Source organism: Silene latifolia, chromosome Y (genome assembly GCF_048544455.1).
Source record: "Silene latifolia isolate original U9 population chromosome Y, ASM4854445v1, whole genome shotgun sequence".
Lineage (NCBI taxonomy): Eukaryota > Viridiplantae > Streptophyta > Magnoliopsida > Caryophyllales > Caryophyllaceae > Silene > Silene latifolia.
In genome coordinates, this window is record NC_133538.1 from 128,308,556 (window position 1) to 128,369,503 (window position 60,948).

At 38.9% G+C, this 60,948-nt stretch overlaps 2 protein-coding genes across 3 annotated transcripts; one reads left to right on the top strand and one right to left on the bottom strand.

Moving 5' to 3' along the window:
• Positions 1–41,474: 41,474 nt before the first annotated feature.
• LOC141633138 (uncharacterized) lies at positions 41,475–45,689 on the bottom strand. Of its 2 annotated transcripts, XM_074445609.1 has the most exons (4): positions 43,873–45,656; positions 42,970–43,599; positions 41,880–42,452; positions 41,548–41,678 (listed from the first exon to the last, which is right to left on the bottom strand). In XM_074445609.1, exons 1-3 carry the CDS (start codon positions 45,563–45,565, stop codon positions 41,989–41,991), a joined length of 2,787 nt encoding a protein of 928 aa, XP_074301710.1. In that variant the 5' UTR covers positions 45,566–45,656; the 3' UTR covers positions 41,548–41,678; positions 41,880–41,988. The 2 variants fall into 2 exon arrangements, with proteins under 2 accessions (XP_074301709.1, XP_074301710.1); XM_074445608.1 differs by having other exon boundaries at positions 41,475–41,678; positions 42,970–45,689.
• Positions 45,690–57,917: 12,228 nt separating this feature from the next.
• On the top strand, positions 57,918–58,403 carry LOC141628892 (uncharacterized). Its single transcript, XM_074441979.1, has 2 exons — positions 57,918–58,010; positions 58,122–58,403. The coding sequence occupies exons 1-2, from the start codon at positions 57,918–57,920 to the stop codon at positions 58,401–58,403; spliced, it is 375 nt and encodes a 124-aa protein (XP_074298080.1).
• The last annotated feature ends 2,545 nt before the right edge of the window (positions 58,404–60,948 follow it).

A 60,948-nucleotide genomic window follows, 5' to 3' on the forward strand; every position in this document is an offset into this window, starting at 1 on the left:
TGTCTTCTGTTTAGGCTTAGCTTTGGACATTGCCTGATTCTTGTCTGATCAGGCAGGGTAATTCTGGGCCCAACAATTGCCCCTTATCTCCTTATTCCCAGTGGACCTGGCCATGGATAAGGAGATAAAAATTCGGGCCAGACAAAAAATGTTTAGGAATATTTTACCAGAAAAGAGTTTGAGTTCCTTTCAACTTCTATAACGGCTAGTCTTCATAAATGAGGTAGGTTCATCAAACCCTAGTAGAGTCATTATTGGATTTGTCCACTTGTGCTATCCGTTGTATTTTGCGGCTATAAAACCCTTGCACCATTTGTTTTGCTTTCACATTCCCATTATTCAATTCCCTATAATTTCTTTCTCTTCTATAATTCCCTTGTGAAATAAATCTTTCTCTAAAAAAATCAACTTCATATTTCAATCATAAAAAATGGCTGGAGGAAGGAGAAAGACTGTTGCGTCCAAGGCTGCTGCTGGGGCTGAATAGGCTCCTGTAGTGGTTGACATTCCAGAAATTATTCCTAAAGATAAAGTTGTGGAGATTTCTACTCCTCCAGAAATTTTGTCCATGACGTACAAGGGTGTCACTTTTGCCCCTGTAAAGTCGTTGTCTACTTCTTTCCCTTAGGCTAATCAACTGAAGCCTTCTTTTGATCACTATTTGAAAGGTAGGGGTCTTCTCCCTTCTGAAGCTGAAGTCTGGATCCCTAAGAATGGTCCAGTCAGGGCTAATTGGTGTAGTCCTGGCTAGTTTTGTATCTTTGAGTGGGCGTTTAAAGGAGGCTGACAGCTTCCACTTTCTCCGTTCATGGTTGAAGTTCTCAGGGCTGTCAAAGTTTCCCCGTTCCAGCTTATGCCTATGGTTTGGAAGATTGTTCACTCTGTTGAACACCTATGTGCCAAGCATAACTTGGTGATTACACTTGAGGATTTCAACAATGTCTATCATCTGAAAAGTAATACCACTAGTCATTTCAACCTTCGAGTCAGGGCAAAGATAACTCATCTGATTACAAATTTCGATTCAGGCGACGACAAGGGTTGGGCTACAACCTATATGTTCATCAGGGCAGATTCTGTTTCCTCTGACTTGGATTATCTCAACTATCCCGCTGTTGAAGGAGGTAAATTCTTTTCCATGCATTCAATTCTGCTTAGGACAGTTTGTAGATTAAATTTTGAAGATAGACTTACTTGAATTGTATTTGTAGTGGCTGATTGGGCAAACAATCCTGACGCTGAGGGGTCGACTAACCGGATTGCTGCTTTCATAGCTCTGCCTAATGAGGAGAGGGTGTAGCCTGCCTGCCTTAGGTAAGCGCCTATGCCTCGTTTTAAGAAGGCTAAATTGAGTACCTATAAGGCTGTTAGAGGTGCCAAAGCTTCAGGGGCTTCTTCGTCAGGCAGTAAGTTTTTTATCATTTCTTTGTGAGTTTCATTTCCTGAACAAATGTTAGTATTACTGAAATAGGGTTTCTTCGTGTAGCTACCAGGGCTTCTGCCAGGATTGCTAGTTTTGGCCTATCTTTAGTGAAGGCAGGCGTTTCTCAGATCACAGGGAAAAAATCACGGAGCAGTGAGGCTACAGGGAGTGATAGCACATTGCAAGTTCAGGCACCTACCCAACAGGCTCAATTGGTGTCTCCTCTAAAGGTTGTGGTTGATGAGCCTAGTCATGCTGATAAGAGGAAAAGGTCAGATGAGACTTCAGAGGGAGTTGGTGAGGTTAGGGAGGTTAAGGCTAGGCTTGGTGCGGTTCAATTTGCTAAGGAACAGATCCAAGCTCACTCTTTCTTGGTTGATGATCCCTATTACAAATATCAGGCTGAGGAATCGTCTGCTCGGGCATTGGCTGCTATGTATCGTTCCAGGGACTGTGCTGGTAACCTCGTTACTATGCTGCAAGAGGTATGCTTCTTTTTTCTCTAGTTTTATTTTGGTTGTATGTTTCTTGTTTTGTCTTGCCTGATTTGTAGTCTTCTTGTAGAATGTAAATGATATGTTGAGGGGTGCCTGTCAACTGGAGTCTTCAAATGCTATCAAATATACTTTGGATTGGGTGGTGCAATGCCTGAAGAAGGATGCTGAATCCCTGAAGTCGGATTTAGAAGTGCTGAAAACGGAGAATGAATCTCTAAAGAAGGAAAATGAGGTAGGAAAAGCACGGCTGGTTGTGGAGACATCAAAGTTGGGTTCGCTCGAGAATCTTTTGTGAAGTCTATCCAGGCCAAGCTTACCACCGTCCAGGAAGAATTGAAGGCTGAGAAGCAGGCTATGCGCAGATCGGTGAGGGTAAATAAGGAGTTGTTTCGAGAGGGACTTGGTGCGGGGGTAGATATAAGGATGCTGCCATGTATTTCTTTGGCAAGGGTCGTGTAGATGCCATGAAGTAGCCTGTTAAAGTCAGGCCATACTCACTACAAAGAAAAGCTTCCATAGCGACGGACAAATCCGTCGCAAATATCGAAATCCCGTCGCAAATATAGGATTTGCGACGGATTTGCGACGGAATTCGCCCGTCGCGTTTTTTCATCGCAAAATTTGGCTCTGCGATGGAAATTCCGTTGCAAAGGAAATTCTGCGACGGATTAAAGCGTCGCAAACGCCCGTCGCAAAATTTGACTCTGCGACGGATTTTCCGTCGCAGTTCACTGTTCATACAGGCCACGTAGGCACAAAGGTCAACATGAAAGTCAAAATCTGCGACGGAAAATCCGTCGCTGTTCACTATTCATACAGGCCACGTAGGCACAAAGGTCAAAAAGAAAGTCAAAATCTGCGACGGAAAATCCGTCGCAGTTCACTGTTCATACAGCCACGTGTCCTCCTAAGTCAACCCATTAGTCAATATCTGCGACGGAAATTCCGTCGCAAATTTCGTCGCAGGGAAAATTTTTCCAGGGAGTTCATAGCGTTTCCAGCTCCCCCAATTGCTTAGAATGCAATTACATACGGTTTCCTGCAAACATACAAAAAATTCCAGCATTTGACAAATTCACAACTCGTTCAAGACGAGATTTCCAAACAACGTTTTCGCATTAACTTAAAATAAAAGGTTTACATAAGTTTAGAACACAACAAACTTAAAATAAATAAGTGTTCAACAAAGAAAGCTAAACAAGTCCATAAACCAACTAATAACTGCTAATCAATACACGGGAGTAGGAGTAAGCCTAGCATTATCGCCACCGTCGTCATCAAAGTCATTTCTAGCTTGAGATACACCTCCGGGGTTACAATTTTGAGTAGCAAAACCTTGTTGCCTCAATAACTCCTCTATTGCCGCAATCCTTTGAGATTGTTCGGCCTCGACTTGTTTAAGTCGGGCATTCTCTTTTGCGACTCTACCAACAAAACCCGGAGTATGAGGAGTAGAAGTGACGTTACCAGTCGAGCGGCGGTGGTGCTCCCAAATTTGTGGTGCTGCATTTCCCGCGCCAAGTACTCTACCTTTCTTATCAAATCCTCCATGTTCTTCAATATAAATATCATTATCATCGATGTTCTCGACCCCTTGACTCTGAAGCTGAGTTTTCTTTGAGATGATCTTACCCTATATCATTAAAAAACGAAAGATTAGATACCATTTACTAAATAATCATGATTGAAAAAATGAGTTAAAAATTAAATAATTATAGTAACTTACGGAGAGTTAACTGCCTTTTTTGGATAACCATCCTTTTGTGCTATGCTTCCTTGTCTTCTCCAACAACTGCAGAGCGGACGGAATTTCTCCTTCCCATCTTTATCAACCTACAATTTTGATACTTGTTAAATATAATTACTAACTATAAATAAAGTTAAAGAAAAAAAAGTAATAAATTAAAAAAGCAAGTGAAGAAATTACCATTGAGTCCATATATTGCAATGTGTTTTTTCGACCCATTAGGTGAGTACCCAACGCCTTCCCCTTCTCGTCACATCCCGACTTACGGTTAGCGGAATACTTTTCCAATTTTTCCGTGAAAGTAGGTTCATCAAGTGGTCTATTCTTCAATTTACGGTGCAACTCAACACTAATCCAATCCGGCTTTTCATGCTTATCCTTATGATAAGCTCGATAAATCATTTGCCGTAAACGGGTCTTCATGGCATCTTCCCAAGCCTTCTTAACCCTTGCCTTGTCGCGGGGATCGTAACTAACACGCCACTGTTCAATAAACAAAAAAGTTAGAAAATAAACTTCATTGTAAATGAATATAAAATAAATGAATAAAATACCTAATATTAAATTAAATGACAATTGATAATACCTCAAACCAATTCCACCAATCCTTCTTTATAGCAGATGACGCCAATTTCCAATTAGGAGCATGTTCTTTGCAATTGCATCCAATATTGTTCGATATCAAGTTCACAACGGATGGATCACTGAACCTGAAAAAAAAATGACAATATAATATATATATATATATATATATATATATATATATATATATATATATATATATATATATATATATATATATATATATATATATATATATTGTTATAAAAATAATTAATTACGAAAAAATGACATACATACCAAACGCCATCTTGCTCAAGAGAATCGAGAGGATTTTTCTCCACTGGCTCATTTTGTTGTTGTTGTTGATGACCTGCTGGTATTTCTTCATTATCGTTTTCATTTCCTCGGTTTCCTACATTACTACCACTACCTCTTCTTCGTCCCCTCGTCGCCATACAAACCAACTAAATTCTTCAAACATTGTTAGAAATCAAATAGCAGTAACAAAATAAAAAATCAAATAATAGCAACAAAGTAAGAAATTAGCAAAGTAAGAAATTGGCAAAGTAAGAAATCAAATAATCAAATATTAGCAACAAAGTAAGAAATTAAATAGTACTCCCTCCCTCTCGGTCAAGTAATCAAATAATAGCAACAAAGTAAAAAAAATAAGATTGAATAAAAAGTAAGATTGATGAAAACAAACTCGATTTCATTAAATTAAGCCATACGACATCTACAACTAATAGTACCAACAAAGTAATAAGATTGAATGAAAAGGTACAAAACATCTACAACTAATATAAATCATAGTCATCATCATCATCATCATCATTATCATCATCATCACTTAAATTAGTGTCTTCGTTGCCTTTAAAAAGCGAATCTAAAATATCCTCATCATCATCTTCTTCTAAATACTTCTTCAAAGCCTCCTCCCCCAACTCTTCCTCATCTTCCTCCTCTTGCATATCATCATTCTGTACTTGCATTTCATCTCCTTGCATTTCTTCTTGTTCCTCCTCCACATTTTCATTCCTATCTTCTATTTCAATTATTGCCAATGTTGTATCACCATTATTAACATCTTCTTGAAAGATAGATTCATCAGTAGGCGCGTCAACTTGTGATATTGCCTTTATTTTAAATACTGCTGACCACTGATCTTTATCTTTTTTGATATTTGGATAAGGAGCATAGCAAACTTGTTCCACTTGATATGTTAACACAAATGGGTCATATTTTGGAAATTTTTTGCTCTGATTAACATCCACAAGTTTATATTCCTTATGTACTTACATTCCTCTTTCTCGGTTATCTATCCAATTACATTTGAATAAAATAACGTTGTAAGGGTTTTTCTCGCCAGTATAAGACAACTCAACAACTTCATTTAGGGTTCCATAGTAGCCAGCTCCTTCAGTCAAAATCACACATACTCCATTGTTAATTGTCGACTTTTCCAAATCTTTCCCATCTATGAAAGCTCGAAATTTGTAACCATTGATGGAATAACGCTTCCATGTTCTTAATTTTCTTGAAGGTCCATTTGCTAAGGCAACTAAAACTGGATCTTTTAAATTATTTACCTAGTATTAATGATAATGAACCAATTATTGACCAATTAATAATATAATTTAAATAAGCATTATAGAATATATATTATTTACTTACTTGACTTCTAAACCAGTCAGGGAATTTTGTTTCAAATTTGTTCCAAATATCCTCGGTCATAGAAACCTCAGGATATTCTCATTTGATGTAATCCTCAAACAACCTATTCAAAAATGCTGAATTAAGTTTTGAATTAATTTTTGCATGTTTTACTTTTGAAACAATATTTAAAATTAAAAATTTTTTCACTTACCTTTCCATACTTTTCAACTCATCAGAATCACAATTAGATAAAACATAGAGGTGTACACATTCATATTCATTATCTTCCAAAAATCTTTCACAACATTTTCCAGAAGTAGTGCCCTCATGATCTTGAAATAGCTCAGGCAAGGTAGAATACTTCGGCTTTTTCTGACCTATGTCCAGGTCTTTTGCATTCGTGTCTATATGTTCTTCGAAGTAAAAAGAACAAAAATTTGCTATTTCTTCAAGCAAATATGCGTTGCATAATGACCCTTGAACACGAGCTTTATTTCCAATTTTTTGTTTCAAATGATTCAAGAACCTACAAAAAAATTGATTATGAATTAATGACATTAGTAATAACCTTAAAAGGCTTTGTAAAAGATATTGATATTACCTCTCAAAAGGATACATTCACCTATATTGCACAGGACCACCCACTTTCACTTCATATGGCAAATGAATTGGCAGATGTTCCATTGAGTTAAAAAAGGAAGGTGGAAGTATTTTTTTTTAATTTGCAGATTATCTCGGCAATATTTTTCTCGAGACTTGTTATTTTTTCAATTTGTACTGATGAAGTGCACAAATCTCTGAAAATTTGACTAATTTCAGTTATGGCGTTCCACTCATTTTTGGGGAGAAGGTGCCTTAAAGCAACCGGCAGTAAACGCTCCATAAACACATGACAGTCATGGCTTTTCAAGCCATGTAGCTTCAACTCATTCATATCGACACATCTTCTTAAATCTGAAGCATAGCCGTCTGGAAACTTTAAATTACATATCCAATCACACAACACTTTCTTCTGCTCTTTTTTCAAAATGACTGAATCCACCTTTCGCGACCTTGAACAAAGTTGTAACAGTTCTTTTTGTGCATTTGGGTTCAAGGTTGTCTTGTCTTTTCTATCCATCACCGTGTGAATTAGTTGTTCGAAAAAAAAATTCTGAATATGCATTACATCAAGATTATGTCGAATTAGTAGTGTGCTCCAATATTGAAGCTCCCAAAAAATACTTTGTTTCCACCACCCAATTCGTTTCGCTTTAACCGTTCTCAATTCATGGTCAGATGCATCCACGATTTTTGGTAAATCTTTCACACATTCCCAACCACTTGTTCGCCCGATAACCTCGATCCAGCACATCGTTCTCTATTCTTCCTTTTCGAAAGTGGACCTTAGCCTTGCGAAAAGTATGATCAGTGTCTAAATATTGTCTATGACAATCAAACCAACTCCATTTTCTGCTATGCTGAAGCCAAATCGATTTAGTCTCTTTTTTCGTACAACATGGACATGCATTCTCACTAGCAGTTGACCAACCAGATAACATGCCATAAGCAGGAAAGTCGTTGATCATCCATAGGAGTGCGGCTCTTAAGTAGAAGTTTTGTTTCCTAGAGACATCATATGTAAACAATCCTGTGTGCCACAATTGCTTCAACTCGTGAATTAGAGGCTGTAAATAGACATCAAGGTTTTGTTTGGGACTCTTTGGTCCAGGAATAATAATGTTAAGAACATAAATTGTCTTTTCATGCTTAGCCAGGGTGGTAAATTGTAAGGAGTAAGCATCACAGGTCAGTATGAATACAAGTTCCCGAATGGCCCAAAAGCCGAGAAACCATCGGTGCAAAGTCCAAGTCTAACATTCCGAGGCTCAGATGCAAAAGAAGAATGAAGATGATCAAAATGTTTCCAAGCCTCACTGTCACTTGGATGAGACATTGTCCTACTAACTTGGGGGTTTTCATAATGCCAACGCATTTGTTCCGCGAGGTTTTTTTGGCATAAATTCGTTGCAAACGTGGCCCTATTGGGAAATAATTTAAGAAATTTCTTGGGACCCTTTTGCCATTTGCATTCTTTGCACTTTTGTACCTAGATCTACCACATTTTCTACACTTGTCAAGAATAGCATCGTCCATCCAAAAAAGCATCCATCCATTAAAACATGCATCTATCTTTTCATGAGGAAGTTGAAGAGCTTTGAGAACATTTTTGGTTTTATAGAAGTTACGCATCAAAATATGATTTTGAGGAAGAAGGTCTCCCATGAGTGACGTGAAACCATCTACACATTTATGGGCTAAGTTGAATTCACATTTCAGAGTGACAAGCCTTGCGCCATTGTAGCAATGAGAGTCGACATCCCTCGTAGACAAAGGTTGCTCAAGCACGTTTTAACATTTGAAAAAGGCTAATATATTGGGATTTGGGGATTCATCAACCACCTCGGCATTAAGAGCTTCTTCCCTAATTTGATCAATGCTATCGCACAACGCATCCTCTACCATATCCCTATAAGGATTGTCAGAGGGCATTTCCATTTCCTCTTCCTCAACGGGGAATTTCTCTCCGTGACACACCCAATCATAATAGTTGTCACAAAAACCCTTTAGACCAAGGTGTTTTCGTACTTCTTGTTCAACTAAATACTTTTTATTTTTGCACTTACTACATGGACACCTAATTTCTTTTATTCTAATGAATTCGTCTTGTTGCTTAACATAATCAATGAATTTATTAACCCCTATTACGAATTCCTACCTTAATTTTTTATTGGAATCCAACCTTTCATACATCCAGTTTCCTTCTAATCTCTTCATTGCAAATCTACATATATATTAGTAAATAAAAATTATTAATAAAAATGGTAAGAACATTCATAAACCCATCTTTGAATCTTTCATACAACAACAACAACAACAACAACAACAACAACAACAACAACAACAACAACAACAACAACAACAACAACAACAACAACAACAACAACAACAACAACAACAACAACAACAACAACAACAACAACAACAACAACAACAACAACAACAACAACAACAACAACAACAACAACAACAACAACAACAACAACAACAACAACAACAACAACAACAACAACAACAACAACAACAACAACAACAACAACAATAACAACAACAACAACAACAACAACAACAACAACAACAACAACAACAACAACAACAACAACTACAACAACAACAAACAACAACAACAACAACAACAACAACAACAACAACCTGCAAAAAAATACTTTATGTATTGGGGTCCTTATCTCTCCAACCTAAACCCGTCTTTGATCTTTCATACCATTAGTAAATACCCTTTTTTTTTCTTGATTGTAATGAGATAAAAATTCGGCAGCACTTCCTTACAGTTCTCCAAATACATTATTTAGAATGAATTCTCACTCTACATATGTATTCGAAGAACATTAAAGGAAATGTCAACCAATTTTTTTCGCATAACAATCAATAAAAAAAATGAATATTTACCACCTAAACTGCATAAAAGATTCAAAGAAGGTCCCAAAATGGGGACTATTCAAGAATTACACCTAATGTGTAATCCCTGAACGGGTACTAGGTCAAAAATATATTAACAATCAAAGATACAAAACATTATGATTTCACAACAACACAACCATAGGATAAATTAATATTTGTAAAAAAATACATATGACACAATTTGGCTAAACTAAGCAAAAGTAGAGTAAGCATAGTAAAATTGGTTAAAACATCCTAAATTGGTTTTTAGCTAAACTAAACTACCTTAATAATCCTAAACATTCTAAATTGGATTTTAATTAAACTAAATTATTTGAACAATCCTAAACTTAATTAAACTAATCATTCTCAAAAAGATTTAAAAATCCTAAATTGGCTTTTAACTAAACTAAACTACCCTAATAATATTGAATATCCTAAATTGTATTTTAATTAAACTAAATTATTTTAACAATCCTAAACTTAATTAAACAAATTATTCTAAACATCCTACACTAATTAATCAAGCATTCTAAATTAGCATCCTAAATTATCCTAAACTAAGCATCCTAAATTAATCAAGCATCCTAAACTAAGCATCCTAAATTAACATCCTAAATTATTCTAAGCATCCTACACTAACCATAATTAATCAAAATAATAACCATAAAACAACCCTAATTAATCAAAATAAGAAAATTAAATAAACAAACCTTGACTTAATTGAGACAAGGAAGTGGGGAGGTGGTCGGCGGCGACCGACAGACGGCGGCAGCGGATCGGAGGGCGGCAGGCGGCGGGCGGCGGGGGAAAGAGAAAAAAGGAAAGGAGAAAGGGGAAGGGGAAAGAGAAAAAAAAGGAAAGGAGAAAGGGAAAGGGGAGAGAGGGCGGCGGAAAGGAGTGGTGACCGGAGTGTGGTGGTGGCCGGAGTGCGGTGGTGGCTGGAGGAGTGTTCGAAATTATTGGGGATTTTGAAAGGAGTAGGTAAATATAATTGAAGAGAGATAGGGGGAGACGGGTGAAAACCCGTCTATAAAAAAAGCCTGCGACGGAAATTCCGTCGCAACATTAAAAAAATATTTTCCTTGATGAGCTGTAAACACTGTCATCAAAAAAAGTTTGCGACGGAATTTCCGTCGCAAGAAAAATATTATTTTAATATAGCGACGGAAATTCCGTCGCAAACTTTATTATTATTTTAATATTGCGACGGAATTTCCGTCGCAGCCCTTTCCGCCATGTCGGAAAATTTGGCGGTCTGGGAAATTTTGCTGCGACGAAAGTCCGTCGCATGTTCATTGGTCCGTCGCAGGTTTAAATTTGCTACGGATTAATCTTCCGTCGCAATGTGTCCGTCGCATCGAAACCTTTTTTTGTAGTGACTGGAATCCTGATAAAGAGATGGCTGACCTTAATGCCACCTATCCTGACCTCTGCAAGTTGCATGCTGATGATGAGGTTTATTCTCCTCCGTTCAAGGAAAAAAGTGGCGAGCCTGATGATGAAGAGGAGGAGGAGCCAGTTGATGAGGGCATCAGTTTTGCTACTGCTTCCAAGGCAGGTTAACAGCTTAGTTTTTAGAGTAACTGTTTTTTGGCCCATCCAGGGGGGGGGATGTTCCCTGGACAAACTATTTTTAGATTTGCTGATATTTTGTCGTACCCAGGAGGGATGTTCCCTGGGCAAACTTTGGATCTGCTGTTTTTGGCTTGACTAAATTTGAAGGTGTTTTCTTGTTCCTTTGTGTGTCATGGTTTGATTGATTGGTACCTGTAATAATGCAGTTTGAACCATTTTGTTAGGGTAATGCTTGTCAGGAGGGCTTATGGCCCTCAATCCTTTTTTTTTAGGAAACCATGGCTTTTTGCCTGTCGGGAGGACTTTTCTGGGTAAGAGGGGTGGTTGCCAGTCAGGAGGGCTTATGGCCCTCAGCCTGTCAGGAGGGCTTTAAGACAAGTGGTCTGGTCTTTTCCACTATCATACTTGTCTTTTTGTACTGAGCTCAGTTTTTTGTATATATTTTTTGGATGTGGCAAATGCCAAGTTTTGTGAAGCATTTCTGAGAGGCTGTTCAGGTTGGGTGAAGTGGCCCTCAATCCTGAATATTTGTTTAAGCCTATGATTATATTGATCTAAATAAAATATAGAAAAAGGCGTAAAATAAGTTTTCAGGATTTTAACATAATATCATGGTAGAATTTATACTTGTATAAGAATATAATAGGCAGATATTCAAGCAAAATGACAGTTAGCAGGAAAGCATGTATTCATAGCATAAAAAGGTCATATGATTTTATTCAGGGGTTTTTCATTTATAAGACTTCAGCCAGGTAAGAGACAAAGTTAATGGCCTTACCTGATTTGGATCATAAGATATTGAGTTTATACATTGAATAGTTTTAGATGGGAGATGTTCCAAGATCTGGGGATCATTTCTCCATCCAGGGTTTGTAGCCTGTAGGCTCCCTGTCCTACTATTGAGTCAATCAGGTAAGGTCCTTCCCATACAGGAGCTAGTTTGCCAGCATTTTTGTCCTTGGTATTTGGGAAGACTTTTCGTAGGACCAGGTCTCCTTCCTTAAATACCCTGATGTTTCGTTTTTGTTGTAGCTTCTGGCTACTGTTTGCTGGTAAGAGGCTATTCTGATCTTGGCTGCATCCCTTAATTCTTCTGCCAGGGTTAGGCTATCTTGTAGTAATGGCTTGTTCTCCTCTACGGTGTTCAGGCTGCTTCTGGTAGTTGGCACATGGATTTCCGCTGGGATCACTACTTCACAGTCATAGACCACGGAGTAAGGGGTCTGACATGTGGATGTTTTAGGCGTAGTTCTGTCAGCCCATAGGACCAAGGGAAGTTCTTCAGCCCATTTGCCTTTTCTTCTTTGCAGTTTTTTATTAAGCAGTTGATTACCACTTTGTTGCTGGATTCTGCCTAGCCGTTGGCTTTTGGATAGCCTGGTGTAGAGGTTACTAGACTGATATTCCATTCTGCACAGAAAGCCTTTGTCCTTTTTCCCACGAACTGAGTTCCATTGTCACAGACTATTTCTAAAGGGATTCTATATCTGCATATGATATTACATTTGATGAATGATATGAAATCTTTTTCTTTGATTTGCCTGTATGAGTCAGCCTCTATCCACTTTTAGAAGTAGTCAGTCATGGCTAACATGAAGACTTTTTGTCCAGGAGCTTGGGGTAGTTTGCCTACAATATCCATTCCCCATTTCATGAATGACCAGGGAGCTGAGATGGAGTGTAGTAGCTCTGGTGGTTGACGGATGAATGGGGAGTGAAGTTGGCAGGCTTTGCATTTGGTGTTGTAGGCTAAATAGTCAGCCCTTAGGGTTGGCCATAAGTAGCCTGTCCTAAGAACTTTGCTTGCCAGGCTTCTGCCGCCCTTATGATTTCCACAGTATCTATCATATATTTTTTGAATAACCTGTTCTGCCTCATTAGGTTCCAGGCATCGCAGATAAGGTCCAGTCTGAGACTTTTTGAACAAAATGTTATTTATGATAGTATAGGTAAAGGCTTTAATTCTAAGGGCCCTCGCTTTATGCTTGTGTTTGGGCAGTATGCCCTGCAAGAGCCAGTCATAGTATGTTTTGGTCCAGGAGTCTGTGTCCTCATTAATGGGACATATTTGGTCAGGCTTTGGAATGGTTGGTTCTAGTAGATGAACAATAGGTATTTTATCAAATACAGCTGGGTTGAAATTTGATCCCAGGCTGGCTAGGGCATCAGCCTGAGTGTTCAGGTCTCTTGGTATTTGATCAATGTCAAATGAACGAAATTCTTTGCAAAGGTTTTTAACATAATCTAAATAAAGAATCATTTTGGAATTCTTTGCAGCATAGGTTCCTTTGACTTGATTAGAAATTAAAAGAGAGTCAGTTTTTACCTTGAGATTTTTCACACCAAGATCTATACATACCTTGAGTTCAGCTATCAGGGCTTCATATTCAGCTTCATTGTTTGTTGCTTTGAACTCACAACTAATAGCCTGAGCTATTAGATCTCCCTGTGGTGATTTTAGTACTAATCCTAGGCCAGTTACTCTCATATTTGTTACTCCATCTACGTGTAAGGTCCATTCCTGGCCTAGTTTTTGGGTGTCTAGATGATTGACTTCTTTTATGAGGTCTGGTTCTAGGCTGGGACTAAATTCAGCCACAAAGTCTGCTAAGGCATGAGATTTAATAGTTGTCCTAGGTTCAAAGGTAATGTCATAAGTACTTAGTTGTACAGACCATTTTGCCATTCTGCCTGAAAGTTCAGGTTTTCTCAAGACAGATTTGATAGGTAGGTTGGTCCTGACAATTATTGGGTGACTCTCAAAGTAAGGTCTTAAGTTTTGTACAGGATATAATTAAAGCAAGTACGTATTTTTCAAGTCATCCATACCTTGTTTCTGCATCTAGGAGACTTTTACTTACATAATAGACAGGGTGTTGTTGCCCTTCAACCTCCTTGGTCAGGACTCCACTTACTACAGTCTCAGTGACTGATAAGTAAACCGTCAGGTGTTCTCCTTTGTTAGGTTTTGCCAGTAGTGGAGGGGTAGCCAGCAAGATTTTTAAATCTTGGAAGGCTGTTTCGTGTTCAGGCATCCATTTGAATGATTTGTTCTTTCTGAGGAGGTTGTAGAAGGATCTGCATCTTTCAGATGATCTGGATATGAATCTGTTCAGGGCCGCAACTCTTCCTGTTAATCTTTGGATATCTTTGACTAATTTGGGAGATTCTAATTCCAAGATGACTTTCATATGTTCTGGGCTGGCTTCAATCCCTCTTTTTGTCACCATGTATCCAAGGAATTTTCCTGAAGAGACTCCAAAGTGGCATTTGGAGGGGTTGAGCTTCATATTGAATTCTTCCAGGATTTTGAAGGCTACTTCCAGGTCTTTTACATGATCTTCTGCCTTCTTTGATTTAACCACCATGTCATCAATGTAGACCTTCATTATGTCACCAATTTGATCTTTGAACATCATGTTGACCAGGCGTTCGTAGGGTGCCCCTGCATTCTTCAGGCCAAAGGGCATTGCTGTGTAACAATATATGCCCCTTTCCGTGATGAATGCAATGTTTTCCTGGTCAGATGGGTGCATCTTGATCTGGTTGAATCCACTTGAAGCATCCATAAAAGTTAGTAGCTCATGCCCTGCGGTAGCATCTACCATTGCATCAATGTGAGGGATTAGGAATGGATCCTTTGGGCAGGCTTTATTAAGGTCTGATTAGTCTACATAAACTCTCCACTTGCCATTCTTCTTTTGTACCACAACCACGTTGTCTAGCCATTCAGGGTACATTATTTCTCTAATCATTCCCATGTCTAGGAGTTTGTCCACCTCTTCGTTAATGATAGAGTTGCGTTCAGGGGAAAACTTTCTCCTTTTCTGCTGTACAGGCTTAAATGAAGTATCAATATTAAGTTTATGGGTAATAATATTAGCATCTATACCGGTCATATCAAAGTGGGACCAGGCAAAACATGAAGATTTATTCTTAAGAAAACTTACTAGTTCTGGTCTGATATTGTCAGGGACATCAGCTCCTATCAGTACGTGCCTGTCAGGATACTCAGGGTCTAAAATTACCTGATCTGTTTCCATTTGGGTTTCTGCCACATAAGTACTCCTGACAGGGTACTATAATTGTTAGGCGAGAGACTTACCTACCTTGGAAGGTTTTAAGGATTCAGTATAACATTCCTGGGCAGACTTTTGTTCACCTTTGATGGTTGTTATTCCACACTCTGTTGGTATTTTGACGCATTGGTGATAGGTTGAAGGAATAGCTCTGACATTGTGGATCCAAGGCCTGCCAAGGATGGCATTGTAGGATGAAAGGCAATCCAGGACTCCAAATCTTTCATATGATGACACTCCTTCAACGTATGTTGGCAGGTAGATTTCTCCCAGAGTGTTCTTGGTTTCACCAATGAATCCTACCAGGATATTTGATTTCTTTATGATCTGGCTTTCATCAATCTTCATGGCTTTCAAAGCATCGAGCATAATTCGATTGACTGAGCTGCCACCATCTACTAAGATTCTCGGGACACGTGCAGTTCCAATTTGCATGGTAATGACCAGGCCATCATGATGGATATCAGAGATTTCCTACATGTCAGTATCATCAAAAGTAATTTGAGGTAAATTTCTAGGTTTAAAAGGAGATTTCATTTTTGAATCCCTGGTTATTTTCTTTGCAGCTGAGATGGTCAGGCCGCAGATTTCAGATCCTCCATTGATGAACTTGACTTCATAGATGGGTGGTGCTGGAGGCAGGTCACCTTGTTGTCTTTCCTGGTCCTTTCTTGATCCGTTGTCTTTCATGTTCTTTGATGGCATCAGATCTTTCAGGTAGCCTTTGTTTGACAGGTAAGCCACTTGCATGCGTAGTCCCAGGCATTCTTTCGTGGTGTGTCCTATGTCCATGTGAAACTCACACCATCTTGTTGTGTCCTTCCTTGAGTTAGGGTTGTCCGTCTTTTAAGGCCACTTGACAATGTCTCCCATATTGTCAACCTTTTAATCAATCCTGCAATATCAACAGAGAAGTAATATTCCTGAATAGGAGGATAAGTATAGGAGTTACCTCGTTGCTCATGAGCATAGTTGACTTCTGATCTATCAGGCCTAGCATAGGGGGATGGCCTGGAATTTCTTCCTCTGTCATTGGAACTTTTCCTGTTGGATCTTTCATATCCTAAAGCACTGTCAGTGGCTTCAGCTTTGAAGCTTTTGTCTTGCTCCTGTCTGATGTAGCCAATAGCCTTTGCTTGGACGTCTTCAAAAGTCAGGCAAGGTTTCATAGTCATCTCATCATAGAAATTGCTATCCAATGGTAGTCCCTGCCTGAAAGCTTCCACCGCTATTCCAACATTACATCTGGGGATTGATACTTTCTCTTTGTTGAATCTAGTCAGGAATGCTATGATTGTCTCGCCAGGCTTTTTTTTAATTCAATATAGGTCACTGGATCTCATTTCGAGTTCCTTACTGCTGGCAAATTGATGGTTGAACGAGTTTATCAGATCTGCAAAGGACTTGATGCTTCCATTTGGTAGATTAATGCACCACTGGAAGGCAGGTCCGGTCAGGGTTGTCCCAAAACCCTTGCACATGCAGACTTGTCACAACTCACTGGGTATAGAGGCTGCCAACATTCTTTGTTTGTAGTAGGCTATATGGTTCTGAGGGTCGATAGTTCCATCATAGATTCTCATTGATTGTACCACAAACTTCTTAGGTAGATCTATCTTTTCTATCTCATCCACGAAGGGAGAGTAAGCATAACTTTCTGGATTGGCCTCCTCAATAGTTGTAGGCACTCCACGGATCTTCTCAAATTTCTCATAGAGTTTCTGGATTTCCTGGAGCATGGCCATCATTATAGCTGCGTTAGTCTGATCTTGGACAGCCTCTTCATTTGGGCTATCTTCTGAGTCTGTGTCATCTTCTCCTGCTTTGGATTTTGATGGAGTTGGAATACCAAAGTTAGAGAAATCAATGTTCCAGATGATTGAAAAGAATGGCGTTCCAGGCTGGATCTTCAATTTTGAACCTGAAGCTTTGTCACCCAGCCTTTGCTTCAGACTAGATTCTGATTCCTTTAGTTTCATGACTTCGGCCTCAGCCTGGGCCATTTTATGTTTCAGTTGTTCCATTTCCACCAATTGTTGCTTAGCAGCAGCCAATTGATGTTCTATGTTATCTCCAGTCATTTTTTGGAAGAGTTTTTGTGTTGTTTAGATTTAGGTTTTGACTATTTTTGAGCTAAATGCTCCACGGTGGGCGCCAATTATTTTAGCAGGAATTCATACTAGGATAATGTCCTGCCAGGGATATAATTACAGGGCAATCTAACTCAAAACAAGTAACCTGACTAGTATGACAAACTGAATAAATAATAAATAAGAAAATGAGACACAATGATTTATACGTGGAAAAACCCTGGGAATAAGGGAAAAAATCACGGGCACCAAGCCAGGAGTGATTATCACTATGATTTTAGGTATCCTGACAGGTAATATGTATGTCAGGCAAAGAATAGAGTGTGGCTGCTTAATAATAATGCTAAGTAGTGTTTTGATTACAAGAATGAGAGCAAAAGCACGAGTGAATGAGTAAGTAAGCAAGTGTCTTCTCCTTTGTTCTTCTTTGTTATTTATAGTAGCTATGCAACAGTCCCCTGAGGCTCTTTTAGGGTTTCCTGGTAAATAGGCCTCATGCCCTATTTACCTGGGAGTAGTTTGGTTAACTGGAGAGTTGGCTGCCTTTATTTCTGCAACGTTGACCGCTTCAAAGTTGTTGTGGATATTGTTGAATAGGTCTTCCGTGCAAATAGAAACTACTTTTGTGAGCTTTAGATGTTGCCTGACACCTTCAGGTTGTGCTTATCATGTGGCTTGGTGAGTTGCCCCTTCAGGCCTGGCTTAAATAATGCCTGACCTGTCTTTCCCTCCTGGCTGGTACCTGCTCAGCTGTTTTGGATGCCTTATACTGAATGTCTTCCGTTTAGGCTTAGCTTTGGACATTGCCTGATTCTTTTCTAATCATGCAGGGTAATTCTGGGCCCAACACGTACCCTCCAAGAACCCTTGACACAGCTCGAAGCAATCATCATACACCTCATAAGACTACATGCTCACCATTTGCTGGCAATATTAAATGGATCACCGCAAACACATAAGAGAAAACAAAGAACATACAAACACCACATAAGGTCAGTAACAGAATATGAGGAACGCAGAAACAATATGACATGTAGACGAGTAAGAGTAGTCGGATGAGGGGTCGGAGGTCGGCTTTCGGTTCGTAGTGAACCCGGCATCGCAGATAACATTGACTAAGAGGGTGGCCCGAGATATTTTAGGCCGATATATGAGTACTATGGAGACCAATGAGCACGGAAAGGTCGAGGCCGCCGAAGACTTCTAGAACAGCATCGTGATGACTTAACGCAGCTATCCCATACGCATCAACTCATACCTGCTCAATAACTACTCACCATCCCCGAATGGATCACCACAGTTTTTAAAACATTTAAACGGGGTCAGTAGTGATTACACAAACACACAGCTTTAATAAAATAACAATACAAGCCAATCCAATCCACCAACTCCGTCACATCACCACACACCTGACTACACACTAAGTGTGTAGTCCTGCCAGAATACTCTTTGCAACAAGTATTCCACACCGCCAGTGGGGGACCGCAGCCGTTCCCACCTAAGCCCCGCTCATCTCATCCGAGCGATAAACCCATGTTCCTGAATGTGCACATCCCCTCTGTGGCGGGTTCCACAGAGGGCGAATCAAGGGCGTGAAGCCACTCCCGCAAGTGTCTCCACTCAGCCAGGGACGCACCCCGAGAACCACAGATAGTTACACAACAATCACGTTATACAATCACAATCACCAAATGCCAATTCCTTTATGATAATCAATCAACAACAATAAAACAATCACCAACAATCAACAATGTCATATAAACAATACTGAGTAGGGAAACCCTACCTGGAATAGCAATCACCATAGACCGTCTAGCAGCTAATCAGAACTTCTCCTCTACGAATTCTCCTCCTATAACATGTATACATACAATTACCATCTACTCATCATAATACCCCCAAAATCCCCAAAACTACCCAATTAGGGTTTAATCAAACTTATCAAAACATTATAAAAATTATACAAGAAGCTTACCCTCGACACAACGATCACAACGACGTAAAGAATAGAACAATCCGACAAACCAAGCCTTGGGATTTGCTAATAATGCGGCGAAAGCGAACAACGTAACTTCTAATCTTCTCTTGAGAGGTTTTTCAGATGATAAAAGTGTTTAAAGAAAAGTGACGGAATCCTTTTATATTAATCCCGCATTGATAACAAAACCCGGCTAAAACACCCCGTAATACGCACTTACTCGATCGAGTAAGTCACTTACTCGATCAAGTGTCATACTTACTCGATCGAGTACCCTACAGGCAGCCTACTGTTTTGCGTAAAAAGCTACTTACTCGACAGAGTAAGTCCCACTCGATAGAGTATCCATAGACATAGAAAACCATTGTATTACAGTCTTCCCTCCTTAAAAAGAATTTCGTCCCCGAAGTTCAACCCATAGACAAAAACAAAACACACTATCACCACCCCGACACAACAACATAACCAAAACTCAAAACACAACTCCCAAAAACAACACTCAAACTGACTCAAAACAACTACTAACTGTACTAGAACCAACACAAAACATGCAAAAACTCTATGCGACCATCTCCTACCTCCCTAAAAGAAACATAGTTACGTCCCCGTAACTACACATACCTGATCAGAAAGAGACGGATACCGCTCCCTTATAGCCTCCTCCGCCTCCCAAATAGCCTCTTCAACCTCATGATTAGACCAAAGAACCTTAAGCAACACCGTTTCCCCATGTCTAGTTTTCCTAACCTTGCGATTAAGAATCTTTTTTGGCACCTCAAGATAAGACAAGGACTCATCCAACTCGATGTTCTCTACCTCTAACACATGTGAAGGATCACTCACATACTTCCGCAGCTGAGACACATGAAACACATTATGCACTCTATCCAAAGCAGCTGGTAAAGCTAACCGGTAAGCAACCTCACCCACACGATCCAAAATCTCATACGGTCCGATAAACTTCTTGCTCAGCTTCCCTTTCTTACCAAATCTCATGACTCCGCGCATAGGGGACACTTTCAAAAGAACCTTGTGTTAGACATTAATCTCATATTTTGACATATTCATATATGTGATAATCTATTTAGTCATAAAATAAATTGTGATCTTATGCATGCAAACATAAATAAATATAGAGAAGAAATCGTCATTCTTACTATGAAAGTTTCGGATTTTGGGCACAAGTAAGATCTCCTTCTTACTTGTTCTTGAGCTTTCCTTATATGGAAGAACAAAGATTCAAGCTTAGAATCTCTCCCAAAGATGTATACCCAAGATAACCTCTTAAAAATTAATATTATTAATACTAGAACAATATTAATCTTAATAAAAATTGACCCAAAATATTGTTTTGTCCTCTTGAAATTTTCGGCCAAGAGGGGATGAATTTTGGAGTTTTTATTTCTCTTTCTAAACTTCTATAAGTTAATTTTTGAATGAATAATAATAATACACAACTAGTTAGGATATATGTGCATTATAGAGATTATAAAGGGTAAAAACCCTTTGCTTCCATGGTTGGGAAACCGGGTATGGGGAAGGGGCTAGGGCCAATGCATGACCAAGATGCTCTTCACAAAAGCAACTAGGTTTGCATGGCTAACAATTAGGTTAATGATTATGCTTTCCACTTAAAATAATCAACACAATTTTTAGCCTAATACTCCCTTCATTTCGGTCCATATAAGATAAAATGGGTTCCATTTTATCTTTGTCAATTTATCAATTTGTCACATGTCACAAGTCATGTAAAATTGTCATGCATTTTTAACATATTAAAAATCAACGTATTAATGAAAATATGTCATGTACAAAATTGACTTAGTAATTCATAATTACTTGTACCAAAATGGTTTACCAATTATAAATCACAACATCTTGTATTTATAATAAATTATTCATTCAGTTTCAATTGTTTCCGTAAACAAAAATTTCATCTAAGTAATAAAACAATTCTATTACTTAGACCGTATCTTATTTAATCAAATTATAATGAGACACGTAAATATTACCTCCAAAATCGTCCGTCAATTTTAAGTAATTTAATTAACCCATATCGACATACGATCAATTAAATGATCAATTAAGAGTGTTACCCTTTAGGTATGACCTAAGGGGATCAACTGATCACCACCGTCGCACGACAGTAATGTCAAACTCTAGTCAGCCAATCATTACCGATATGTGTGGACCAGTTGACTGTAAAAATTACTTCCCACATGTATTCTTAAAATGAAACTTAAACATGTGATCATCATGATCGACAGTTGTGATCGCATTATTGTCGGAGGACACATATTCCAACAATCTCCCACTTGTCCTCCACAAGTGTGCGTCACCAATTCTCTTGTCCTATTACTATCTCCCACTCAATGCAAGGTGTCTTTCAGGTCGTACTTGCAAGTGATCATATCGAGAGTGGTTTCCTCGATCTGGAGAATAACTAATTGACCGGAATTATCTACCATAGATACCTTCCGAGCGTGGCCACGCATTTCCAGTTCATTACTCCTCGAGTGGCCCTGAGATATTGTTATAACCCTGACAAGGGGTGGACAATTCCTATCGCACTTATTCCCTTCGACTAGACACAGCTATCATAACCCAAAATATGCCCATTTGACCCCATTTACGAAGGTCGCAGTAACATAAATCAAAGTTAATCTGTAACTGTACCACCTTAGGCGAATAGTCTTTAGTCAAAAGAATCGACTCATTAGAATACTATAGTAGCTCTCGCCACGACCAGGCTATATAAATTTGCCAGAACTCTATAAGCGGTCATTAGCCCGACAAAGTGTTCCTAACAGTATGCCTATGTGATCGACTAGTCATCTCACATGACTCCATGGCACTTGAATTTGCCATCAATCGCATCACACTCTAGTCACTTCGAGACGTCACCTCATGTAAGTGACTATGGGCGAATACAATGCTAATCCGTGTTCACTTTAACGGGGTTCAATGTCTCTACAACCCGTTTGGATGTAACAAAGTATAAGGTGAGTTAATAATAACTCAAACGACGAATGTCGACATCACATTCGGGTTGTCAATACCATATTACAACATTGTGATGTATATCTTAAGTGTGTAAACACTAGTCGATTGCAATAGAAGTTTAACATACCATGTGTCCATGTGTTCATACTTCTTGTATTGCACTATCCTTTATATTCATGTTATCTCTCATAGCATGAACCTTACCAATTACATATATAGGTTCCCAACCTAGGTATAGATTCTTTATCTTGAAAGAACTTACTTGTTGTTTATCACATAACCAACGAATTGTAGTGGTTGATATAACTTGCACCGATCAAGTGTTCTACCAACTCGCAATGCGCTAGGTATACGTTTTGTAGGGTCTTGCAACAATTGTCAAGATGATTAGCCTAGCACTTCTCATAAGTCCTAGCATATTAGAAAATATTAGTTTGAGTAACTTCTTACTAAAACAAGTGTCTTTTCAAACTTCTTATTTCTATTTTTAGCTTGAAAGGCTCAGGGTTTTCATAAATCCTTACGTGTTTCTCGAATTTCAATATGTGCAACTTCTTGTCACATAACAGAGTGTTCTGTCAAACACTAGAATAGCTCATTAGTTCTCCTCGAGAGTTCATGACGATTCTTCTATGGCTTGCCAATGACTCATCATGCTCTTAAGCATATGATTCATTATTGGACATGTGCATGATTATTCTAATGGCGGAAACATTAGTAATTTTAATCATGTAATCAATCTTTTTTTTTTTTAGGTTCAATGAATGACCATGACTGCTTATGGTAATTCCATTTTCATCGATATGAATAACCTACGTTTCTCGTTTATTTGATGTGTATATCTCAATACCTATCCAACATCCCATGATGTAATTGGATTCATCATAGTCCATTTTCATCCAGAATTGAAAACTCAAACATATCTTTGTGAAAGATAGTACTAGCTCGTCATTCTCAATGAGTAATGAGTTATAAATTTTACAAGATGATTGCTCCCACTAAATTTCATGTCTTCACATGATAATTTCAAACTCCCACTCAATTCCACATGTTTCGCAATAGACTACTCAATCCAAACATTTCAAGAATTGAAATACATTTTGCTTTACCAAGTTATTAAGATTAAAACCATATATGTTCCTAGCATATCCTTTCAAAATACCTATTTTGAAAAGGTTTCAGTCTTAAACTTATGGAAAGAGATTTTGATCTCTAACTCATTCATTTTATAATGATGTGTAGCAATGTCATTATTTAAATGTAAATTTCATTTAATACACGTCCTTCTCAAAATACCCTTTTCTGGAAGGAGGTTTAATCATTTCATTTTCATAATGAAGTTAAGTAATGACACTAGAGTGGTTAACAATTAACTTAGCCCTTTTAGATATCGGCATATCTTTCTCTGCAACTTTTAGTCATAAATCTCATTTATTTTCAAGGATGCAACTTTGTTTCATTTAGGCTGTTAAGTAAATATCAATATTGAAACTCTTGGTCAAATGTTGTTCATAAACTAGCCAAATCTCTTGTTAAGACTTTTCATTAGTCATTTTCTTCCAAACTTTATTTTGGTCTCCTCTTGTAGTTATCTTAATAACATATTCTTTTGATTACTTCACTTGGTCTCTTTTGTCATGTAGATCTCATCTATTCGAGACCATAGATCTCATCTATTCGTGTATACTTTTATTTAGGTATACAAATCATTCTTTCTTTCGTAGATCTCATTTACTCAAGTATACAAATTATCTTTGTATTCTTTGTGTCTTCATTTTTCTCCCACTCTATCTTTATAATAAATATACTAGATATTCATAGATAGCTTATGAGACACAAATAATGATTTTGAAGTACAAGGAGGAGTATCTCATGGATTGACTAATAGTTTTAGATTTGAAGAGTGTACTTGGTGATTGACATTCCTTTAGGAGAGTTCATCAACTCAACATCACTTTATAATTGATCATACACAAGCCTTAAGCTTGTGGACATATAATGAATCCCATCATTATAGTTGTCTATTAGATCACTTTAAGTAGATGATCATATGTTTCTATGTGCAAGCATATAAAGACGAATTTTTAGAACAAGGAAATACGATAAAAGGGGTGACTTGGGTTGCAAACCAAGCCACCAAAATCCAAAATACAACAATTGTTTAGAAAGGATCAACCATTTCCATGTCGAACACGGAAATCAAAATATTTCTAAAAATCCGAAACATAACTTAAATAAGACAATAATAAAAAGCCAAGCTTCATTGGAAGCTACTCCTAGCTCCTTGATGATTTCTGAAGCTTGCTTTTCCTTTCCCTTGTCTTAGCTTGGAGGAGGCCTTATTTACAATAAAAAGGGGATACATTATCACAACTTTGTATCAAAATACCATAGTTGAATTAGAAACATAAAAAAAAGGATAGTCATTTACCTACTGGAGTGATTTTTCCAGCTTTAATGTCACCAAGATACTTGGAACAATTCCTCTTGCAATGTCCAACACCATTACAATAATGGCATTTATCAAGAGGACCCTTCTTGGTCTTGGAATTGCTAGCTTCAAAAGTCTTAGCCTTGGTGGACATGGGAGCTTGCCTCTTACCCTTTTTCCCATTCTTCTTGAACTTCCCCTTACTCTTGGTGCTTATGTTAAGCACATCCTTAGGTGGGTTAACATTAAACCCCATGTCTCTTACGGCTTGCACAAGTAACTTGTGCAACTCTTCAAGAGACACGTCCTTGTCTTGCATGTTAAAATTCACCCGGAATTGAACATATGCTTTGACTTTGGATAAGGAGTGTAGAATCCTATCTACAATGAGTTATTTAGGGATTTCAACCTTTTGAATCTTCAAAGTCTCGCCTAGCTCCAACAATTTGAGCACGTGAGGGCTAACCTTTTGGCCCTCCTTGAAATCGAGATCAAAGAATGCCGAGGCCGCCTCATATTGGACAATCCTCGGAGTTTGTGAAAACATTGTCACAAGCTTGGAATAGATTTCATTAGCGGTGCCCATTTTAAAGGCTTTCCTTTGGAGATCCGCCTCCATCGCAAAAATCAACACATTTTTCATTGCGGCGGACTCTTTGTGGTAAGACTTATATGCTTCCCTAGTGGCGGCACTCGACCTAGCATTAGGTTCGGGTGGAGAGGCCTCGGTGAGGTAACGAAGCTTGCCGTCACCTTGGGCGGCTAATTTGAGTTGGGCATCCCAATCGGAGAAACTTGACCCATTATTTTAAAGTTTACAACGATCCATGAAGGATCGGAGCCATGAAGCATTAGTGAGAGGTGTGGCGTTGGTGTTTGGTGCGGCCATTTTGTTAGGGGAAATAAAAGTGATCTAAAAAACGAAAATAGAAGGAATAAACATTTGTCGTTTTCAAAATAATATTAACACTCGTAAAATTTAATTTAAAAAAGTTTTATTGCATTTATCTAGTGACCTCTACCCAACTTTGATAAATGTTTCCAAGACCCAATATCATATTAACTTAGGCATCGGTAAACCCGAATACAACCCTTATCAATATAACCTGGCTCTGATACCACTTGTTAGAAATTAATCTCATATTTTGACATATTCATATATGTGATAATCTATTTAGTCATAAAATAAATTGTTATCTTATGCATGCAAACATAAATAAATATAGACAAGAAATCGTCATTCTTACTATGAAAGTTTCGGATTTTGGGCACAAGTAAGATCTCCTTCTTACTTGTTCTTGAGCTTTCCTTATATGGAAGAACAAAGATTCAAGCTTAGAATCTCTCCCAAAGATGATACCCAAGATAACCTCTTAAAAATTAATATTATTAATACTAGAACAATATTAATCTTAATAAAAATTGACCCAAAATATTGTTTTGTCCTCTTGAAATTTTCAGCCAAGAGGGGATGAATTTTGGAGTTTTTATTTCTCTTTCTAAACTTCTATAAGTTAATTTTTGAATGAATAATGATAATACACAACTAGTTAGGATATATGTGCATTATAGAGATTATAAAGGGTAAAAACCCTTTGCTTGCATGGTTGGGAAACCAGGTATGGGGAAGGGGCTAGGGCCAATGCATGACCAAGATGCTCTTCAAAAGAAACTAGGTTTGCATGGCTAACAATTAGGTTAATGATTATGCTTTCCACTTAAAATAATCAACACAATTTTTAGCCTAATACTCCCTTCATTTCGGTCCATATAAGATAAAATGGGTTCCATTTTGTCAATTTATCAATTTGTCACATGTCACAAGTCATGTAAAATTGTCATGCATTTTTAACATATTAAAAATCAACGTATTAATGAAAATACGTCATGTACAAAATCGACTTAGTAATTCATAATTACTTGTATCAAAATGGTTTACCAATTATAAATCACAACATCTTGTATTTATAATAAATTATTCATTCAGTTTCAATTGTTTCCGTAAACAAAAATTTCATCTAAGTAATAAAACAATTCTATTACTTAGACCGTATCTTATTTAATCAAATTATAATGAGACACGTAAATATTACCTCCAAAATCGTCCGTCAATTTTAAGTAATTTAATTAACCCGTATCGACATACGATCAATTAAATGATCAATTAAGAGTATTACCCTTTAGGTATGACCTAAGCGGATCAACTGATCACCACCGTCGCACGACAGTAATGTCAAACTCTAGTCAGCCAATCATTACCGATGGATTAACACTTTAATCGATTCTACTTTTAGAACTCTTGGTCGATAAAATTACATTAATATTTATCTTTAGCCCGAAACACATCCGGCAACCGTCGAGAATACTTTCGTTGAGTTCAACCCAAATTTCGAATAAATGTGTCCATGATCCAAATTTACATCAACTTGGGCATCGGTAAAGCCGAAAACAACCCTCATCTTTATAAATTCGGTGGGTAGACATTTATCACCCACTTCCCCTACGTAACAAGGTTTGTACCCCGGTAAAGCCGAGTGCACTCCCTCACGAAATAGGTTTTCATGGTTTCTACTTTTTGGTAAGGCTAAGTCTCAATTGTTTATTTTTAGCGAGAGGTCATGTCAATTTATTATCTATCACGTTTTAAGTGAACTAAAGCGGTGAACTACGATAATTGTAATTGACACGGTCGATAAACTCGATTAAAAGATAATGCATGTTTTAGTTATGGCGATTTAGCGATGCATGCAACATATAAATAAAATGCAAAGCATAAAAAATAAATCCTACATGTATTCTTAAAATGAGACTTAAACATGTGATCATCATGATCGACAGTTGTGATCGCATTATTGTCGGAGGACACATATTCCAACACCTTGTCCCCAACCTGAAACTCTATGTCACGCTGATGTAAATCTACATAACTCTTTTGTCAATCTTGGGCCGCTTTCATCTTTTGCCTAATCGGCTTAATATGTTCTACCATCTCCTGTACCACCTGCGGTCCTAAAACCACTGCCTCAGCTCTATCATCCCAGCAAATCGGACTCCTATATATCCTCAAATACAAAGCCTCGAATGGTGTCATACCAATACTCGTGTGATAGCTGTTGTTATAAGAAAACTCAATCAGGTCCAACCTCTCCTCCCAGCTATCACCAAAATCCATAACACAAGCTCGCAACATATCCTCTAAAGTCTTGATGGTCCTCTCTGTCTGGCCATCTGTCGAAGGATGGAATGCAGTACTCATCTTCAAGGTAGTTCCCATCAACTCCTGTAACTCTTTCCAAAACCATGATATGAATTTCGCATCTCTATCTGACACTATATCCTTAGGCACCCCATGCAAACGAACCACATGCTTCCTATAAGCCAAAGCTAACTGTATCTTGGTCCAAGTATCTTTCATCGGTACAAAGTGAGCTGACTTAGTCAATCGATCAACTATAACTCATATCATGTTGTTACCCTGTTGACTCCTCGGCAAACCCACTATAAAATATATAGAGATGGACTCTCATTTCAACTCAGGTACCTCAAGAGACTGAATCTTACCATGTGGTCGTCACTGCTCTCCCTTAACTCTCTGACATGTCAAACAACGAGCCATAAACTCAGTTGTCTCCTTCTTCATCCCAGGCCACCAGAAAGTCTTCTTCAAATCTTTATATAACTTGTCACCGCCTGGATGTATCGAATATGGTGTGGAATGAGGCTCTGTCATGATCACCTTTTTCAACTCCACATCACTATGTACACACCATCGCCCATCAAATCTCACGCTGCCATCTGTATGAATAGAGAATAGAGACACTGTCCCTTTCTCTACCCCAGCCCTCCACTCCTCGATCTTAGGATCCAAATCCTGTTTCTTGCGGATATCATCATAAAGGTTTGGCTCCACTGTCAAGTCCCCTCTAGCATCCCCTTTCTGTATCATATGTATCCCCATCTTCCCCACCTTATCTCTCCACCTCATCAAGGACATAGTTGTGCAAAGGGAATGCACACTCTTCCTACTCAACGCATCTGCAACCACATTAGCCTTCCCTTCATAGTATATAATATCTATGTCATAATCCCCAATCAGCTCCATCCACCTCCTATGTCTCATGTTCAACTCCTTTTGAGTGAAGATGTACTTGAGACTCTTGTGATCTGAAAACACCTTAAATGTCGCCCCATAAAGATAGTGCGTCCAAATCTTGAGAGCAAACACAACTGCACCCAACTCCAGATCGTGTGTCGGATAGTTCTCCTCATAAGGCTTCAATTGCCTAGAAGCATAGGCAATCACTTTCCCGTTCTGCATCAACACACACCCCAACCCATTCTTTGAAGCATCTGTGTACACTTCAAAGTTCTCACTCCCTTCAGGTAATGCTAAGATTGGAGTTGTGGTCAAACGCTCCTTTAATGTTTGGAACGCCGTCTCACAACTTTCATCCCAACGAAACTTGTTCTCTTTCCTCATCAAAGCTGTTATAGGTCTGGCTATCTTGGAAAAGTCTTTCTGAAATCGTCGATAGTACTCTGCAAGCCCAAGAAACTCTTGATCTCTGCTACATTGTTCGTTGCTTTACACCGAGTAACTGCCTCTATCTTTGCAGGATCCACAGCAACACCCCTTTTTCAAATCACATGCCCCAGAAAAGCAACCTCCTCTAACCAGAACTCACACTTAGACAATTTCGCATACAGTTAATTGTCTCGCAAAGTCTGCAACACTATCCTCAAGTGCTCCTCATTCTCCTCCTTAGTCTTAGAGTAGACTAAAATATCATCGATAAAGACCACCACAAACCGATCCAAAGACTGACTGAAGACCCGGTTCATCAAATCCATAAACACTGCAGGTGCGTTAGACAACCCAAACGGCATCACAACATACTCATAGTGACCATAGTCCCATACCTCGATGTAAAAGCAGTCTTTGGTATATCCTCTTCCCGAATCTTCATCTGATGTTAACCCGACCTCAAATAAATCTTAGAAAAGACCGTTGCACCATTCAACTGATCAAACAAATCATCTATCCTTGGCAAAGGATACCTGTTCTTCATCGTAACCCTGTTCAGCTCTCTATAATCGATATATAACCTCAAACTCCCATCTTTCTTTTTCACAAACAAAACTGGTGCTCCCCACGGTGATACACTAGGTCTAATGTATCCTCTCTCAATCAGATCATCCAGCTGTTTCTTCAGCTCCTCCAACTCCTTAGGACCCATGCGGTACGGGGCCTTAGAGATTGGTCCCGTCCCTGGTTTCAACTCAACACTGAAATCGACCTCCCTCTTCAGTGGCAAATCCGGTATCTCATCTGGAAAGACATCTGGAAACTCTCCAACCACTGGTATCTGCTCAACTGTCGGACTCTCCATACTATGGTCTCTCACATGGCATAAGATCAACGGATACCCCTTCCTCGGATAAGACTTTAAAGTCACTGCTGCAATCAACTTAACTAGAGGTTTGACAACAAACCCACGATAAGACACACCAACTTCCTTACGACCTCTCAAAGAAACCCTTTTTTTATGACAGTCTATCTTAGGCTTGTACTTGCCCAACCAGTCCATACCCACTATGATCTCAAAACCATCTAAGGGAAACTCTAACAAGTCCACTGGTAGGTCAACCTGTCCAACTATCATAGACACACCCCTATACAACCTCCCACAATATACAGACTCACCCGACGGTATGAACACCTCCTCTTTTACAGTCTCAAACTCTCTCAAACCTAAAAGCTTAGCATGACTCGATGATACAAACGACTGTGACGCCCCGAATCAAGCAAAACAAAGGTAAAGACTCCATTAACAAGAAAAGTATCCGTGATAACGTGAGCATCATCCTCGGCTGCTTTCTTCTCCATCATGAACAGCTTACCACTGGTCTTCTGTCCACCTCCCTGGACAGTACTAGCTGAGGTAGACAGCTTACCAGCCGACCCCAACCCCTGTTTGTTATTCGTCGCCGGTCTCTGGTATGAATTACCGCCATTGCGGTTAGCCCCATCATTGTTATTACTCTGACCACCCTGATGATTCCACGACCCAGCGGTCCTGTTACTGGCATAACTCTGAAACGGACCCTAAGAGAAACTCCCATGTGTCTACCTCTAAAAACCCCGGCCCGCTGCACTGGTACACTCATGTCTCTTGTGGCCCACACCGCCACAGTTAAAGCAAGTCAAACCCCAGCTGCCACTACCACCACCACGGCCACGTCCGTAAGAAGCTCCACCGCTAAACCCCGACCCCGAAGAGTAAGCTCTCACCTGGTTATGGCCGCCCCTCTTAAAACTAGTCTGGCCACGCCCCTTACTCTCAGCCTTCCTCGTCTCAGAAGCTCTCTCCCTGTTTTCCCTAGTCATCTCTACCAACCTCTCAGCTCTCCCAGCACGCTCATATACTTTCTTAACATCAGTAAGGACCCCTACCGGTAACTTCTCCATAATCTTGAGTGTCAACCCCTTCTCAAATCTCAATGCCAAGTTCTCTTGGCTCAACCCCAAATCCTATGCGTACCTAGACTTCTCGTTGAACTTGTGATAATACTCAGCAACTGTCATATCAGAAGTCATCTTGAAGTCATCAAACTCCTCTCTCAGCTTTCTACGCACATGCTCTAGCACAAACTCTCGCCTCATAGCCCTCTTAAACTCATCCCATGGTATAACAGATAACCCCTGTCTCACATACAGATCCAGAGCACTCACCCTAACCTTATCCCACTACTCTCCTGCTGCTTCCCTCAAGTAGAATGCAGCTTGTTCTACTCGAAAATCCTCTGGGCAATGAACCACATTGAGTATGTTTTATATCTCCTTATACCAATTATCCAGAAAAGTTGGCGCCCCAGTGCCCATGTACTCCTTGGGGTTAAACCTCGCTATATTGATGCTCATCTTGGCGAAATCTACACCTGCCTCTTTATCCTTTCCAAACTTCTTTAAAGCCTCAGTAAGAGCATCTTGGTGCTCCAACATTTTAACGATCTCATCTACACTCATGTTCTCAGCCCTGGCATACAACGCGTTTCTCTTTGGCGACATCTTGAAACTATATAAGATAAACAAACATAAACACACATCCCATACTCAAAACACGAAAACAACCTGCACAGAACCTACTCGATCGAGTACCACAACCCACTCGATCGAGTTGAGGCCACTCGATCGAGTTTCCCACTTACTCGATCGAGTGCCTCGACTCCAGAACCTAACCAGAATGCATCCAAAAACGCACTCGACCGAGCCACCTCCTTACTCGATCGAGCTGACCTCACTCGATCGAGTGCCCAAACCTACTCGATCGAGTGCCCAAAAACAGACTACTGCCGAGAAACGAAAAATAACCCACTCGATCGAGTCACCCCCACTCGATCGAGTCCCCCCCCCCCCCCCCACTCGATCGAGTCATGCTGACTCGTATACTACCGGTATGCGTATCTCAACATTACAAATAAAATATTTTTATGTATATATAAACTGCAAACAACAACATAACACTTTATATATATTTATACCATAAACAACAATACTTCTCCACATGTTTCTAAAATACCACATTATAAAACATTCATCATACAACTTCATTATCTAACCAACATGCATACATACACTATCAACATCATTCACCTCAATACCTCCTATCCGCCACATGCAGTCATCCACCAATTCATACCATGCATTACTATATAGATATACAACACACAAGGTAAACATATAACGATCCCGACACACACCCCATAGTGACCGGTTCAAAATTGTAGGGCGAGATCGCAACTTTAGGATGTCTCCCAAGTCTTTGCATTAGCTCCTAACAACTCCTACCCGGGTTCATTTTATTTTGACTCCCTAAGTTCATTGGGTTTATTAGTTACGTGTTCCAAAATCGTCGCTCTGATACCACTTTGTAACACCCTCATACTCCAAGTGCCTTACCAGGACCACTTAAGGCATGGAAGTGCTACCATCTCGGTTACCCGAGGCAATGATAATCAAATAGACAATAACGAAACGTACTTTATTAAATAGTTTAACGTGATACAAGCCAACCAAAACTGATAAAGGAAATACAAATGTTCTTAAAATGTTAACCAACTAAACAGCTAAAAGAATGTTCGACACAGCGGAAGACTTCTATAACAGCATCGTGATGACTCAACCCAGCTATCCCATGCGCATCAACTCATACCTGCTCAATAACTGTTCACCATCCCCGAATGGATCACCACAGTTTTTAAAACATTTAAACGGGGTCAGTACTGATTACACAAACACACAACTGCAATAAAACAACAATACAAGCCAATCCAATCCACCAACTCCGTCACATCACCACACACCTGACTACACACTAAGTGTGTAGTCCTGCCAGAATACTCTTCGCAACAAGTATTCCACACCGCCAATGGGGGACCGCAATAAACCTATGTTCCTTAATGTGCACATCTCCTCTGTGGTGGGTTCCACAGAGGGCGAATCAAGGGCGTGAAGTCACTCCCGCAAGTGACTCCACTCAGCCAGGGACGCACCCCGAGAACCACATACAGTTACACAACAATCACCTTATACAACCACAATCACCAAATGCCACTTTCTTTATGATAATCAATCAGCAACAATAAAACAATCACCAGCAATCAGTAATGCCATGTAAACAATGCTGAGTAGGGAAACCCTACCTGGAATAGCAACCACCACAGACCGTCTAGCAGCTAATGAGAACTTCTCCTCTACGAATCCTCCTCCTATAACATGTATACATACAATTACCATCTACTCATCATAATACCCCCAAAACTACCCAATTAAGGTTTAATCAAACTTATCAAAACATTATAAAAATTATACAAGAAGCTTACCCTCGACACAACGATCATAACGGCGTAAAGAATAGAACAATCCGACAAACCAAGCCTTAGGATTTGCTAATAATGCGGCGAAAGCGAACAACGTAACTTCTAATCTTCTCTTGAAAGGTTTTTAGATGATAAAAGTGTGTAAGGAAAAGTGACGGAATCCTTTTATATTAATCCCGCATTATTAATAAAACCCGGCTAAAACACCATCTAATACGCACTTACTCGATCGAGTAAGTCACTTAGTCGATCGAGTGCCACTTACTCGATCGAGTGTCATACTTACTCGATCGAGTACCCTACAGGCAGCCTACTGTTTTGCGTAAAAAGCTACTTACTCGACAGAGTAAGTCCCACTCGATAGAGTACCCATAGACATAGAAAACCGTAGTATTACAGAATAAAACAACTAAAAAATAATAAAAATACCAAAATAATCTACTATAAACACAATTTTTTTAAAAAAATACGAACCATGGATGTTATGATGCAACTCATCGTCTAACCATGGAATTGAGGATGAAATTCATCATCTCACCATGGGAAGACCATGAACTTCATCATCAATACCATGGAGAGACGATGAACTTCATCGTTCAGCCATGGACAAATGTTGAAGTTGAACGTGTAACCATGGTGAAGATGATGAACTTCATCATCCCTCCGGAGAAACGATGAAGATCATCGTCAGTAGCATGGATGTCACGTTGAACTTCAACATTTCTCCATGGGAGGACGATGAAGATCATCATCAACTCCATAGTCTTACGTTGAACTTCAACATGGCCTCCATGGTATTGACGATGATCTTCATCGTCCTCCCATGGCCACCAAGACAAAAAAAAATCTCATCCATCACGAAATCGACCAAAAAACTCAAATAGAGGGAGCAATTCACACGAAATCAACAAAATACGACGACATATAAACTAATTAATATAAAAACAACACAAAACAAAAACTAAATTAAGCCAATTGAATGTAACTAAATAAAATCAACACAAATATGTAAAAATCCTAATTATTTGGTTAATTAACGATGCGATTAATTAGTTAATGTGCCGGAGAATCGGGTGAATCGGGTTCCACCAAGTAGAAATCGAAACTATTGTTTTTTTGTTTTTATTTTTTTCTTTAGTTAATTTTAGGAGAGTTTGAGAGGAAAAGAGTAGAGAGAGAATGAGTGAGTGAGTTAATTGTGCAAGGGCAATATCGTCATTCATAATGAAAACGCCGTCTACAATTATTTAAACGTCATCTACAAAAACCAACCCCCGTTACAATACATCTAATGTTGTGGTGTCAGTGTCCAGAAAAATGGGTCCAACTGAGTAGAAGTTCTTTAGGCGGGAAAAGTAAGAAAATTTTTATTCTCTTAGTAATAAGGGGATGAAAAAAATTGTGAGACGTCACAAGCAAGACTGAAGCTATATAAAAATACCAAGTGCTGCATTTTAGAGAACAATTGAGTGATTAAGGCTCTGTTCTTTTGGACTGAAACGGATCTGATCTGAACTGAACTGAACTAATAAGATCTGAACTGAACCGAATTGAACTTATAGGTCTAAACTGAACTTATAGGATCTGAACTGAACTGGACTTATTGGATCTGAACTGAACGAACTTATAGGATATGAACTGATATGAACTGAACTGAACTTATAGGATCTGAAGTGAACTTAAATTAAGTGACGTATAGGATCTGAACTAAACTTATATGATCTCGAATCGAATCGAACCGAACTTATAATATCTCGGATCGAATCGAAATTATAGGATCTCGAATCGAATCGAATCGAACTTATAGGATCGAATCGAATCGAACTTATAGGATCTGAACTGAATTTAAATTAAGTGACTTTAAGTTCAAAAGAATATGGCTTAATTCGTGCCACAGTCCTATATAAATTTGCTACATAAAAGCTTTTGGTGGCATTAATTATTGAAAGAAAAAAAATAAAGATTTTGATGGCAACATGGAATGAAACATAATTGAAGAGAAACGAAGGTGTTGTTGACTATACACTAGTAACACTACCACAGTGTACCATTCCCACAAGTTGGACACCTTTATTAAGAAGGAACCCTAAATGAAGGGTGATCCTAAATACATTCACAAAATCTCCTTGGACACTTTTTTTGTGTTTCCTATGATTAATTTACCTTTTAATTTTTGACCTCTCAAATGATAGAATTAGAGGTATTTTCATCCATTACTTATAATTGGAGTGTCCCAGTAAATTTTATGAGTGTATTTAGGGCCATCCTAAATAAAAGAAGAAAAAGGATTACGCATCGAATATATTTTACCTCATACCCTTCTACTGTTTGAGTTTATATGTAATTTTTTTAGCATTTAAAATTTATAAGTTCTACTCATATAATAAATTTTTTGATAGCAAAACTCATAATTAATTGAATTTATAAGTATAGTTTTTGAGCAATGTTGTACTCCCTCCGTCATGTCCCGGTGAATTGTTGTCTATTTTCATTTTGAGGCGTATCATTCATTTGTTATCTATTTCTATTTTTGGCAAATATTGAACAAGTGGCTAGTGTATGCAAGTGGCAATTGTTCCTTTATTTTATTAGTTTGTGTCACATGCATTGGTCTTTGTGTAAAAAGAAATACTTGTAGATAACAATTAACTGAGACGGAGGAAGTACTTTTTTTGTTTAATTTTTCAATGAATGAGCTCAAAAACTTTATACTAAATACTTATATTTTCTTGAATAAAACTAAAAAAAATTATCATAAAACTCAGAAAATACAAAATCAGATATACTACCGTATAATCTATGAACTGTAAATGAACACAAATTCTCATTGTAAACGGACACTATCCGTCTATAGCTATCATCTCACAAATGAAAGTGGGTAGTGCAAGTGAGTTGGAAATGGATACCCTCACTCCCACTTTAGTTTTGTGAGAAGGCCACTATCCATCTATAGCTATAGATGAATAGTGACCGTCTATAATGAGACGGACGGGTAAATGAAAGTCCCCCAAAAGCAAAGGAGTCTTCAATTTTTCTCAATACATAATCTTTTCCCGCAAATTCTTGTTTGTGACGGCACATATCCGTCACTCTTGAGTGACGGATACCATTTTACCTCACAAAGTACCCACTTTTTCTCTCTCTGCAACACTATTTATGTGGTCCCATTTCTCCACTAACCCATTTTGTTACCATTTTATCTCACAAAATATCCGCCACAAATGGTAACCCGTCAAGACCAATTGATTTTTCCAGGGAACATACACAACCCCACTTGCCTTGGTTTTTGAATGGCACTGCTTTCCAACTTTAATCACTTTTCTTCCCCATAACATGCTACTCTTAATTACCGTTTTTCTTGGGCTTATCAACCCTTCTTTAACTCTTTAATCATCTTAATTAAGTACTGTAATAAGGGTATACAAAGGTAAGTACGAATAAAGTTGTGTTTACGACTCTTATAAGCGTGAAATGAATCCAAAACAACTCAAGTATTGCTTTAGTAATGAACATTGATTAGTGTTGTGGATAATATAATGAATCCGTTTTAATACACCCATTGAGGCACACACAATCTTCTATCGATTGTCCATGACACATGAGTACTTGTGCAGTAGCATAACTACCATTTTACTTTTATGTTCTTATAGTGTATACCTAATATATACCATCGAGTTTAATTCGAATCTGCGCAATTTAGGACTATTACGGCGGTAAAACTTCGAGCTTCTTTATGAATTTTAACATTGCTGCATTCTCAAGACTGTGCCCAAGAATACTCCTTCAGTTTATATCCCTACCAACTCTCTTTTTTTTTTTTTTTTGACAATAATAAACCCATTATATTAAAGGACGAAACTAGTACCCATAGTTAGCCCGTTGCCAGGCTTACAGACCAGGAAGGATAAATTACAAACAAAGCACGGATTTCTCGGATAGAATTCCGCACACTAATTGGGACTGGCAAAGAGGTTGCCAGAACTGCAGATAGTTTACAACAAGTTACCTTAAAACAAACAGAACACAGGCCCACTGAATGGGCATAGCGCATAGCTCTTAACAGAACTCTAGTTGATGCATCCAAAAATGAACTTGCCCGTACAATACTTGAGTCGGAGAAATCCAAATTGGAACTGCGGATGCAGCAGGTGAAACAATTTGTTCTTGGGACATGGCGTGGTGAAACAGAGATCGAAAACACTTTCTGTGGACGTGTTGATTGACCCAGAACAGCAGCGGGTGCATCTAATCCATAAAGTGATCGCAAACGTGTAGAACGTACCTCTGGAAATCGACTATATGAGTGCAGTAGATCTTCAATAATGCGACAGGTAACCGCAGGATCAACAATATTGTTTCGAAAAAGCACGGAATTGCGAGTAGTCCAGATGGCTTGAAGAACACAGCTGAAGTAAAGCAGCAGCCATTGTTGATCAGATGCCAAAGTTTGACGATAAAGATATGACATGAAATCTGCAATCCAAGAGATGAAAGGCATAGATGGGTTAACAATGGTGTTGATCCCAAGGACAGATGCATTCCAGATATGCTGGGCAATTACACAGGACCGAAACAAATGCTCTGCTGTTTCAGGGGAAGCCCGACATAGTGGACATACGGAGTCGACTGGCACATGTTTTGATAGCAAATTATCGGTTGTTGGAATAATGTTATGAGCTAAACGCCATAACATAATCGAGTTTTTGGGCGGAATTCCCTTCCGCCATACAAGCTTCCAAGGAAAGTTATAGACAAATGAGCGGATACAACTGGCAGCTGGAGACTCTGGCCAACTCTCTCAATTTATATAAATCTCGATGTGAATCAAGTCTCGACACATCTTTGACTCAATAGTCGAGTCGAAACTATAGAAACAATGAATTCGAGAGTTCAAATTTAGAGTAGCCTCTCAATCTCTCATCAAACAAAATGCAAATCTCAATCAAACAGAAGGTCACCTTAATCAATAATGCATGGACCAAGCAGAAGGTCACCTTAATCGGATCACCAAAATTTTTCCTCTTAATCGCACCTTATTATTCTTGACCCACTTTCACCCTTCCAAACAGAAGGTCACGACCTTGGTCACCAACCCAATCATTTTTCCACTTTCCAACATTTTCAATCATTTACCACATTCACTACCCCACCAAAACCTCTCTCTTACTTTTTCAATTACCTTTAAATTTAAATAACTTAATTTTAGTTTTATACTTAGACATTTTAATTATAAAATAATAATTGTTTAGTAAATATTTTAATTTAATTCGGATAATAGATAAAAAATAATTAAATCTAACGGTCATATTTTAAATCGAACACCTAATCGGGTTAAAAAATATATTAAACAAAACTAGAAAAAAAAGGGATAAACCACACGATAAACATGGTGAAGCCACAAACCACAAAATTAAACTTGTTCCCCTTCCCCCAAATTAATTTGTCCTTTTTCAAATTATTTCCCCAAATTAATCCCCAATTCTTTCCTGATAAGATCCTTCTACGGAGATCCTCGGCTCAATCCATTTGCTAAAAACCGATCAGATCACCATCCAAATTAACATCCTTTCTCCAACCTTTTTCCAATTCCGTAATCCCTCCAATTTGTTCCAATCACCAATTAACTATAGTTTGTCATTCTTCATTCGTAAATAAAAAACAATTCACCAGAAAATGGTTGCATGCGTCTCAAATAATTTGTAGTCTCTTTTATCATGGTTTGACGAACTTCGAATTCAGGTTGGCTTTGATCTCACTTTTGATTTTTTTATTGCTTTATATTTGCTGAATATTGTAGGTTATTTGTGAGGATAATCAATTTTGGATCTGTTGAAATATTATTTTCTGGGTAATTTAGATGACTCTAATCTTATTGTGTGGGTATATTTTGGATCTGTAGTGATTTTCTCTGTAATTTTATCTGGTCCTAATCAAGAACATAAAGATGAATCTAATACTACAATGTTTGAAATTGAAAAAAAAAATTCAAAATATGTCAAAACTTAGTTCATTTTGTAGATCATTAAAAATTATAGTCATTTTGTGTATGCTCATATTTTATTTTATTTTACTTTAGTGTATAAATCCTGATTTAGGTTCTTCATTATCTTATTCTCTTTTGGCAGAGTTGGGAGATAGGAAACGCAGGAGTAGCAAGCTATCAAACTCTACGGATGAATTTCTGTTCTATTTGTTTTATTATAAACCAATAACAATGTGACACATACAAGGTCACCAACAAGGTCACCATTCTCAACTCGGGGTCACCAGATGACCCTCAGTTGTTCAAGGTCACCAAAATCATCTTGTTAATCCTAGTTTAAGGAGTCATTAGCGTGATTCGACAAGATCACGACCCAATCGTTGACCTTGCTTGGAGATGATCTAACCAAGATTAAAAAACAACACTAAAGTACAAAAAAATCAATGTTCAAACTACAGCTGGCTCTAGTAAAAGAGTTTCAACGACTCCACCTTGAAGAAAAAGTCCAATCTGTATACAACCCCTCATATCACCTCCAAGCAAAGGTCACCTTAATTAGATCACTACCCCATTTTATTCTTAATCTCACCCTATTTATCTTGACCCACTTTTACACTCTCAAGCAGAAAGTCGCGACCTAGGTCACCAATCCAATCATTTCTCACTTTCCAACATTTCCAATCATTTCCCACATTCTCTACCTACCAAAACATCTCTTAATATTTGTGTTGCATGTTGCATTTATGCGTGAAGTGAAGACAAACATTCATTTCATTTTTTTCCTCTTTATTTGTGTTCTCAATATTTGTGCCCAACAAATACCTCATTGACATGTGGAAGGTCACAAGGCAACCCACCCAAGTCATGGAGTGATCTTTTTACATAGAAGATCTTCTTAATTTTTTTATTAATTCATGATTAAGGAGACCCATCCCCCAAGTGACCCCCCAAGTGACTTAGTTGGTGACCTTGCTTGGAAGTGGTCTCAAATAATAGTACAGTGGACTGACTCATTATGATTTTCTGAGTGTGGTCGACATTTTTACTCTGACCAATTTCAGCAGTATACTAGTACTATTAGCAAGTACTTCCTCCATTCAACTCTACTCTACCACTTTGTTTTTTCACGTTTGTCAACGCGTGTTTTACGCGGTAAATATCGTTAGCTACGTATTTGTAATAATTATAAAAATTAGATATTCTTAATGTACTCGTAAAGATGAATCAAACAAGATCTCACTTGAATATATTTTCACTTATATATTGAGAGAAAATTACAAGTGAAGGTTTATTTGTGAATAGTGTACAAAAACTAATATGGTAGAGTGGAGTTGAATGGAGGAAGTAATTCGGAGCACTAGAAAAAACCAGCAGTATTTGCTGCAAAATACAACCATAAATTCTCGAATAAGACGGTTTTAAATACAAGACGGTCCTTATGCATAAAAAAAAAAACCATCCATTTATTGCTACCTAATAAATGAGTTTTTTTTTTCGGGAAATTCCCAGTTGTACCCCTTTGGTATGAGCTAATCCCACTTATACCCCTACTTTTCAAGAAAGCCCACTTGTACCCACCAACTTCCTAGTTATTCTCACATATACCCTTTAAATATAGTAAATGATGAATATTGAGAATGAAATGTGGTAAAATGATAAAAGATGAATGTGGAAGATGAAGTGGAATCATAGAAAAATGAATTTGGAGGGAAAAACTATTTTTGTTAGAGAGAACAAATATTTCAATTAAGGTATCATATTGTTGACATAACCCTTAACATCTTACGTGAGGGTACTTAACACTTCTTCCCCACTTCATAATGACAAACGGAAATTCACTTAACATCTTAATTGTTGGTGCTTAGTGTTATGATGTTGGAGTGTGGACTTTCCTTAAAAAAGTAAAGTGCAGTGAACTAATCTATACTTAAGGGGTATAAGTGAGAATAACTAGTAAATTGAAGGGTACAAGTGGGCTTTCCTAAAAAATAGGGGTACAAGTGGGATTAGCCCATAGCAAAGGGGTACAAGTGGGAATTTCCTTTTTTTTTACAAGGGGACCGTCTCACAAAATAAGACAGTTTTACACATAAATTACTGATTACTGTAAGTCCGTAACAAAGGAGAAGCAGTGCAAGGGTAATAATAAACAGTTGCTACTTGCTAGTGAAGTTGACACTAAAATATTCAACCCCAAGGAATACACACACACAATGACAGAACTGTACAATAAAAACCAGGAAGAAAATGATGACCCACAATATTAAAGTCCTTAAAAGTTCACAAATTCTCATTGAAGACATGACATATCCGTCACAAGCTGAAGACGGATACCATTTTACCTCACAATGTACCCACTTTTTCTCTCTCTGCAACACTATTCATGTGGTCCCCTTTCTCCACTAACCCATTTTGTTACCATTTTATCTCACAAAATATCCGTCACAAATGGTAACCCGTCACAAGGGAGACCAATTGTTAAAAGTTAGCACCAACAAATCTACCTAGCAAACCCTGAAATTCAAACTACTCACAATCCATTGATTCTTGATAGAGACGGCACGACTAAATCGAGATAACACTAAATGCTAAGGAGAGCGGGTGGTGGGGAAGTTGGTGTTGTTGACGGGTTTTGGTTCGAGTCGTGGTTTGCGTTTGATGGAGAGCTTGTGATGTCGGTGTTTTGTTGAGGCGAGTCTGTGGGGGAGGAGTCTCCTTGTTTGGCGTTGGGTGGTTTCGGGATGTCTAGGAGTATTTGAGCTACTTCCCTCATTGTGGGTCGTCCGACTGCCTGTTCCTCGACACACAACATGGCGACGTAGAACATGTGCATGACCTCGTGGATAGGAACTGAAGAGAGTCTCGAATCCAAGATCTTGAGGACTCTTTCTTTGTTACTGTCGGTCAATTTTCTCACCCATTGGACAATGTCGACCCCGTCTCCAAATTCTCCAACTGGTTTTCTGCCGGTTATGAGTTCCAAGAGTACCACGCCAAAGCTGTAGACATCGCTTTTCTCATCAACCTTCAAGGTGTAGGCGTACTCTGCGTGAAATTAGCAAAATCAGTGTAATTAGACGCTTGAAGAACCCGAACTAAAGCTTCACATAAGACACAAGGTCCTTCAAATCAAGATTCTTGTTTGTTTGCATGTTAGTATTAAATATGGATGATTAGGTTTGTCGAAAATAACCACTAAAAAGTACACAATGACCCTTCGAAAGCCTTTACAATGGCCTTTTGTGAATCCTTCATATCAGCAGGATAAGATATAAGTTAGTTATTCATCGTTAGCTATTAAAGTTCTAACAAACATTTAATGTATGATCGATCATTAGCGGAACTGTGTCTGAGACAGAGCACTCTCTAAAGCACAAGCGAAGCAACTAGACCATATGAACAACCATTTACTTGTTTAGGTGAGCGGGTAGCATATCACTGACGATTTTTCATATAATCATAACAACACAAATTCAAGTTATTTGACAGTTATTATGCAACAATCTAACAAATATCAAACAAAATCAATGAAAATTAAGATTATGAATAAGAATCTTCATACCTGGAGCAATGTATCCATAGGAACCAGCAATGGCAGACATGCATTCAGAAGTGCCAGAATCTTGCAAGAACTTGGCTAGGCCGAAATCAGCAACATGAGCCTCAAAGCTCGAATCCAAAAGGATATTATTGGACTTAACATCGCGATGAACAATCAACGGTGAGCAGTCATGATGGAGATAACATAGCCCCTTGGCCGCCTTGACTGCAATGTTATACCTGGTATCCCACACCAAATGACCGCCTTTCTTGCCATGAATCACCTCTCCCAAGCTCCCATTAGGCATATACTCATACACCAACAGATTTGTCTCATGGTTGGAGCAAAAACCTAACAACCTAACAATGTGCCTATGCCTAATCTTCCCCAGGGTTTGAATCTCAGCATTAAACCCGTGATCATGAGACGACCCTCGACTCATTGCAGGCAATCTCTTAACAGCCACACTATCACCATTCGGCATCACACCCTTGTAAACAATCCCAGCTCCTCCCTTTCCAATAATATTATCCTCCTTCAAGCAATCCAAAACATCATCTACAGTAAAGTCCAAACGCTGGAACGCAGTCAGCTTCCACGCTCTAGAGTAGCTCGCCTTCTTCAAAGACCTCGCCTTAATAATAGCCGCCACTGCAAACGCAATAGAACATACCAAAAGCCCAATAACTAAGAGCAGCTTCAGTAAAGCACACAACCCCTTAACATGAGCGGGGTGAGGACTATCCAACAACCCGTTTTTACACGGACCCAAATACGGTCCACATAAATCAGGATTACCGACAAAGGAGGTATAATTAAAGTAACTAAACTGCCCAGTCCCAGGGACTAATCCCTTAAAATTATTATACGAAAAATCGACACAAGTTAAACTTAGCATGCTGGAAATCGATGCAGGAATATTACCAGTCAAATGATTCCGCGAAATATTCAAGTAATTCAATATCCGCATATCAGTAATCTCTTCAGGTATATCACCACACAACTGATTCCTACTAAGATCAACATAAGTCAATAACTTACATTCACTAATCTCCCCCGGAATCGCCCCCGAAAACTTATTACTACTAAAATCAACCTTAGACAACTGCTTCAACTTCCCAATCTCCACTGGAATCGCCCCCGAAAACCTATTCCCATCCAGCATTAACTTCTGAACCCCCGAAAAATTTCCAATTGAACCCGGAAGCGGACCCGAAAGCTGATTATTTGACAACGAAATCTGCCCCAAATTAACCGCGACAAACTCCTTAGTATCCGGAAACCCACCCGTTAACAAATTATCCTGAAGCTCAACCTGGGTTAACTTCGGTAACCTGAATAACCCGTCCGGAATCGACCCGTTTAAGAAATTCTCTCCCATTCGGATCCTCGCTAACGACTCACACTTCCCCAAACTCTCCGGAATCTCCCCAAATAAAAAATTACCTAATGCAATTAGGGTTTGTAATTTATTACCGTTGCATAAACTCTCAGGTAACTTACCGGTAAGTTTGTTAGAAGAAAGATCTAGAAACACTAAATTACCGTTGCTCCCTAACTTCTCCGGCACGCTACCGGTAAAATTATTCTCCCATAGCTGCAAAACCTGAAGCTCCGGCAACTCGCCGACGAACTCGGGAATCGCTCCGTGTAACTTGTTACGAAACAGGTTTAATAAGGTGAGGTTACTGAGTCCGGCGAACGAGTCAGATATCTCGCCGGAAAGAACATTGTTCGACAAATCAAGCGACTTTAACAGCTTTAACTGTCCCAACTGAGTTGGGATAGTACCGGATAAAGTGTTGACTTGAAGGAATAAAGTATCGAGGTTCCTAAGATTCCCCAACTCTGCCGGAATCTCGCCTGAGATTCCACAGTTAGCACCGTCGAAACGGACGAGATTGGTTAAGTTTCCGATCTCCGGCGGGATTCCGCCAGTGTATGCGTTGTAATATCCGATATAGAGTTCTCTCAAGCTCGTCACATTTCCGAGTTCTTTTGGAATGGTTCCGGAAAGCTCGTTTCCGGAAACCGCGAGATATTGCAGCTTCTTCCATACGCCGTAGTCATTCGGGATCTCGCCGGAGAAATAGTTGCCGCCGAGATGAAGGTGTTTAAGTTCCGTCAATGACGTCACCTCCACAGGAAGTGGGCCCGTCAAGTTGTTGTTATAAAAGTCGAGGATTTCGAGGTTTTTTAACGAGGATAACGATAGCGGAAACGTTTCATTGAAGATATTGTTAGAGATGTTGAGAGTTCGGAGGCTAGTGAGGAGAGAAAGACTCGCCGGAATCTGGCCGGAAAACGAGTTGGCGGCGACGGTGAGATTAACGAGGTTTTTTAAGAAGCCAATGTCGGGTGAAAGTGTTCCGGTGAGGTTATTGTTGGAGATATCGAGTGAAACGACGGTGTTTTTGGAGCACGTGACGCCGGACCATGTACAGTGGTTGGTAGTGGGTAACCACGTGGAGAGAGAGTGTTGTGGATCGGAAGTAATGGTGGATTTGATGCCTAAGAGGGCTTTGTATTCTGGGAGTATCCTTCCGCCATTGATGAAACTTGTATGAAGGAGAAGGAGAAGAAGAAGAAGAAGGAAGAGTAGATGAAGAACACGCATTTTTGGTTTGAATTATTTTGGGTTTGGTTGAGAGGAAACTGAGGAGGGAGGAAAAGAATGTGAGGGGAAGTGAGGTTGGAGTGAGAGTGAGGTGATTATTTTATTGGAGATATAAAGCAACTTGAAAAATTGTATTGGTAATCCAATCTACTTTTCAACTAATAAAGCAGATTTTTGATAAACCTATTGTACTTTTATTCATTGTTTATTTCTTTCTTAAAACTTGTGCAAATTAGATAGTGTTAGTGTGGAGTTGAATGGAGGGAATATGTGTGATTTTCAGATGCATAAGAGAAGACGTGTCAAGTTATTGCCATATAACTATGCACAAATAACGAAGCTAAGTTGCATTTACAGAGAAACAAGTTGATCGACTGCTGCTCTTATCGATCGACTAAAACCAAGTGCTGAAACAACAAATAAGTCTATCTACTGTTGCTCTTGTCGATCGACTAAAACCAAGGGCTGAAACAAGAAATAAATAACCCTTACCTATCGATCGACTTTTTGTTAAAACCAGGCGATATTAAAAGGGGGCTATTCTCTACTTATTGACTATTGTTTTTATTTTTTTATTTTTTTTAGAGAGACTATTGTTCTTATTATTTTTTGTTTTGAGAGAAACTATTGTTCTTATTTTAATTAAAATGAATTAGAACAGAAAACATGACACCCCTTTTTTCCTCTCTAAATCAACTTGGATCTTGGTTCAAATCACCTATCTCTTGATCGATTTTTGCCCTTAATTCCAAGCACAAGTAACAATAATCTCTTTTATTCCCCGATTTCTTCTTTATTTTGGAATTGCTGATCTTATTATCGAAATTAGGGTTAGGGTTTTAATTGATTTGGGGGTTTTCGATTACCATTACTAATTCGTTGTTTACTTATGTGATAGGATCAAAAATGGAAGGAAGCAATAGAAGGAGAGTCACGGAACAACCGTCAGACGACATGCAATGGGTCCTACGGTGGGGCAATAAACGGACAGCAGCAGCGGAGCTCGGATTCCGCCTAATTCGAGCACAACATTATGCCCTTATGAGCCTATTGAAGGTCTTCGTGAATACCCCGAGGTAAGTTTCTCCTCTAAAGCTAAAAAAGAAAGGTTTTGTTCGATGTCGAAACACGCTATGGTTCCAACCCATTTTCTAGACCGAGACGGCTTAATTGCTTTAGGTATTTATGAGCCTGTTGTTGAGATTTTAAATGGTACGTGTATGTCAAGCTTGGTCAACATGCGAGAATATACTTATCAAACACCCACCCTTGAGTTTTTCAGGAGATTCAAATTCTAGGGGGGGGATTATGACAAGGACGGGTTCTCCTTGTGTTCATTTCTGTCTGTTTAACCAAAAATTTGTTATGACACTAGCCGAGTTTGGCGTTTACCTTAGTCTATGATAGAGTCAAGAAGTGTCGAGTCACTAGGGCCTTTTTAGGCCAAGTATGCTTGTAATTAAGGGTCTTTTTGTCGGAATTAAGAGTTAATCTTCCCGTCCCGATGATTGTCATAACTAATGCGTTTTGATTCACGTGTGGAGCTTCGTATGAGGATAGAACCCGGAATCCAAAGAGCGAACCTCTAGCCACACTAGTAGACAAGAAATCACGCGGAGACGACCTTACATGAACCAGTTACGGAGCCGACATTCTCTGCTAGGAAGCATGAAGGCTAAGTAGTGAAGAACTCGTGTTGAGGAAGTGAAGAAATAAATTCGTTCCAGGCTCTTTTGCGCATCGCCACCATCAGCAGATAGCCCTCCATTTCTCCAGACGTCTAGCCGCAAATAGATCTGCCACTCATCCAGATCGCCGTTGTCTTTGTGCTCGTGACTTTTATTAAGCCCGTTGGCTTAAATTTAAGCCCAAATCCCGTATTACCCTAGATTCGTGTGCAGCCTTATAAATAGTTCACATTTTGGAGACCTAAAAATCATCTTGTTTAGGAGTAATTCAAAAAGGCTTGTGTGTTAAGAAAGCTTGGATTTTTATTAAGGAATTTGTAATCTTTTAGTTTGGATGTTAATCTTTCTTCAATTCTTGGGTTTTTCTAAGAAGATGGAAGGCTAATCTCCCTTTTACTTGGTGTAATTTAATCAAAGTATCCAACTTTGATGTTGTAAGACTCCTAATTCTCTCTCAATTTATCTATTGTTCTTTCCTTTGTTCTTAAATTCTTATGTTGAGTAGATGAATGTTTGAATTGATCACTCTTGCATCTTATTTACCCATCTATTGCAAATTCTAGAGAAATGGTTTAATCTATCTAGAATTGTTTGGAGCAAACTTGTTATATGTTGATTTGGTTTAAAGGATTCATATTTCAAGTAGGAAATTACATGTCTTTTCTTGCTAGTATGGTTTAATCTAGTAGAATTTGATTCTAGCTTACATCTCTTGGCAATAAGCTTCATGCTCAATTCTAGTCTTTATTCATGGTTTAATGAGTTGTGGTTGGAATTGAAGGACTCACATGTATGGTTTAATTGTGTGTGTCAATTTCTTGAGATGATAGTATTGGATAGATAACAATAGAGAGAAAAGAGTCAAACTTTGTCATTGTTGGATTACTAAGAGAAAATTACACCAAGTCTTTCCCATATTTGATTGTTGCACATCTAGTGTTTGTTGTTTTGCTTCTATGATAAGAATTGCATCTTTACTTTTCCTTATTCTACTTCAAAACCCCTTTCTCCATTTATGTCATACTACATGTTAACCATTGTTCATAAGCATTGTTTGTTGATAAACATAATTAGTAGGTCCTTATTGTAGTTAGTGTTTTGATTAGTCCATAAAGTCCTAATTAGTTGCTATATAGTTAAAATTCAAGTCTTTAGTTCAAAAGTTCTTCCCTTGGGTTCGACCCTAACTTGCCAATTTACTACCCTATTGCTTGAAGTTAGTAAAGTTTAGTTAGGCTTATAAATTGTTAATTTGGTGGTTTATTCTAGTATATTAGCGACCTAGTCTTTTGCTTACCAGTCTACACAGTGAGGAGCCTTACACTACTCCTCGAAAGTTAATAGAACCTATGTGGGCTGCCTTTGCTGATCTTTTTGAAGGTAGGAGACGGGGTAAGTTTGTCGACCACCTACCTATTCGCTATTGGCTCCGCCTTATCAGCGGTAAACCTTTTGCTAGGAAAGAGTCCAATAACGCTGTGTTACTCAGACACGCCGACACGTGTCGGTGTCCGACACGTGTCGGCGTGTCGGACACGGCTATTTGGGGTGAATTTTCCTGTTTTGTGGTCTAAATTGAAGTGTCGAAGTGTCGTGTCGTGTCGGACACCGACACGTGTCTGACACGCGACACGGCACTTAAGTGAAGTGTCGGAGTAACAGAGCAATAACGTGAACGCTAACGAGTTGTCCATTTTAGCTAGTTTCTTGAACATTAATAGTGGCCTTCCGTAAGTTCTTAATATTACCTATATTGTATCTCAGTGTTTCACTAATGTAGAGACTGAAGTCTTGTCCACCATTCACTCTATGAGGTTAGTCACTCATATTGTTCGCTGTCTTTTTGTTGATTTCCCCAGAGGCATGCTGCCCATTTGTCATGAGGACCCTGACCTTGATGTCATTTGCTTACTTACCCTTTCTTATATGAAACACCTGAACTAGCTCACTGAAGATTGCACATGAAAGATCTCCACATACTTGTCAGCCCCCTTACCTTGTGACTCTCTTCCGCCTCTTATCCCTATGTCTCACGTTAAGAATAAGGCGTCTCGACCCCCGTTTCTCTTTTACCTGTTACCATATTCACTGCCCGAGAAGTACACTTATCGCTCTAGGCAATCCACTCAAGTCAAAAAGGAGCTGGGCTAGTCTTCTAGGGCCCACACTCTACCCCACATGCTACACCCTCCATTGAGACTCAACCTGAGCTGGTATAACCGGCTCACTTTATTCGACCGCCTCCTTTTGTGCCCCATATGGTCATGGACCAGGGGGCACGTGATGTTCTTATACTTGATTTGTGCAGGCGTACATCGAGGATGAAGATGAACCAGGCTTTATCCTGGTTGCCAGTGTACGACTACTACACAGGATCAGGAAGGTTGCCGCAAGCTAGGTGGCCGCACCCGTCTTACTACCTGCACCCGGAGGGGGAGTACCCTAACGAGGAGGAAGAGGATACGGCTGTTGTGGAGGAGCGGTACCGAGCTTGACTTGCTTCACGCACTCGTGAGAGAGAGTGGATGTTGACCCCGACTTTATCGCGGATAACGACTAGTAGCGGCTGCCTACGACCTCCCTTTATTGCTGGTTGGTTTGGGGAGGTCACCTTTGTAAAAATTTGTAAGTTTACTTTCCTGAACTTTATTTTATTTGTTTCATCTCGTTCGCATATCCTTCTCCCTATATTACACCGCTGTGGTTGTTTGTTGAACACAATGAGGGCATTGTGTGATTTGGTTTGGGGTGGGTATGCATCTGTTTGTGTTTGGATCCACCTGCATTTTATTGCATTTCAGTCTGCATGTTTCTAACATTTCCGTATACATTGTTTCTTCCATTAAAAAAAATCAAATAAAAAATCAAAAAACTCAAAAAATATACAAAAAGATGCTTTATTTTTACATATATAGTGAGTATGTTTTTTTTTTCATATTAGTCGTGTTTTGATGGTGTAGGTGAGTTTATTCCGCATTGGCATTGTTGTTTCTATTTTCTAAGTTGGGTTTATAAGCAGAATGTTTTTATTATTTGGCTACGACGGTCCTACTAGCTTGGCTTTACCTCCACATATCCAAATCTGGTTTACCCCTGTCTGCCCAAATACCTCACCTGACATTATATGTAAGTCCTCGACATGTGTCTTAGTCCTGATTGGTTGGAATGCGTATGTACGATCGGTAGAGATCGGTTTCATGTTAGATTGCATGCATGTTCTTAAAGGTCGCAGTTAGGTGAGTGACTTTATTTCTTTCTATATTACAATATACTTACCATATTCATTGAAATATCTGATGAGCGACCCGTGGGAGTTCGAAATATACATGTTTTGCAAGGTCGACGGTTCGGCAGCTTTAACATTGATTTAACTCGTTTGCACTTGATCTATTGCTATAGTGTTGATTTGTTTCATTAAATGGTTTTGGCATGACAAATGTAGTTAGCTCTGAACTTATTTACTGTTCCGTTATTTTTGTTCGTTGTCTATAGTCTTTGCTTGCTTCACAACAAGGGTTTGGATTGGAGAGGTTCGATGCATATGCCTTATTTATACATTTTCTCTATCATTTTGCTCGCATTTCTATTCATATTAGGTAGCGACTAGCCACTTTCCCATGAATAGGTTACTTTGGGTTATTTTGTATCCTATACAGATATTGGACCTGAACGTGCGTATACAAGCCAAAACCCGTCCCTGGAGTTACATTTTGGACACTATTATAGCTAAAGCTCGAAAACAATCGTCTTGGAATGCGTGAAGTCACAAGGGAGCATAATATGCCGATGTTGAATGCTGCTGGTTCTCCAGAAAAGTCGATCGACTATGCTTGTCTGTCGATCGACTTGTTGGACCTTAGTTTTAGTCAATCACGTGCTTTATATTGTCGATCGACTGGTTTTTGTAATAGGCCGTGTTGATTAAGTGTTAATTCGACCCATTAGTTTATTGATTAATAATCTACTCCTTTTGTTATTTAAGGGGTACTTAGTAAACACATTAGGCTATCATTTCTTTTCACTAAAAAACTCTTCTACGTTACTTGTTCAAGTATGACCTGAAAGACACCGTCCATTGAGTTGTAGATATAATGGACTAGAGAATTGGTAGCACACACTTGTGTCGGATAAGTAGGAGATTGTTGTAGTATGTATCCTCCACAATATTGCGTTTACTTAATAAATGTCATAAGAGGAATGACCTGAAAGACACCGTCCATTGAGTTGGAGATATAATGGACTAGAGAATCGGTAGCACACACTTGTGTCGGATAAGTAGGAGATTGTTGTAGTATGTATCCTCCACAATATTGCGTTTACTTAATAAATGTCATAAGAGGAATATACGCGGGATATATTATTTATTTATACTCGTCAGCTAATCAACGTATATCGGTAACAGTGGTCGACTAGGGTTTGACGTTACTATCGTATGACGGCGGTGATCAGCTGATCCCTTACGGTCACACCTATAGGATTGAATCTCAATGGAAAATCTAATTAGCATGTACATGATACAGATAAATTAGTTCCTTGTATTATAATTGACTTAAAGTTAGTTATGTTAATTTTTATTTGATAATGAGTTAAGAACTCGAACCGAAGGAATTTATTATTCAATTATACGATAATTGACTAATAAATTATTGACTTATTTTAATTTGATTAAATAAGATGGAATTTAGTAATTAATAGTTAATTTACTAAATTAATGAGGTTTTGGTATTTATTTTGAGGCGGAGGTAATTAGCTATTTGAAGTTACAAGGAGTTGTAAAATTAGCTAATTGAGTTTAATAAGACACATTTTATATTGATAAAATGGTCAAATATCACTTAAAAGTTAAGTGTGTATTAGTCATAAATGTGTATTATTTAAATGTTAAATGATCAAATTAATATTTAATTATATAGAATAATTAAATATATGACATATAAGCATTTGTGGCACAAATGTCGAAAGTCAAAATAAGACCGAAAATGGACACTTGGACGTTTGGTGTGTAAGACACAATGAACAAATTTTCTATAAATCCTACAAAACCATGTGACCATGTTCCCTTAACTATGCATCAATTGTTTACATTTGATGTTATATAAATACCTCAAACGTTGGTTTGAGACAATAAAATCTCTATAAAAGGCCTTAGGGCCGGTTTTTTGTAGAGAGAAAAAAAAAAGCCATTTTTATCTCATATTTCTTCATCATGTACAACATAAATATGATAAAAAAATTGATCATATTTTGATCAAACAAAATTCACAAAATATTATATACATCAAGTATTATTAAGAGTAGTAATACTTACATATTATAAAAGGGTTTTATCACTACTAATACCTAGTTAGTGTTATTAGTAATTTTGGAGTAAGTCTTGGGTGCAACCATAGGAGGTATCCTATTTTGGGTACTAGGATTTTATCAAAGATTTTTAAGTTCAATAATATCAACCATAGTTGTTGATATTATAGCCATTAAAACTAATGTAAACAAACCCTTTTCCATTTCATTTAATTTTAAACCATTATTGTTGGGCCCAGAATTATCCTGCGTGACCGGACATCAATTAGGCAATAACCAAGCCAAGCCTGAAGATGAACAATCTAACATAAGGCATACAATACCTAAGCAGGCGCCAGCCAGGAGGGAAAGACAGGTCAGACAATCTACTAGGCCAGGCTTAAAGGGATATCTCACCAGCCGTATGCTAAACACTATCAGATCAAGACAGGCAAGAACCAAAGCACAAATAAAACCTAGAAAAGCAGTTCCTATATTCATGGAAGACCTATTCAAGCACAATATACGAAAAATGTGGAGCTATTTACCAAGTAAAGACAACGGCAAGCTAATCATAAAGTCAACCAACCACTTCCGGGTAAATAGGGCACAAGACCTATTTACTAGGAACGTCTAAAACAACCTTGAAGGAGCCGTTGCAAAGAGAATGAAGCCATTATAAATAGCAAAGAGAAGAAAGAAGAAGGATCATCACTTACTCACTCTCAGTTACTCTCATTTTGTAATTAGCAAAAGCATAATTATTAAACGTGCATACTCTATTCCTAGCCTGCCATACACATTCCCTGTCAGGATAATCCAAAACATAGTAACAATCCCTCGTGGCTTGGTGCCCGTGGTTTTTTCCCTTATTCCCAAGTATAAATCTTTGTGTCTTACTCCGTTATTTGTTCTTTACTTAATCAGTCGTACTTGTCAGGCTTAGTTATTTTGAGTTAGATTGCCCTACCATTACATCCCTGGCAGGACTTTATTCTCGTGTGAATTCCTGCTAAAATAATTGGCGCCCACCGTTGGGCATCTAGCTCAAAAATAATCAAAACCTAATCCCAAACAACACCAAAACCTTTCCAAAAAATGACTGGAGACGGCATAGAACAACAACTGGCTGCCGCCAAACAACAAGTACTGGAAATGGAGCAGCTGAAGCAGAAAATGGTCCAGGCAGAGGCTGAAGTCCAGAAACTAAAAGAATCAGAGTCCAGTCTGAAGCAAAAGCTAGGAGATAAAGCTTCAGGCTCAAAATTAAAGATTCAGCCTGGAACATCATTCTCTTCAATCATCAGGAATATTGATTTCTCCAACTTTGGTACTCCATCAAAATCCAAAGCAGGAGATCTTGATTCAGAGTCAGAAGAATATCAAATGAAGATGTCATCCAAGATCAAACTAATGCAGTCATAATGATGGCCATGCTCTAGGAGATCCAGAAACCCCATGAAAAATTTGAGAAGATCCCTGGAGTGCCTGCAACCATTGAGGAAGCCAACCCTGAAAGTTATGCTGACTCTCCCTTCGTAGATGAGATAGCTAAGATAGATCTGCCTAAAAAGTTTGTGGTACCATCAATGAGAATCTATGATGGAACTACAGATCCTCAGAACCATGTAGCCTACTACAAACAAAGAATGTTGGCAGCCTCCATACCCAGTGAGCTGCGACAAGTATGTATGTGCTAGGGTTTTGGAACAACCCTGACCGGACGTGCCCTTCAATGTACATAAACCTGCCAAATGGAAGCATCATGTCCTTTGCAGATCTGATAAACTCATTCAACCATCAATTCGCCAGGAGCAGGGAACTCGAAAAGAGATCCAGTGACCTATAAATAATCAAGAAAAAGCCTTGCGAGACAATAAGAGCATTCTTGACCAGATTCAACAAAGAGAAAGTATCAATCCCCAGATGTGATGTTGGAACAGTCGTGGAAGCTTTCCGGCAAGGACTACCATTGGATAGCGATTTCTATGACGAGCTGACCATGAAACCTTGCCTGACTTTTGTAGGCGTTCAGGCAAAGGCTATTGGCTACATCCGACTGGAAAAAGACAAAAGCTTCAAGGCTAAAACCATTGACAGCGTTTCAGGATACAAAAGAACCAACAGAAAAAGTTCTAATCACAGGGGAAGCAGTTCCAAGCCATCCCCCTACACTAGGCCTGACAGATCAGAAGTCAACTATGCTCATGAGAAACGAGGTAACTCTTATACTTACCCACCTATTCAGGAATACAACTTCTCTGTTGATACCGCAGGGTTGATAAAAGGCTTGATAGCACGGGAGACATTATCAAGTGGCCTAAAAAGACGGACAATCCCAACTCAAGGAAAGACACAACAAGATGGTGTGAATTTCACATGGACATAAGACATACCACAGAAGAATGCATGGGTCTACGCAGACAAGTGGCCTACCTGTTAAAGAAAGGCTACCGGGCCTGAAAGATTTGATGCCATCAAAAAACAGGGAAGACATCGGATCAAGAAAAGATCAGGAAAGACCACAACGTGACCTGCCCCCAGCATTACCCATCTATGAAGTCAAATTTATCAATGGAGGATCTGAGCTCTGCGGCCTGACTAGCTCAGCTGCAAAGAAAATAGCCAGGGAGTCAAAAATGAAATCTCCTTTTAAACCTAGAAATTTACCTCAAATTAATTTTGATGATACTAATATGCAGGGAATCTCGAACATCCATCATGATGGCGTGGTCATTACTATGCAAATTGGGACTGCACGTGTCCTGAGAATCCTAATAGATGGTGGCATCTCAGTTAATCTAATTATGCTTGATGTCTTGAAAGCCATGAAGATTGATGAGAACCAGATCATAAAGAAGTCAAATGTCTTGGTAGATTCAGTGGTGAAAACAAGAATATTCTAGGGGAGATCTACCTGCCAACCTACATTGAAAGAGTCTCATTATATGAAAGATTTGGAGTCCTGGATTGCCTTTCATCCTACAACGCAATCCTAGGCAGGCCCTGGGTCTATAATGTCAGAGCCATTCCTTTAACCTATCACCAATGCGTCAAAATACCAATAGAATGGGGAATAGCAACCATCAAAGGTGAACAAAAGTCTGCCCAGGAATGTTATACTGAATCATTAAAACCTTCCAAGGCAGGTAAGTCTCTCGCTTAGCAATTACAGTACCCTGTCAGGAGTACTTATTACGTGGCAGAAACCCAAATGGAAGCAGAACAAGTAGTATTAAACCCTGAGTACCCTGACAGGTATGTACAGGTAAGATCTGATGTCCCTGACAATATCAGACCAGAACTAGTAAGTTTTATTAAGAATAAATCTTCATGTTTTGCCTGGCCCCCTTTTGATATGACTGGCATAGATGCTAATAGTATTACCCATAAACTCAACATTGACACTTCTTTTAAGCCTGTACCGCAGAAAATGAGAAAGTTTGCCCCTGAGCACAACACTATCATTAACGAAGATATAGACAAACTCTTAGACATGGGAATGATCAGGGAAGTAATGTACCCTGAATGGCTAGCTAATGTGGTCGTGGTACAAAAGAAGAATGGCAAGTGGAGAGTCTGTGTACACTACATAGATCTTAAGAAATCCTGCCCAAAAGAGCCATTCCCACTCCCTCACATTTATACAATGGTAGATGCTACAGTTGGGCATAAACTACTAACATTTATGGATGCCTCAAGTGGATACAACCAGATCAAAATGCACCCAGCTGACCAGGAAAATACTGCATTCATCACGGAAAGGGGTATATATTGCTACACAACAATGTCCTTTGGCCTGAAAAATGCAGGGGTAACCTACCAACGCCTGGTCAACATGATGTTCAAAGACCAAATTGGTGACATAATGGAGATCTACATTGATGACATGGTGGTGAAGTCAAAGAAGGCAGAAGATCATGTAAAGGATCTGGAAGTAGCCTTCAAAATCCTGGAAGAATATAACATGCTGCACCCTTCCAAATGCCACTTTGTACTATCTTCAGGCAAATTCCTAGGATACATGGTGACAAAAAGAGGAATTGAAGTCAACCCAGAACAAATAAAAGCCATCCTGGAATTGGAATCTTCTAAGTCAGTCAAAGATATCTAGAGACTAACAGGAAGAGTTGCAGCCCTGAACAGATTCATATCTAGATCATGTGAAAGATGCAGATCCTTCTATGACCTCCTCAGGAAGAACAAATCATTCAAGTGGATGCCTGAACATGAAACAGCCTTCAAAGAATTAAAAACCAACCTGACTACTCCTCCGCTACTGGCCAAACCTAACAAAGGAGAACCCTTGACGGTTTACTTATCAGTCACTGAGACTGCAGTAAGTGGAGACCTGACCAAGAAGGTTGAATGCCAACAGCACCCCGTCTATTATGTAAGTAAAAGTCTCCTGGATGCAGAAACAAGGTATGGACTACTTGAGAAATACGTACTTGCTTTAATTGTCTCCAGCACAAAACTCAGACCTTACTTTGAGAGTCACCCAATAATTTTCAGGACCAACCTGCCTATAAAATATGTCCTCAGAAAACCTGAACTTTCAAGCAGAATGGTAAAATGGTCAGTACAACTCAGTACTTATGACATAACCTTTGAACCTAGGACAGCAATTAAATCCCAGGCTTTAGCAGACTTTGTAGCTGAATTTAGTCCCAGCCTAGAACCTGACCTCGTAAAAGAGGTCAATCCTCCAGACACTCAAAAATTAGGCCAGGAATGGACCTTACACGTAGATTGAGCAAGAAATATGAGAGGAACTAGCCTAGGATTAGTACTAAAATCACCACAGGGAGATTTAATAGCTCAGGCTATTAGTTGTTAATTTAAAGCAACAAATAATGAAGCTGAATATGAAGCCCTGATAGCTGGACTCAAGTCTCAGGCTGGACCTTACCTGCGATGCCTAGAACCTCATGAAGCCAAACAAGTTATTGAGGACATACATGATGGATACTGTGGAAATCACAAAGGCAGCAGAACCCTGACAAGCAAGGTTCTAAGGACAAGCTATTTTTGGCCAACACTAAGGGTTAACTGCCTAGCTTACAGCTCAAAATGTGAAGCCTGCCAACATCATTGTCCTTCATCCATCAACCATCAGAATTACTACATTCCATTACAGCCCCCCTGGCCATTCATGAAGTGGGGGAATGGACATTGTAGGCAAAGTACCCGAAGCTCATAGACAAAAAGTCTATATGTTAGCCATGACTGATTACTTTTCAAAGTCGATAGAGGCTGACTCATACAAGCAAGTCAAGAAGAAGGATGCCATATCATTCATCAAACACAACATCATATGTAGATATGGCATCCCCTTAGAAATGGTTTGTGACAATGGCACTCAGTATTTGGGAAAAAGAACAATGGCGTTTTGTGCACAATGGAATATCAATCTGGTGACCTCTACACCAGACTATCCAAAAGCCAAAGGCCAGGCCGAATCCATCAACAAAGGGGTAATCAGTTGCCTGAAGAAAAAACTAAAGAGAAGAAAAGGCAGATGGGCTGAAGAACTCCCTTTAGTTCTCTAGGCTGACAGAACTACACCTAAAACATCCACAGGCCAGGCCCCTTACTCCCTGGTTTATGGTTGCGAAGCAGTGATCCCAGCAGAAATCCATGTACCAACTATTAGAAGCGGCCTGAACACCATAGAGGAAAACCAGCCACTACAGCAAGATAGCCTAACCCTGGCTAAAGAATTAAGAGATGCAGCCAAGATCAGAATAGCTTTCTACCAGCAAGAAGTAGCTAGAAGCTACAACAAAATTGTAAACATTAGGGTATTCAAGGGAGGAGACCTAGTCCTACGTAAGGTCTTTCCAAATACAAAATACAAGAATGTGTAGATACCCAGTATCTACACCTTCCAAAAACCACCCGATGATGATCAGACTATAACGTGCTTTTGATATGCGTGCGTGGATTGGCTATACATGAGACGATTTAAAGCATTACTCGGATATGAAAAATGATTTCAAAAATGGTTTTCTAACTTCATTTGCATTGAAACAATACTATTTAGAGTTAAAACCGTCTTCAGACCCAAAACCGACTCAGAAACCCACAACCCGAGTCAACCTGAGTCAACCCGAGTCAACCCAAGTCTCGAATGTCCAAAATAATGCGATGAATGGCTTTATCACATCATTTGCATTAAAATGACACTAATTAGAGTTAAAATCGTCACCGGACCAAAAATCGACTCAGAATTCAAATCCAACTCAACACGGATCAAACCCGAGTCAAACACAAAATGCATACCCCAAATAACACCCAAAAACATCTTTTTAGATGACCATATTGTTACACGACATCTCATTTGATTACCACAAATCAAACCAACCAAACAATAGATAGGGGAAAGGCCACGTCCAAATTGAAAAGGATAGGGCACCCCATTGCGTAGCAGGGGAGCACGTGCATTTTTAGGCTTCCTGCTTAGCCTCTAAGCAAACTCAACCGACCTACCACCCCACAATCCACTATAAATACCCCCCTTCACACACCGCATTCTTCACGCGAGCGTCCGCCCCCTCACCTCTCCCTTAAACTTCTAGACTCGACTTCCTAAGTCAAAAAATCGACACGTGTTTTCGACCTACCGATCGAAAACACAAGCCTTACACATTTTGTTTGGTACCGTCGCCGTGCATTCGACCGACCCATACAACCAACTCAACATTAATCAACATGTTTTTCAATAACATATTTTCAACTCATTTTCAAAACAAAATCCTTTTTGAAGGTACTCTTTTAAACTTCCTTGATCGCAAGTAGTCACAACGAGAAAACCGTCTCTAAAACCGTCTACCTCTCAAACATCAATACACGTAAGTTTGAGGGTGTAAACAACTCACTTATTTCATGTCTTTGCTGTTTTTATGAGTTTATAAGCATGAACAATGCATAACACGATCCAATAATAGGTGAAATGAGCCAAAACCGGATTTTGGCCTGAGACAGGGGCTACTTGCGTAGCAAGGGAGCTCGCGCCTCAATGCCCTCTCAGGCCTTAATCCAGCCGTGTTTGTGTTTATCTTTTCGCAACATTTTCCTTCTATTTTCTTTTACGACTTTTACCATTTTAATTCATTTTTATGACAAATATTTTTGACCATTACAAAAATCATCCTTGGTTCCTTATACCCTGACGGTTTTATCCATGACTCGGTGATATTATTTGGTTAATTACATTTTAAAGGGTATTATAACACTCTTTTCTTTTATTTACCATTTTTCTCATTTATTTACACTTGCAAACATATTTTAGTCATAATTCATAATCATCCTTGGTTCCTTATACCATGTCGGTTTAATCCGAGTACGATGACAAATTTGACTAATTACAAAGAAATGAACTTAACATATTAATTCATATCAAACATTTCACATTTTTATTTGTAAACTATGCTTTTCAAACTTGCAAATCCGACAATGAATATTACTAATATAATAGTAATTATTCCGAGTCATGCAAATAACACTTGCAAATCATTTAATCACAAATACGGTTTTAAACAACCTTTTTAACAACAAGAAGACGCTCCTTTGGGTCGTCGCCAGACTCGCGCCCCAAGACGCCGTCTGTTTTCATATTTCAAAAGCATGGGCAGAGCCCTTTCCCTCGCCAATAGGCTCGCGACCTAATGCGGCTGCCTGGCACTGTTCTGCCTCATTTTAGCACTTGTCTAGGATGATCCCGACTACGGTTAATCCGAGTACACTTTATCCTTTAAACACACTTTTTCAAATAAATGATCGTGTTAAGCACCATAATCCAAACTTGGTAAATGGATGTTTAATTTCCGTCTTCACATGCAAATCAATGTAAATCCAACTCGACATCATTTTCTTGATATTTGGATAAACAAACTGACTTAGGAAATCTTCACATGTTAGGTTAAGACTTTTGGATGCGCATTCATGCATTTTAACCGTTTAATCAACTCTTGCACTTAAACAACCACGATCGATTATTAGAGGCCGGTAACGCGGCCGGGAATGGGTGTCTTATTAAAGGGTTTCCAATACATACCCTCACCCCTTACTCAGAACCTTTGGATAGTGGATGGCCTTATCCAGGACGTACGAGAGTCATTCTAGCGATAGCATACTAAAGGGGGACGAGTCCTTAACTTTATTACCTATGGCAAACACCGCTTTTTGCCTTGATTTACCTAGGTATAAAGTGTATTAGAACGGGTTCCAAGCATCCCACAATTTCTTGGTGGCGACTCCAAACATCTCTAACATCGTTTCGAGACCTTTACCGAGACGAAACCGACCGGTCTAAAGCGATCCGGTCGAAAGCATTTGTAACACCCCTGATTTTCGGCTAAATTAACAACTAACTTTTACATACAAAAGTGGCCGAAATACAAGAATATTATA

What these genes read in the sequence shown, in the direction of transcription:
- LOC141628892 (XM_074441979.1), top strand. Translation starts at nt 57,918, where the DNA reads ATGGCGTTTTGTGCACAATGGAATATCAATCTGGTGACCTCTACACCA. An exon ending in CCGAATCCATCAACAAAGGG is followed by an intron (nt 58,011 to 58,121) that starts GTAATCAGTTGC and finishes TCCACAGGCCAG; the next exon opens with GCCCCTTACTCCCTGGTTTA.
- LOC141633138 (XM_074445608.1), bottom strand. Translation starts at nt 45,565, where the DNA reads ATGCGTGTTCTTCATCTACTCTTCCTTCTTCTTCTTCTTCTCCTTCTC. An exon ending in CTATGGATACATTGCTCCAG is followed by an intron (nt 42,453 to 42,969) that starts GTATGAAGATTC and finishes AATTTCACGCAG; the next exon opens with AGTACGCCTACACCTTGAAG.